Consider the following 60,948-nt stretch of genomic DNA (forward strand, 5'->3'; position numbering starts at 1 on the left):
TCCTGAATACAGTGTTATGTTTGGGGTAAATCCAATACAACACATTACTAAGTACCACTCTCCACAATTGTCAAGTACTGGGGAGTTTCGGGTAAAAAGAAAAAAAAGAAAAAGGGAGCTAAGCACAAGCACAATCCTAGGAGAACCTGGTTCAGTCTGCTATCCATCAGACACTGGGAGATGAATTCAACTTTCAGCAGGACAACCTTTCACAAGGCCAAACCTACATTGGAGTTTCTTAACAAGAAGAGAGTGAATGTTCCTGAGTGGCCGAGTTAAATTTTTGACTTAAATCTACTGACTCAGCGGTGTGAATAGTTACGTAAATTAGATTTCTGTATTTCATATTATATATCTATATATTTTATTTGCCCCCTTTTTTGTGATTACGATCTTGTCTTATCTCTCCCAACATGCTCGGGAGAGGCGAAGGTCGAGTCATGCATCCTCTGAAACATGACCCGTAAAACCATGCATCTTATCACCTGCTTGCTTAACCCGGAAGCCAGCCGCACCAATATGTCCAAGGAAACACCGTTCAACTGATGACCGAAGTCCTCCTGCTGGTGCCCGGCCCGCCACAAGGAGTCGCAAGAGCCAAGTAAAGCCCCCCCAGCCAAACCTTCCCATAACCCGCTGGGCCAATTATGTTCCGCCCTATGGGACGGTCACGGCCGGTAATGACACAGCCTGGGATCGAGCTCAAGGCTGTAGCGATGCCGCAACACTGAGATGCAGTGAATTTATTTTGAATTCAGGCTGTAACAAATTGTGGAAAAAGGGGTATGAATACTTTCTGAAGGCACTGTATACGCAAGACTGCTGTACTGATTGATAATCTATTTAACATGACATTTCATTTACTTCTCAGGACTGACCATACCTTACAACTTCTGATCTGCATACAAATAGCCTCTGATTTGTGAAGGATTTCTTCAATGTCCAGTTTCAGGCCTCAATCTTTACAGCTTAGTATGCAAATGATAATGATGGGGGGAAAAGTATGCTTTTTCAAAGCTGAACATGAAGAGGTGAATGATAGAGGAAAGGCAGGTGGTGTTGCGTACCAAGGTAGTTCCAGAAGGCCAGGTCCAGCAGCCTCAACAGAGTACTGAGCTGGATCAGTTGCGTCTTCATGCCCTGCATCTGCTCCTCAAAGTTCTGGTGCTACACACGCGCAAAACACCACAGACACACGGAGACAGACGCACAAGTTGGGTCATAAAAACAGCACACTCGGGCATATCAAAGTAAACAAGTCAAAACACACACAAAACAGCACTAGACAAAACAATGCTACATTTCTTACCATATGATCCATGAAGGAGACAAAACACCAGAAGGCATCCACCTCATTCTCCATCACATAGAGGATCGGGGAGAGGAGGTCACTCATTCCCTGGACATACCCTGGAGACGAGTACAATTCCCATAACATCAATTAAAGGTGAACATTACAAATCCCACTGATATGCAGTTTTCAGCCGTGATTGCTGAATTAGCTATGTTACTACGGGTGAACAGCAACAATTTATTAATGATCATCATCAATAAGAAACTTCAATAGAATCTATGCCAATCAGATATAAATGAGGATATCTCCTGTACGACTTGGCAATACTGCTATCACTTACCCAGATCAAAATCATACATGCAATACGTCATCAGGATGTCGTGGAGTAACACCAGGCCTGGGTTGTCTATGCCCTCATAGAACCTGTTGGTTCGGTCTGTTCTGTTCACATCCTTCTCTGAGAAGACAAGGACATTCATAGATGATAAATACACAACCATATATAGCCTAGTTCAGAAAGGATACACCATACTAACGGAGGCATTTCAGATGCTTCTTCAAAGCGGAATTCTCAAATCATACTACAGTAAATCCAATGCAGTAAGAGTTAAAACAAACATACGGCAATACATAAATCACCATTATTGTTAAAACAGGATTAACATGTAATCAGGGTTCTAAATTAACTATTTTCATTGGTAGCACATGTGCTCAGATCTTAAAGGATGACCCGAATTTTTTTTCTTCATCTTTTACTGTAAATGACTGTCCTAGCATTCTTAACTTCATTGGTATAGGGGGCAGCATTTTAACTTTTGGATGAAAAGCGTGCCCAGATTAAACTGCTTGTTACTCAGTCCCAGATGCTAATATATGCATATTATTAGTACTATTGGATAGACAACACTCCGAAGTTTCTAAAACTGTTTGAATGATGTCTGTGAGTATAACAGAACTGAGGATATCTCAGGCAAAGACCTGAGAAAAAAAATCCAACAAGGAAGTGGGAAATCTAAGGTTAGTTGTTTTTCAACTCAGCCCCTATTGAAGATAGTGGGATATTGGTCATGTTGCACTTCCTAAGGCTTCCACTAGATGTCAACCATCTACAGAAACTTGTTTGAGGCTTCTACTGTAAAGGAGGGGCTCATAAGGGCAGTTTGAGTCAGTGGTCTGGCAGAGTGCCACTAGCTCGTGACACGCTCTTCCATTGCTTTTCTACAGACAAAGGTATTCTCCGGTTGGGACATTAGAAGATTTCTGATAAAAACATCCTAAAGATTGATTCTATACTTCCTTTGATATGTTTCTACGACCAGTAATATAACTTTTTGGAATTTTTATCCGGCCTTTCCGCTGGACTTGCACGCGCGTTTAGATTTGTTTACCAAACGCCCTAACAAAAGGAGGTATATGGACATAATTTCATCATTTATGAACTATCGAACAAAGCAAACATTTATTGTGGAACTGGGATTCCTGGGAATGCATTCTGATGAAGATCAAAAAGGTAAGTGAATATTTATAATGCTATTTCTGACTATTGCTGATTACACAATATGGTGGATATCTTTTTGGCTGCTTTGGTCTCCGAGCGCTATACTCAGATTATTAAGTTTTATTGAAATCTGACACAGCGGTTGCATTAAGGAGAAGTTTATCTAAAGTTCCATGTATAATAGTTGTATCTATTATCAATGTTTACTATGTGCATTTCTGTAAATTGATGTGGCTCTCTGCATAATCACCGCATGTTTTAGAACTACTGAACATAACACGCCAATGTAAAATGCGATTTTTGGATATAAATATGCACTTTATCGAACAAAACATACATGTAATTGTGTAACATGAAGTCCTATGAGTGTCAACTGATGAAGATCATCAAAGGTTAGTGATTCATTTTCTCTCTATTTGTGCTTTTTGTGACTCTGCTCTTTGGCTGGAAAAACGGCTGTGTTTTTCTGTGAGTTGGTGGTGACCTAACAATCGTTTGTGGAGCTTTAGCTGTAAAGCCTTTTTGAAATCAGACACTGTGGCTGGATTAACGAGAATTTTATCTTTAAAATGGTGCCCAATACTTGTGTTTGAGAAATTTGATTTAAGAGATTTGTTTGAATTTGGCGCCCTGCAATTTCACTGGCTGTTGGCAAGGGGTTCAGCTATTGTCATCAGTTGTTACCTTGATGTAGAATGCATCACTAGAGAGTGGGCAAGACATTATAATGAAACAACTTAAAAAAATTGTATTCAAAGTGAAACTGCAAACATATCAAGGCATCATCCTGTGAAGATGTTAATAAGCAGCAGGGACAGGGAGAACAGTCAGGATAGAGGGAAGATGAACCAATCAAAGTACAAAGAGATCCTTTATGAAAACCTGCTCCAGAGCGCTCAAGACCTCAGACTGGGATGAAGGTTCACCTTCCAACAGGACAACAACCCTAAGCACACAGCCAAGACAAAGCAGGAGTGGCTTTGGCACAAGTCTCTGAATGTCCTCTGCCCAGCCAGAGCCCGGACTTGAACCCGATCTAACATCTCTGGAGAGACTTGAAAATAGATATGTAGCGACGCTCACCATCCAACCCGACAGAGCTTGAGAGGATCTGCAGAGAAGAATGGGAAAAACTCCCCAAAACCAGGTGTGCCAAGCTTCTCGCGTCATACCCAAAAAGACTCAAAGCTGAAATTGCTGCCAAAGGTGCTTCAACAAAGTAGAGTAAAGGGTCTGAATACTTGTGTAAATGTGATATTCCGGAATTTGCTAAAATGTATAAAAACCTGTTTTTGCTTTGTTGTTATGGGGCATTGTGTAAATTGATGAGGGGGGGGAAAAAGTTTAATCTATTTTAAAATAAGCCTGTAATGTAACAAAATGTGTGAAAAAGTCAAGGGGTATGAATGCTTTCCGACTGCACTGTAGGTGATTCGTTTTGGACAAACAAATGTAATATACAAAACAGAAAAATGTATTGTATTCAAAAATGCAACAGGTAGGTGATCAACAACCTTCATTGTATTTAAAAGTGCAACTGCAAACTAAACTGTTATCCATTACAGTATTCAGCTAACAGATAATTTTTTAAAAGCTATGTCGGTAAAATTGTTTTAACAAGGCAACATGATGACTATGAACTTATACTTGGATATTTAAATACATGTTTAGTCTCCGCTCACAATATCTAGTCAATTTCTTTGCTCTAGAATCTAGCTAATAAAATCAACTTGCTGTTAAGGTTTAGGGTAGGAACTCCGGATAGCTTCTGCAATGGTGCCAATAATGATTGCGCAGGACACTTTGCTTCCATATGTCAGGTTGATTTGTAATCCATTATTCTTCTGGGTACGAAGCATGGTCTGGATTTGGTAAAAACACGGTAGTAGACGTAGTGATGTTGCTCCTGCCATGATGCCCTTATCCCGGGCAATTGATGTGCTTTTGGCTTGGTTTTTTTTCAGCAACAACTCGTGTTTTAGGCTGGTGGACCCAGGAGCAAAAGAAGTCTTCCCTGCTGCTATTACTCCACACTTTCGACAGTACTCAGAACATTTTGCTGCTAGTTTTATCCATAAAATCACTTGAAATCGCGAAGAAACCCCTCAAACATGAACACTGAACAAAAAATAGAAATGCAACCTGAGTCAAGATCACTTGAGTCAAAATGCAAGCTGGGATCCATCGCTCAGATTTTTTTTTTTACTTAACTATACAAAATATAAGCCTACGCAACATTAACTAATTTAAAACTATTCTGTAGCAATGAGGTTTGTGCAGTAGGCTACAGACCCAATACATCATCACTGCATATTTGCGTTGCTTATATTGCCGTGCCAATGTAGCTCCTCAGATCATTTTGAAATTATATTTAACATTTAGGTTTCTGATCACACTGGTAACAGATACTTTGCTGTATTACTTGTGAGGCAAAGCTAAGTGAGCATAATATTTTTAAACTTTATTTTTTTTACTGGACCGATGTCTTGCATCTGATGGTCAGTCTGGGGGGAGGGAGGGAGCAGCAGTGAGGCTTTCCCTCATCCGACTAACCGTGATTCACCCTTCGCTGAGAAAGAAGTACAGTCTTCCAGCTTATGGAGAAACTCAAGTCGCACTGCATTATTTCTGCCTCATGCACTAATTAATGTTGTTACTCCTATGACCTGAGAAAGTGAGATATGAAAAAAAGACAAGCTGCTAATAACTCAAACTTATCGGAACACTTTGCTATATTCATTCATTGCAGCTGCAGTGCTGGTTGCTAATATGGCTTACGAAGGTGTTGAACAAAGTGTTGACAGTTGTGAATTACCACTTAAACATGAACTTGCACATAAAAACGGAAGCTTTTTTCTGTAGTCGTTGAGTCTAGTTATGGTTTTAAAAGTTTCGCAATGTCACAGTATCAACTTCGCTGTGTGTTCGATGCTTCTTCTTACAGCCTATAGCTCAAGGAAACGGTTCTCCCTTCAGAAACATGAAATTGTTCAAAATGGGAGGGGGCGCTAGTTCTGCTGAAACACCTGTACATCCCACCAACAGCGAAAACATGTATAGGAACGAGGCTTTATCGTTGTTGTTGAAAAAAAAAGTATTTGTTTTTACATAAATTTTTTTACAGTCAAAAGTTTGGACACCTACTCATTCAATGTTTTTTCTACATTGAATTGCTGCAAAGAAACCACTACTAAAGGACACCAATAATAAAGAAGAGACTTGCTTGGGCCAAGAATCACGAGAAATGGATTTAGACCAAAGGAAATCTGTCCTTTGGTTTGACAAATCCAAATTTTAGATATTTGCTTCCAACCCGTGTCTTTGTGAGACGCAGAGTGGGTGAACGAATGATCTCCGCATGGCTGGTTTCCACCGTGAAGCGAGGAGGTGGTGTGATGGTGCTTAGCTAATGACACTGATTTAACCAGCATGGCTACCACAGCAATATGCCATACCATCTGTTTCTCTGCTTAGTGGGAGTATCATTTGTATTTCAACAGGACAATGACCCAACACACCTCCAGGCTGTGTAAGGGCTATTTGACCAAGAAGAAGTACAAAATCAGATCTGGCCTCCACAATCATCCGACCCAAACCCAATTGAGATGGTTTGGACCACAGAGTGAAGGAAAAGCAGCCAACAGGTGCTCAGCAAATGTGGGAACTCCTTCAAGACGGTTGGAAAATCATTCCAGGTGAAGCTGGTTGAGAGACTGCCAAGAGTGTGCAAAGCTGTCAAGGCAAAGGTTGACTACTTTGAAGAATATATCTTGAATTGTTTAAACACTTTTTTGGTTAGTACATGATTCCATATGTGTTATTTCAGTGTTGATGTCTACAGTATTATTCTACAATATAGAAAATATTTAACAAATCAATAAAAACCCCGAATGAGTTGGTGTATCGAAACCTTTGACTGGTACTGTAAATGTTTGGTGATGGACAAGATCGACCAGTGGATTGGTTGGTGACCACTTACATAAAGTGTTGGTCCAATGTTTCATGAGCTGAAATAAATATACCTAAAAACACTCCCCAATTTTGTGCACAATTTTTTTTACATCCCTGTTAGTGAGCATTTCTCTTTTTCTAAGACAATCCATCCACCTGACAAGTATGGCATATGAAAAAGCTGATTAAACAGCATGATCATTACACAAGTTCACCTTGTGCTGGGGACAATAAAAGGCCACTAAAATGTGCAGTTGTGTTACAAAACAATGCCACAGATGTCACAAGTTGAGGGAGTGTGCAATTGACGTGCTGACTTCAGGAATGTTGTTAACGCTGTTAACAGAAAATTGAATGTTAATTTCTCTACCATAAGCCGCTTCGTGTTATTTTATAGAATTTTGCAGTAAGTCCAACCCGGCATCAACTGCAGACAATGTGCAACCCCACCAGCACAGGACCTCCACATCCGGCTTCTTCACCTGCAGGATCGTCTGAGACCAGTCACCCAGACAGATGATGAAACTGTTGGTTTGCACAACCGAAAAGTTATGCACAAACTGTCAGAAAGCATCTGTGTGCTCATCGTCCTCACGAGGGTCTTGACCAGACTGCAGTTTGGTGTCACAGCTGACTTCAATGGGCAAATGCTCATCTTCGATTGCCACATGCACACTCTTCACGGATAGCCACTTGTGCTCTTCACGGATTAATCCCGGTTTCAACAGTAGCAGGCAGATGGCAGACAGCGTGTATGGCATCGTGTGGGCGAGCGGTTTGCCGATGTCAAACAGAGTGCCCCAAGGAGGCAGTGGGGTTTTGGTATGGGCAGGCATAAGCTACAGACAATGAACACAATTGCATTTTATCGATGGCAATTTGAATGCACAGAGATACCGTGGCGAGATCCTGAGGCCCATTGTTGTACCATTAATCTGCCGACATCACCTCATGTTTCTGCATGATAATGCAGAGCCCCATGTCACAAGGATCTGTACACAATTCCTGGATGCTGAAAATGTCCCAGTTCTTCCATTGCCTGCATACTCATATATATCCAGCATTTTTGCACAGCCATTGAAGAGTGCGACAACATTCCACAGGCCACAATCAATATCCTGATCAACTCTATGCTAAGGAGATTTGTCGCACGGCATGAGGCAAATGGTGGTCACACCAGATAGTGACTGGTTTTCTGATCCATGCCCCTACTTTTTATTTAATAAGTTACGTGACCAACAGATTCATATCTGTATTCCCAGTCATGTGAATTCCATAGATTAGGGCCTAATGAATTTATTTAAATTGACTGATTTCCTTACATGAACTGTAACAACTTGAAATGGTTGCATTTAGATTTTTGTTCAGTGTAGATCTTTTTCAGAGGTCGATCGGTAGCAGCATCTCCTATAGCATCATCTTCTTCCGGTTGGTAATTTTCATCATTCGTTTTTTTGTTAGAGAAAGCTTAAATTTCCGCTGCGTTTCATTGTTGTTGCAAAGCTTGCTAGCCAATGCCATTATTTAGCTGACAAAAGGGGGCGGCACAGTTCAAGAGGGAAAGTTTGCGTAAAAAAGGATTGGTTGTGCCTGGCTTGTGATTGGTTTAATTAGCTACGTTTTAAGAATTTGTAGCATTATGATTGGTCATGATTTGTAAACAATGTATCAGCCTGTCTTGTTTGAGCAGTGAAGAGAAGAGAATTGTGGCGAAATATTGTTATGAATTGAGTTTTATTTATTAGATAATTATTTTGTGGTACGGTGCTACCAGCAAAAAATGTTTAGTCAAGTGCAACCAATTTGGTAATGTATGTACTGTTGTCTCCAGCTGGAACAGCCTGATAAGACAGCAGGGTGAATGGGATCGACATTTACCTATCAGGCTCCTGAAGTCTCTCAACCTGGAGTTCCTCCTCTCCTGCTCCTCACTCACCGACTTCCACTGGAGCTTCATCCTGAAGTACTCATCCCTTATTCACCAGGGAGAAAACAAAAAGGAAACACCTCACTCGGACACTTGACTCATTGTTAACCAGCATAGGCTATGTGAGTGAAATAAGGAACATGTCAACAAAGGCTGATCATCACTGTAAGACCACATTGGCCACTTTGATTAGTGGTGATAATACATTTGTTATAATGAAACAGCTGTTTCAAATATGTCTGTCTGTTTTTGGTAAAGCACACATACGTTTTCCTCCTCTGTAGACCTTTTCTCTCCTCGTAGGTGCTGTCCCAGGGGTAATACCCCAGCAGAAACTTCCAGGCCTCTTTCCTCACAGCATGGCACAAGCCCTGCAAGATCGAGACATAATTTAGAAGAATGACTTTTTCAATTTTTTACCCAGAATTGATAGTTACCACAAATGAATATACAGAGGGCCAGTTTCCAAGACACAGATGATATGAAGCCTAGTCCGGGACTAAAAAGCATGTCAGCTCAATAGAGATTCTCCATTGAAAGGTCATTTTAGTCCAGAACTAGGCTTAATCTCTGTCGGGGAAACCAGCCCAGAGAGTTTCACTGGAGAAGGTGCTTTTAATCTCCCCATAAATTCAACATACCCCTTTGAATATTATTTTCTTGAGGTGAGGGACATTTTTCATCCTTCCTCCCTTCTCCTGGTGCTCAGCCCAGTCCTCTGCAGACAGTGGCTGCCTCCTCGTCACCTCTGGCCTTGCTCCCAGGTCGATCTGAGACAAACAAATCCCTAAACAATAAGATCATGCACTCTTCTGCACTGTAAGGATGTTCAAAGACAAACTCCAGCTGAAGACAGACAGAACCGATACCACTGCCAAAGAATCCATTCATAGGCACTGGACCAGGGTTGGCCAAGCCTCCTCCTGAAGAGTTACTGGGTGTCCAGACTTGATTTAACTCTGCTCTAACTAGGCTGGACAATAGAACGAGTCAAAATTCACCCAAGGCTGAAAGAATAACATTGGCTGGAGTGACAAACATAGGCTAGAAAGAACACTAGCGCAATGCCATAGCAAATTAATTGAAAGGAACTGTCACTGAGCCCCTTCTGACTGGAGTGACAAACATTTTAACCTTTTTATTTTACCACTACAATCTGTTTTTAGGACAAAACTGAAAAATAACAACTCATGTAGGAAGTAAACATCCGCTCATCGATAGTGTCAAGTGTGCTTATGTCTTTTCCCACATTTTGTTACGCTACCGCCTTATTCTAAAATTGATGAGGGAACAAAACTATCTACACACAATAACCCATAATGACAAAGAAAAAAACAGGTTTAGACATTTTTGGTAATTTAATTAAAACTTAATTTAATTTAGCTAAAAATAAAAACATGTAATCACATTTACATAAGTATTCAGACCCTCTACTCAGTACTTTGATGAAGCACCTTTGGCAGCGATTACAGCATCGAGTCTCTTTGGGAATAACGCTACAACCTTGGCACATCTGGTTTTGGGGAGTTTATCCCATTCTTATCTGCAGATCCTCTCAATCTCTGTCAGGTTGGATGGGGAGCATTGCTGCACAGTTATTTTCAGGTCTCTCCAGAGATGTTCGATCGAGTTCAAGTCCGGGCCACTCAAGGACATTCAGAGACTTGTGCCAAAGCCACTCCTGCTTTGTCTTGGCTGTGTGTTTAGGGTTGTTGTCCTGTTAGAAGGTAAACCTTCACCGCAGTCTGAGGTCCTGAGCAGGTTTTCATTAAGGATCTCTGTACTTTGCTCCGTTCAGCTTTCCCTCGATCCTGACAAGTCTCCCAGTCCCTGTCGCTGAAAAATATCCTCACAGCATGATGCTGGCACCACCATGCTTCACCGTAGGCGAGTTGGTGACACTGTGCTAAATAGAACTAATAGGAGCTGGCAGGGTGAAAAATGCCCTAAAATAAAGGACAGTTTATTCACGACAACTTAAAAACTACAGCAAGCAGCTGGGACATATGGTAATATTATGAAACTGGGCTCCATGGCAGATGCAATGAACTAGTTATCAGAAAAAGGGCATTTTGTCCCAGCCTACTCTAACACACCTCACACTACTTTGTAGTACTACATCTGGAACAAAAGCCTGCACACTCAGTAGCTGTCCATGTTGGACGGTTGGCCTGTTTCTTCCCTTTCAGAACCCCACAGCATCTTGGGGTGCCAGGGCTCATGGCCAGAGGTGCCGTTATGTCACACTCTCCATCCACTCACCCTGGTGATGACCTCGAAGCCCGGTTCTTCCTGCTGGTTGATCTCCAGGCCAGGGATGACCTCTCCCAGTCCCAGGATGTCCAGGTCAGCCATCTCCTCCAGGGGACGCTGCTGCTGCTCCAGCTCTGGGCCACGGAACGCATCGAAGATGTAGTTGGTGACCTTGGAGAAGCCCCCCAGGGTCGTCACGTACGGATCATTCTTGAGCTTCTGTAAGGGAAAACATGTCGTATGACGGCAAAAATATGTTTTTTTCCTCCCTTGTAGATGTACGTGCTAGTTTCACTTCATGGTAAGCACTGCAGTCATTCTGGTTAACCAGGCTAGGTAAGTGCCGTATGTTTGACTACGACAACTATTTGCATGACAATAGTAGCCTCTTACAGTAACAAGGCCGTAGTTGTTGTCATCCAGAAGGTTCTCGAAGGACTGAGACAGAGCTCTGTTGGGAGTGCTGACCAGCAGGCAGGTTTCATCATCCGGGGCCCTGAAAACATACAAGGAAACAATGTATATCCATTCTCGACATCAACCTAAAGTTAGAGATCCGGAACCTACGAGTGAGCATGCATTTTAGACAAAGGTGTTCATATCAAGGCTGTATGAGGGGAAGAGACGCAACAAGACAATGCATAATCCTCAGAAACATTCAAGTGTGCTCTATCCTTCATGCAAAGCAGGTAAAGCACCCTGATAGCCTCAATATCCAAACTCATTCATATTTTTTAAAGGGTTAACAGTTAGTCACAAAAATACAATATTTATTGCAAGACATGGTACAGGGCGAGATATCATTCATTGCCAATTCTGTTCTAACCAGATGCCTGGCTGAAAATTGCCGGCCGGCACTTAAAGGTGGGTGTGTACTATGCAGAAATCACTCCGCCATTTCCTGGTTGCAAAAATTGGAATAATTCGCCTGATTTCAGTTTGTGACAAAACAATGTATAGTGTAGATAATCATTTTACCATCTAAATCTATGTTCAATATTTTTGCTTATGGAAAATATATTATATTTTCAGCTGGTGTACAAAATTGAAAGTAAAAGACGCAAAAACAGAACTTAAGAATGGGAAGCATAGAAATGGCACATACAGAGCAGATATACCAACTTGCTTTCAGTCAGGACAGATATATAACTATCATTTCTGTGTGAATTTTATTGGGTTGCCTAAAAAGTTACATATTGCAGCTTTAATTGAAAATAGTCATTTTGAAAGGCCTTGATAAGAATTTCAACAGCTATATGCGCTGACAGAAAGAGGAGCACAGTGCCTCTATAGGGGGAATTATATGATGTGATATTTGGCTCAAACAGAAAGCCCGGCTCTATCATGGAGGAGAAACTGCCCACTAACCAGTCAAACAGAAGAGGGGACAGGGAGAGGAAAACCAAGCGTTTGCAATAAATCAAATCAAATTTTATGTCACATACGATAGGTGTAGAACTTAGTGAAACGCTTACTTAAAAGCCCTTAACCAACAAAGCAGTTAAGAATATACCTATATATAAAAAATACAATCAAAATAAAAGTAACAAATAATTAAAAAGCAGCAGTAAAATAACAATAGCGAGGCTATATAGAGGGGGTACCGGTACAGAGTCAATGTGTGGGAGCACCAGTTAGTAGACTATGCAAATCACTAGCATATTAGATAAGAAACCCCATGAAAAAGCCAAGTGTTTCAGGTGGTGAAAACCCCCTCTATTGAGCCAAAACATAGAATTCCTTAACTACCCATCTTCTATCTACCAATTAATTCCAGAGTGGTATACAACAAAGCATACTAGATCTACTCAGGCTTTTATAAATCTAGTCAGCTTCAGTTAGCTTCACATTCCAGGTCAGACGTTATCCGTACTAGAACAGTGGATATTGCTCAGACAGTATCCGCCTGCTGCTAACTCTAGCAGGCTTGTAACGGTGGGTGTATGTCACACATGGCTAGTCGAACACAATTCTTCTGTGAGACAATGCTGAAACATCAAAACAAATTTTATTTGTCACATGCGGTGAATACAACAGGTGTAGAACTTACTGTGAAATGCTTACTTACAAGCCCTTAACCAACAATGCAGTTCAAGAAATAGAGTTAAGAAAAAATACTTACTAAATAAAATAACAAGGCTATATACAGGGGGTAAGAGTACCAAGTCAATCAGCAGGGGTAAAGGTTAGCAGAGGTCATTTGTCGATGTAGGTAGGGGCTAAAGATAAACAGCGAGTATCAGCAGTGTAAAAACAAAGTCAATGTAAATAGTCCGGGTGGCCATTTGATTAATTGTTCAGCAGTCTTATGGCTTGGGGTAGAAGCTGTTAAGGAGCCTTTTGGACTTGGCACTCCGGTACTGCTTGCTGTGCGGTAGCAGAGAGAAGAGTCTATGACTGGAGTATTTGACAATTTTTTGGGCCTTCCTCTGACACCGCCTGGTATAGAGTTCCAGTATGGAAGGAAGCTTAGCTCCAGTGATGTACTGGGCCGTACAAACTAACCTCTGTAGCGCCTTCCGGTCAGATGCCGAGCAGTTGCCATACCAGGCGGTGATGCAACCGGTCAGGATGCTCTCAATGATGCAGCTGTAGAACTTGAGGATCTGGGGACCCATGCCAAATCTTTTCAGTCTCCTGAGGGGGGAAATATGTTGTTGTGCCCTCTTCACAGTTGGGGATGTGGACACCAAGGAACTTGAAACTCTCGACCCGCTCCACTACAGCTCCGTCAATATTAAGGGGGGCCTGTTTGACCCTCCTTTTCCTGTAGTCCACGATCAGCTCCTTTGTCTTGCTCACATTGAGGGAGGTTGTTGTCCTGGCACCACAATGCCAGGTCCTGACCTCCTCCCTATAAGCTGTCTCATCGTTGTCAGTAATCAGGTCTACCACTTGTGTCATCAGCAAACTTAATGATGGTGTTGGAGTCGTGCTTGTCCACACAGTCGTGAGTGAAAAGCTAATAAAGGAGGGGACTAAGCACACACCCCTGAGGGGCCCCAGTGTTGAGGATCAGCGTAACAGATTTTTTGTTGCATACCCTTACCACCTGGGGACAGCCTGTCAGGAAGTCTAGGATCCAGTTGCAGAGGGAGGTGTTCAGTCCCAGGGTCCTTATCTTAGTGATGAGCTTTGTGGGCACTATGGTGTTGAACACTGCGCTGTTGTCAATGAACAGGAATCTCACATAGGTGTTCCTTTTGTCCAGGTGGGAAAGGGCAGTGTGGAGTGGGTAAGTCAGTGCCACATTTCCATTTGTGACAAAATCTAAATGAGAGAAACTTATCTTGCAAAATTCAGAAGGCTATGGTGGGCTATGGCAAGAAATAGGCTTTTAGAAGTGCCGTCTTTATAACTTATCTTTAATGCCATCTTTGGAGTACCTATCAATGCACAATCACCTTTCCCCCCCACTCCTATCGCCCCTTCTATCTGTGAAACAGCTTGTTGCATTGTGGCCATAGACATAATCCATAGAAGGTTTTTGGAACCTCTAAATCTGTCAATTTGATTGTTAAACTCATGGATACACTAGCCATGGCTGCCAGTCTTGACTTGAATGGGAACTGCCATCTATGGATTATATAATGATGGTTGGTTGCGGCTGTCGCAAATTATAAAATTACACACAAACATTCACTAATAAATTATTTAAATCAGTCGTCTTTCTCAAATGAAGGGGATGATAACACCCTCCCTCTCACAAAGATTGTATCTGAATTCAGTGGTCCTCATCTCCTGGCTCAGAGACTTCATTCAGGACAAATGGAGTTAGCCTGCCCCGGAGCAGGTTAGTTCAGAAGAATTTGTTGCCATAGAAATGTACCTACCTAAAAAAGGTGAGCCACTTGAACTCAGAGTTGACTCGCTCTCTCCTCAAACACAGTACGTAGTATACCCCTCTGGTCTAATGGTGGGTATAGCTACAACAGGTCATTTTGGCATTTATCCTACACAAATAGGATTGTCTAGCTACTGGGTAACTGCATGTCTGTAAACAAACATACACCAGGGCTTGACATTAGATCAAATGGTCACAAGACCAGAGAGTGAAGGACAGTGCATTTTGCAACCACACATCAACTACCTTGAATCTGAGAGTTGGTGGTCAGTATCTTGAAACTATATAACCAAACTTAATAGTTTAAGACATGGACATTTTATGAAGCATGTCTTACCTTGTTTTAAAGAAGCTTAACCTAGCCAAAATACCACCATAGAAATGTTGAGGGAATTTTAAACACTTCATATTCCATTGAAACCAGCATGTTCTATTCGTTTTCAAATCAACATTATTTTATTGTTCAGCTGCCAAAGGCACAATCGTGGTCATATCAGTAAGCCATGCTAGTTTATGCATCTTTATATCTCCCCTAACTAATATTTTAATCTCGGGCACCAATCGCGCATGCGGTGTGCTTTTGAGAATGGTGTTATCCCGTTAAATGCATTATGGAACATTGCGTGTAGCCTAAAGCCATGTGCGCATTGCTAAACTAAAAATATGATGAAATAAAATATTTATCAACATCTTAAGCTAAAATTCCAATGTGTTGCATCAGCCTCATTGCTTTTTAAAAATGTTTGATGTGCAGTGATTTAATGAATTTTGGATCTGTCGTCCCAGACCTGTCTTAGGCATCTTTTTTATTTTTTATTATTGTCCCAGTGACGCCTTTAATTTTGAGCCCTGGAGGGAAATATTTTATACAGACAAAACCGTTTTTGGTTGTAATTGTAACGTTTCAATAGATTTTACAGGTTACTAAGGGTGGCCCACCTTCCGCCACGAAAGCCTTAAAGGAGCTGTGTCTTATTTTGAGAATGGCTTCTTTGCCTATTCAAGCCAAAGGGCAGAGTGCAGCCTACATTTGTGTCTGATTCTCTATGATAAAAAAAGATAGTAATGCATTTTCTTTTGTCAGGTGGTTTCTTGCATCATACAGTGATGTAAAAATGGTGTTAGACCTTTTTTTTTTTGGGACAAGTGGTTTGAGCTTTCTAAGCATTTTTTTTGTTTTTTTGTTACTGTACTACTTGTCCGAAAGACAAGAGCCCCAAAAAAGTTAATGTCAAGCTGTATACACACTCAGTGTTTTAAATTTTGAGTCATTGTCCACTGTTGCACCATTCACTGGCCTTTGGAAGAACATAGAGTAGTAATCATCAAAATAATCATCCAGTGATTCAAATGGGCTCAGAGGATCCCTCTGCTGGTGATTCACCACACTGTGCTCACTACAGTCACATTACCAGGCCTAAATAACATCGTCAGAGGTCGTTTGGCGTCCACGATTGCACTTAGAAACTAAATGTAATCATGCAATAACCATGGTATCGATTGGAATCAGAATATATTAATGTCTGATCCTGGTTCCTAGCCACTTTTTCCTGAAAACTTCTGCTGGCTCTTTGGTTTCTACTGTAAAGCACTTGACCAATGCAGATGTAAAAAGGGCTTCATAAATCAATTGGATTGATTGATCAATCGTTAAATAACTACTTTTTTCCCCAGAACCAGTTGGACAAGTTTAGCAGACCAGAATGCTGAAGCACTCACTCAGTGATCAACGCATATCTCCTCAAGCAGTCCAGGAAGTCTTCACTACCCCCTTGGTGGAAGTGGAGAACTGGCAGGGAGGTGGGGGGCTCCTTCAGTCTGAACATCAGGCGGGACGAGCCCTCCTTCTTCACTGTGATAGACCTCAGGTCCCACACACTGAAGGTGAAGGCCCACTTGCTTTTCTCATGCGTGTGGTTCAATGCACCTGGAAGAAAGCAAAGAAATGAATCCAATTTCATTCTGACCTCAACATACAATTCAAACTATGTTCAGTCCTTAATAAACCATAGTGGAGATTTATAAAAGGAAAGCCCTTGGCAAGAGTTTCTCATTTAAAACCCACTTCACACAATTTAGTAAACTTCTGCTGTAAGTGAACTTGTGTGTTAAGGGAACCCATCTGAACAAAGCTCATGATACATGTAGAATTATTTTGGTATCACCCGGCATCGGGTGAGTTACAACAAATGCACCCAATTGTCCACCCACCCTCTCCGTTGGAGCAGGGTTTCCTCTTAGGAAAGGAGACTGCGTTGATCATGTCCCACTCAGTCTCGTAGCTCTGCTGCTGCTCTACCACCGCCTGCTGAGGAGTCGACCTCTCCTCCCCGGGACACTGGGCCCACTCCATCACCGAGCTGGAATCCTGGGGGAATGGAATGGATTCACCTCGTAAATAACCTGATGAAATCAGGTCTTTACCCATCATAATCATCATCATCATCATTCAAATTCTAAAAGCTTAAAACAGATGTGTGAATGGTGTTGCTAAATATTGGGATTCTTGAATTAGCTGAATCATATAGAATGTTTATGGAATGTTGGTTCATGGAAGTTATTGGAAGGCGGCTGTTTGAAGAGACTATCCCGATCTGCCAAGGTTAACAATTTTGACAAATACACACAAATCTTCAGTAAAGTTCTGTCTGATAATATCCTTAGTTAAATGCATTACCGGTTTTCTTTGCAATTTACATAGCAATATAATGCACAAAGTTACTGAACAATTGGTTGGCATTTTGGTGAATTAAACATTACAAAAGAAATGTCAAACCTTGCCAGCACACAACATGTTGGATGGATCAACAGTGTCCTCCAAAGGTTTGTATTCCACGATAGTTTCACCATCCTGGTAATCATTAAAAACACAATAAGCATACAGACAAGGTCCTGGAATTCAATAACTGAAATGCAGTCAACAACAACTCATGAACAGATATCAACCTTATCAATGAGCCGTAGGAACCCAGAAACAAGGAGATCTGGCTCGTCGCCGTCTTCGTTCGAGTGTATGAAAACACCTTCATGTTCAAATAAAACCTGAAGAAAAACACAATACAGCAGGAAAATCATCTATGGTACCAATGGGTGAATTTATTTTACATTCTCCCTAATAATCTCTCTCAATACATTCGCCATCAGTATTTAGCTGTATAGTAACGTTAAATCCATGAGTCCTGGCCACAAAAAAAAGAGAGACCACCAGACAGCTAGCTAGAGAATTTAACTAACTGGTCAGCTAGCGGGTGAGCAAGTGAGGTAGCAACTAGACCTGCAACGAGCTAACGTTAGATGCTAAATGAGCAGTCACTTGGCCGATGTATGGTTGTTTTTTCAAACTGCCAGAGGAAACTGATAGTATCAGGTAGTTATTTACAATACACACACAGGTTCATGAAATTCAACTACCGAGATGTACTTATATGCGTTCGTGGCATTGTTGTGAGCTGGAAGATAGTTAGCTGGCTCCCTAGCTAGTTTAGCAAGGAAAAACAGCTGATGGACACCACTACAAAGTGGATCAGCTCAAGCGTTTGTATCAAAAGAATCTTCTTCCCCACGGTTATATTCGCATTTAGTGATATATGCATCTAATTACGAAAAAAAAACGGAGAATAAAGGCGCAAAGACGATATTCCAAAAGTTGTGCATTTTCAGTACCTTGGGAGGAGTATCAGCCGCCATATCGCCTGCTTGCACTCAAGACGACGTTGCACAGTGCAGCTCACGTGCCTGACAGCTTCAACAACAGTGACAAGTCATCTTCCGCATTTCCGGGCAGCGCAGGCGCAGTTAGCTCAGGCGTTACCACGCAGACGTGTAGTTGCTGATGGTTAATTGCAGCAACTGTGGTCCTGTGAAATTGGCGTTTTTTCACAAGCAGTCTTTTAATGTGCTGGGCTTTGTGGTACAAACACAAATTTTTCACCTCAAAAATGTTTTATATGGAATAATGGGGCGATACCAAAACATTATCCTAGTCAGCCAAGTAGTTAGTATTAGTGGGAATATGTTAACACAGAGAGCATTAATTGAAAGAAACAGCTATACCTAGTGGGCTAAAATCTTTACTACGGAATAAAGCATGTTCTGGAAAATCTCCTATTGTAAGCGATATCCCGGTGAATGGCATAGGTTTACTAGATAAGAAATTCAATAATCGGTTATTAAGGGATATTTTCTACGGGAATTCTATTCCTTCTGCTATATTTTGTTGGCCTTCATCGTTTGATGGTAACATGCTTTGCTCACTCAATATAAATTTATGGTGACCATAAATTTAAGATTATCCATAGAGTCTACCTGTATAATAGCTTGATTTCTAAATACTGTATATACTCGATATTGCCAGTGAATGCAGTTTTTGTGAACTACAAATTGAATCTGAACACTTATTTTGCAATTGTTTACATAACGAGGTGTTCTGGACTGATGTGAAACGATATTTTGGTAGCAAAATGCATACAATTTTGACTAATTTCACTACACTGATTCCACAATTGAACATCATTATGTCATAAATCTCTTTATTTAGTAGGAAAACTGTTCATTCACGAATAAAAATGTATGAAGAAAAGGCCCTTAAAAAAAATCCACTGATTTGGACAATTATTTAGAATCATTAAAACGTATGCAAAACAAAATGTCTCAAAAATGGTATTCGCTACATTTCTGTATTTAATTTGATATAATGTGGATTTGTTTTTATTCATTTTTCCTCTTCGTTATTTCTTTGTGGAATCTCTTCGGTTGTTCTGTCTTTTTTTGTTTTGCATGTTATGTGGCGGGAGGAGGACCCGGAAGTAGGACAGACGGAGGTTGAGGTGGCGGAAGCATAAGTGTTGTTTGAAGCTGAAAGCGCGTAAAGTACTGTCAGTGAGAAATATGAGTGGACAACAGTGAAGTCCAAGAAAGGAACAAAAAGGGCTCAAATTGTTGTGGGAAATTAGCCTGATGAATCACTGCTTGTTGGAGTATGTTTTCTGGATCAGATATTTATTTAGGAAACCCTTTTGATATCACAAGAGTGGTGAAGAAGGCTCTGGGAAAAGCAGATGCAGTCTAAGTAACCAGGAGTGGTATGATGTTGATATCGTGTGTGGCTAAAGAGCAAAAGGAACGTGCATTGTGGCGAACAAAATTAATGATGCATGAAGTGGACAACTTTGATTTTCTGAGCAGGGCACCGGTAAAAGGTGCTGGCATCCCATTGGACATTGATAATCAATATCGTAGGAAAAAAATTCCAAGAGTAGTTAATACATGTCGCTTGACCGATATGGAGAATGGGATAAAGGAGCAATGATTTTATTGATGTATTATATTAAATGAAAATAAGTGTTCATTCAATATTGTTGTAATTGTCATTATTACAAATAAATAAATAAAACCAGCCGATTAATCGGTATCGGCTTTTTTTGGCCCTCCAATAATCGGTATCGGTGTTGAAAAATCATAATCGACCTCTAGTTTCTTTGCAGCAATTCGACCATGAAGGCCTGATTCACACCGTCTCCTCTGAACAGTTGACATTGAGATGTGTCTGTTCCTTGAGCTCTATGAAGCATTTATTACAGCTGCAATTTCTGAGGCTGGTAACTCTAATGAACTTATCCCCTGCAGCAGAGGTAACTGTAACGGTTCTCTTTAGTTGAAGGAGAGGCGGACCAAAATGCGGCGTGATGATGATTCATGTTTGTTTAATAAAGGAAAACTAGACATGAATAAACTGTGAAAACAGCCCTATCTGGTGCAAAACACAGAGACAGGAACAATCACCCACAAACACACAGTGAAACCCAGGCTACCTAAATATGGTTCCCAATCAGAGACAATGACTAACACCTGCCTCTGATTGAGAACCATATCAGGCCAGACATAGAAATAGACAAACAAGACATCCAACATAGAATGCCCACTCAGATCACACCCTGACCAACTAAAACATAGAAACATACAAGGGGCGGCAGGGTAGCCTAGTGGTTAGAGCGTTGAACTAGTAACCGAAAGGTTGCAAGTTCGAATCCCTGAGCTGACAAGGTACAAATCCGTCGTTCTGCCCCTGAACAGGCAGTTAACCCACTGTTCCTAGGCCGTCATTGAAAATAAGAATTTGTTCTTAACTGACTTAGCTAGTAAAATAAAGGTAAAATAAATAAAAATAAATAAACAAAGCAAACTATGGTCAGGGTGTGACAGTAACGCAGGGTCCTCCTTTCCTTTGGTGGTCTTAATGAGAGCCAGTTTCATCATAGCGCTTGATGGTTTTTCGACTGCACTTGAAGAAACTTTAAAAGTTCTTGAAATATTCCGCATTGACTGACCTTCATGTCTTAAAGTAATAATGGACTGTTGTTTCTCTTTGCTTATATGAGCTGTTCTTGCCATAATAGGGCTATCTTCTGTATACCACCCCTACCTTGTTACAAGACAACTGATTGGCTAAAATGCATAAGAATGAAAGAAATTCCACAAATGAACTTTGAACAAGGCATACCTGTTAATTGAAATGCATTCCAGGTGACTACCTCATGAAGCTGGTTGAGAGAAAGCCAAGCGTGTGTAAAGAATCTCAAATATAAAATATATTTTGATTTGTTTAAAACTTTTTTGGGGCAATATACATGATTCCATGTGTTATTTAATAGTTTTGATGTCTTCCCTATTATTCTACAATATTATTCTACAGTGGGTGAGTCCAAACTTTTGACTGGTACTGTATATATATTTTTACACGTCAAATAACTATTATAGAATGTTCTGTGTGCTGAATTTGCACGTGCAAGCCATGCGCCACTACTATCAGTAGCACTGTCAAAGCTGTACAAAAAAAGTTGGCAAACAAGCACGCACCGGCCACGAACGATGGGTTTACAATACCGCGTTGGTGAAAATAGACCAAAATTATTAGCGTGAGGCACATGGGCTACTAACAGTTTATTACACAACATACTTTCTTAGCTACAGTATACATATCTCCCTTGCATATTACATGATTTATGCAGCAGCATACAATACATTTTTGGACTCACCTTGTGAAGTCTTCGTGGGCAAATGTTGTCATTAAAGTATGGCATTCTCTGGATTTATGGTGGGAACTCAGAAAAAAAAAACACAGCCACTCCATTGAAAAGCAGGCTAACCTTAGTGGTGGCTTTGCAATGTTTGCAGTTAGCCACTGATTCCTTACAAACCACTCATTGTTGAATTTGCGATAATCTTTATGTCCAATGGCCGATGAGCATCGATACGCTTTATCTATAATTTCTCTTCATTATTTCTCTTCATATGACAAGGATTCAAAATGATTTGCCAGTAGTTTGTCGACTTGATCAGTCCAATCAAAGCTACTGTACATATAATTTGATTTGACGTCATTTTATCTGTGACCAATGACCTTGGGACTTCTTGGAAGGGCACCTCTAATATAACTCTATGGCAGGACCCAAAGGGCTGAAATTTTGTGTCTACCCTTTTTTTTCTTTTTTTCTTCAAAATACAGATCAACAATTTACATTCTAACATCATACAAAACAGAACGCAGGTATTAACGAGAAAATACTGGAACAAACCAAAAATATTTAAAAAAAAATAACAATTCTAGTGCAAATATAATCACTCTGAAAAAATCTTATTGTAATGATTTAGGAAAATGTTATTATTGTTATTGTTCACTAGGGTTAATGTTTTAATAAAATAGTTCAATTCAATCCAAAAAAATCTCTTCAACTTTTGGGATTTGTTGAACATTTTATCAAAGTAATGTGCGTGTTTTACAAAGATATAAATAGTTCTGTGTTACTAAACCTTAATACTTCCAAAAGATTCAGTATCAACAGAAGTGTATGACAGGGATGCCCAATTTCGCCATTTTTATTCATTTTGGTTGTGGAACTTCTATCTCTAGATATTCTGAATAATGCACATTTGTATGGCTTAACCATTTTAAACAAAGAAACCCAAATTTCCCAACTGGCTGATGATACTACTCTTTTCTTAAGAGACAAAGACCAGGTCGCCCATGCCCTTAATGCTATAACTGTCATGCCTTGGTCATAGTATTTTGTGTTTTCGTTATATATTTGGTCAGGCCAGGGTGTGACATGGGTTTATGTGTTGTGTTTCGTATTGGGGTTTTATAGGATTTGGGATTGCTATGATTAGGGGTGTGTCTAGTTAGGCTTGGCTGCCTGAGGCGGTTCTCAATCTGGAGTCAGGTGATTCTCGTTGCCTCTGATTGGGAACCGTATTTAGGTAGCCTGAGTCTCGCTTTGTATTTCGTGGGTGATTGTTCCTGTCTCTGTGTAGTGTTCACCAGATAGGCTGTATTAGGTTTCACGTTCCGTTTGTTGTTTTTGTATTTATTAAGTTATTTCATGTATCGTCACCTTTTTTCATTAAAGACATGAGTAACCACCACGCTGCATTTCGGTCCGACTCTCTTTCAACAAACGAAGAACGCCGTTACAGAATCACCCACCACATACGGACCGAGCGGCATGGTAACAGGCAGGAAAAGCGAAAGGAGGAATGGACATGGGAAGACGTATTGGATGGCAAAGGTTGTTACACTTGGGAGGAGATACTGGCTGGAAGAGATCGCCTCCCATGGGAACAGGTGGAGGCACTGAGGAGAGCAGAGGCAGCCGGAGATAAGAGCCGACGATACGAGGGAACACGGTTGGCAAGGAAACCCGAAAAGCAGCCCCAAAAATTTATTGAGGGGGGGCTCAGAGGGAGAGTGGATGAGTCAGGTGTCAGACCTGAGCCAACTCTCCCTGCTAATCGTGAAGAGCAGTTGCAGTGGGAGAGGCTGCATCACTTGGAGAATTGGACATGGGAGGAGGAACTGGACGGAAAAGGACCCTGGGCTCAGCCTGGAGAATATCGCCGTCCCAAGGAAGAACTAGAGGCGCTGGTATGAAGAGGCAGCACGGCGACGCGGATGGAAGCCTGAGAGTCGGCCCCAAAAATGTATTGGGGGGGGGCTTACAGGGAGTATGGCTATGCCAGGTAGGAGACCTGCGCAAACTCCCTGTGCTTACCGAGGGGCTAAAGAGACCGGGCAGGCACCGTGTTATGCTAGTGAGCGCACGGTGTCTCCAGTGCGGGTGCATAGCCCGGTACGGTTCATACCAGCCCTTCGTATTTGCCGGGCTAGAGTGGGCATCGAGCCAGGTAAGCTTGGGCAGGCTCGGTGCTCAAGAGCTCCAGTGCGCCTGCACGGTCCGGTCTATCCAGAGCCACCTCCACACACCAGTCCTCCGGTAGCAGCTCCCCGCACCAGGCTTCCTGTGCGTGTCCTCGCTCCAGTATCACCAGTGCCCGCACCACGCATCAGGCCTACAGTGCGCCTCGCCTCTCCTGCGCTGTCGGAGTCTCCCGCCTGTTTAGCACAGCCAGAGCCTTCCTGCCCTCCTGCGCTGTCGGAGTCTCCCGCCTCTCCAGCGCTGTCGGAGCCTTTCTCCTCTACAGCGCTGCCGGAGCCTCCTGCCTGTTCGGAGCAGCCTGTGCTGCCAGTCTGCAGGGTGCTGTCAGTCTGCAAGGAGCTGCCAGTCTGCAGGGAGCTGCCAGTCTGCAGGGAGCTGTCAGTCTGCAAGGAGCTGTCAGTCTGCAAGGAGCTGCCAGTCTGCAGGGTGCTGTCAGCCTGCATCGAGCAGTCAGAGTTGTCAGTCTGCATGAAGCAGCCAGAGCTGTCAGTCTGCAAAGAGCTGCCAGTCTGCAAGGAGCTGTCAGTCTGCAAGGAGCTGTCAGTCTGCAAGGAGCTTTCAGTCTGCAAGGAGCTGTCAGCCTGCATGGAGCAGTCAGAGCTGTCAGTCTGCAAGGAGCTGCCAGTCTGCAGGGAGCTGCCAGTCTGCAAGGAGCTGCCAGTCTGCAAGGAGCTGTCAGTCTGCAAGGAGCTGTCAGCCTGCATGGAGCAGTCAGAGCTGTCAGTCTGCAAGGAGCTGCCAGTCTGCAAGGAGCTGTCAGTCTACAAGGAGCTGTCAGTCTGCAAGGAGCTGCCAGTCTGCAGGGTGCTGTCAGCCTGCATGAAGCAGTCAGAGCTGTCAGTCTGCATGAAGCAGCCAGAGCTGCCAGTCTGCATGAAGCAGCCAGAGCTGCCAGTCTGCAAGGAGCTGTCAGCCTGCATGGAGCAGTCAGAGCTGTCAGTCTGCATAGAGCAGCTAGATACGCCAGTCAGCCATGATCTTCTAGATCTGCCAGTCAACCAGATTCTTCCAGATCAGCCTGTCAACCAGAATCTTCCAGATCTGCTAGTCAACCTGAATCTTCCAGATCCGCCAGCCAGCCAGGATCTACCGGAGCCTACTACCTACCTGAGCTTCATCTCAGTACTGGGCTTCCTCTCAGTACTGGGCTTCCTCTCAGTACTGGGCTTCCTCTCAGTACTGGGCTTCCTCTCAGTACTGGGCTTCCTCTCAGTACTGGGCTTCCTCTCAGTACTGGGCTTCATCTCAGTACTGGGCTTCCTCTCAGTACTGGGCTTCCTCTCAGTACTGGGCTTCCTCTCAGTACTGGGCTTCCCCTCTGTTCCGGGCTGCCCCTCAGTTCCGGGCTGCCCCTCAGTTCCGGGCTGCCCCTCAGTTCCGAGCTGCCCCTCAGTCCCGAGCTGCCCCTCAGTCCCGAGCTGCCCCTCAGTCCCGAGCTGCCCCTCAGTCCCGAGCTGCCCCTCAGTCACGAGCTGCTCCTCAGTTCTGTGGGGTTCTGGGTGAGGACTATTAGGCCATGGTCGGCGGCGAGGGTGGATTATCCCAGGACGCGAAGGGGAGGAACTATGACATTTATGGAGTGGGGTCCACGTCCCGAGCCGGAGCCGCCACCATGGACAGACGCCCACCCGGACCCTCCCTATGGTTTTGAGGTGCGTCCGGGAGTCCGCACCTTGGGGGGGGGGGGGGGGGGGTCTGTCACGCCTTGGTCATAGTATTTTGTGTTTTCGTTATATATTTGGTCAGGCCAGGGTGTGACATGGGTTTATGTGTTGTGTTTCGTATTGGGGTTTTATAGGATTTGGGATTGCTATGATTAGGGGTGTGTCTAGTTAGGCTTGGCTGCCTGAGGCGGTTCTCAATCTGGAGTCAGGTGATTCTCGTTGCCTCTGATTGGGAACCGTATTTAGGTAGCCTGAGTCTCGCTTTGTATTTCGTGGGTGATTGTTCCTGTCTCTGTGTAGTGTTCACCAGATAGGCTGTATTAGGTTTCACGTTCCGTTTGTTGTTTTTGTATTTATTAAGTTATTTCATGTATCGTCACTTTTTTCATTAAAGACATGAGTAACCACCACGCTGCATTTCGGTCCGACTCTCTTTCAACAAACGAAGAACGCCGTTACAATAACTGCATTTTCGATTGCATTAGGATTAAAACTGAATGTTTCTAAATGTGAAATCTTATGTTTATATGACTCTGATGATAATGAAATAGAAAATATTCCTGTAAAGGACTGTGTTAAATATTTAGGAATACATCTGTCAAAAAAACACAAACACCATTTGAATTTCTCTCCTAAAATTAAGAAAACCCTAAATATATTCAATAATTGGCTAGAAAGAGACCTTTCTGTACTTGGGAGAGTACTTCTGTCCAAGGCAGAGGGACTGTCTCCTTTTGTGTACCCCTCCTTATCGTTATGTGTAAATCCTGCTACTTGTAAAGAGATCAATAAGACCTTTCTTGACTTCATCTGGAAAAATAAGTCTCACAAACTAAAAAAGTAATTCCTTTCTAACAAAAGAGTTGTCTGTCTACCCTTACTAAGGACTTAAACTTGGCGATGACGTAGTATCCCCATGAGTGACAGAACACTGAGCCAATCACGGTGCAATACTCCTATTTTCTGCTGGCTCACCCTACCATCACAGAAAGCACTGAGCTAGGCTGAAACACCTGCATTTTGGAGCTGTCTTACTCAAGAAAGCAAAAATGAGACCATGTTTGTGTGAGGCTTTAACTCAATGACATATATATATTTCTTTACATTGTTTGCACACTGATATGTGACACGCATTAATGCAAAAATAACATGCAAAACAGACAAGCCCAAATATTTTCATTTACACATATATATATATATATATATAATTTTTTAGTTTTTGTTTATTTTTAGCTAAAAATGTGGGGCTTTAAACAGGTGGGGCTCTGCCCCACTTTCCCTGAATGATGGGTTGCCACTGAGTCTACTATTAAATGGGGATGGCATGACCGTCAAGAATACTGGGACACAGGGCTCTTCGCCCCCGGCTTGACAAGCACTACTGTCCCCGGCAACAGCGTGGAAAGTAGCTACCTAGCCAATATCAAGGTGACCATCACAGTAAGCACACGCATACAATGCACGAAGCAGCAATACACCCATCATCAATACAAAAAAAATTAAATAAAGAATAGGCAGTATTATAACTAAAAATGTACAACTATTTGATCGAATCCCCGAGCTGACAAAAAAAAAAATCTGTCGTTCTGCCCCTGGACACTGTTCCTAGGCTGTCATTGAAAATAAGAATTTGTTCTTAACTGACTTTCCTAGAAAAATACAAATATTGGGACACTTCTCAATTCCCCAAAGAGGGACCATCTGCAAAGTGCATATTTATTTTTCTTGATTTAGGAAGAGAGGCAGGTGCATTCATTGCCAAAAGCCACAGACTATCCATTATATTCACCAGATACTGCTCCTAACAATGAAAATAAATGTATTCAAAGATGGAAGGCAGTCGGGAGGAGGCAAGAGAGGACAAATCAAATATGGGCGTGAACAAAAGGAACAACAGTTATCACTAGTTACCACAGCCACAAAGTCCAAATGGACGAAATCATAAAAATTTACAAAAACAAAAATTAACTTGAGGGTTTTAATTTAGGTTAACGCATAAGATTAGCACTGTGGTTACGGTTAGATTTAAAATAAAACAAATTTAAGAAGAGAAATTGTAGAAATAGAAGTGGTTTATGACTTTGTGGCAACTAGTTATGGCTAGGGACAACTCCGATATAAAGTGTTTTTTCTCAAAGTTGTCCACTTACAAAAGTTGGGGGTCATTTAGAAATGTCCTTATTTTCCATGAAAACATACATGAAATCAGTTGCAAAATGAATCGGAAATATAGTCAAGACGTTGACAAGATTATAAAAAAAGATTTTTAATGAAATAATAATTGTGTTCGTCAAACTTTGCTTTCTTCAAAGAATCCTCAATTTGCAGCAATTACATCCTTGCAGACCTTTGGCATTCTAGTTGTCAATTTGTTGAGGTAATCTGAAGAGTTTTCACCCCATGCTTCCCGAAGCACTCCCACAAGTTGGATTGGCTTGATGGGCACTTCTTACATACCATACGGTCAAGCTGCTCCCACAACAGTTTAGGGTTGAGATCCGGTGACTGTGCTGGCCACTCCATTATCGATAGAATACCAGCTGACTACTTCTTCCCTAAATAGTTCTTGCATAGTTTGGAGCTGTGCTTTGGGTCATTGTCCTGTTGTAGGAGGAAATTGGCTCCAATTAAGCGCAGTCCACAGGGTATGGCGTGGCATTGCAAAATGGAGGGATAGCCTTCCTTCTTCAAGATCCCTTTTACCCTGTACAAATCTCCCACTTTACCACCACCAAAGCACCCCCAGACCATCACATTGCCTCCACCATGCTTGACAAATGGCATCAAGCACTCCAGCATCTTTTCATTTTTTCTGCATCTCATGAATGTTCTTCTTTGTGATCTAAACACCTCAAACTTAGATTTGTCTGTCCATAACACTTTTTTTCCAATCTTCATCTGTCCAGTGTCTGTGTTCTTTTGCCCATCTTAATCTTTTATTTTTATTGGCCAGTCTGAGATATGGCTTTTTCTTTGAACTCTGCCTAGAATACCAACATCCCAGAGTCGCCTCTTCACGTTTGATGTTGAGACTGCTGTTTTGCGGGTACTACACTGCTCAAAAAAATAAAGGGAACACTAAAATAACACATCCTAGATCTGAATGAATGAAATATTCTTATTAAATACTTTTTTCTTTACATAGTTGAATGTGCTGACAACAAAATCACACAAAAATTATCAATGGAAATCAAATTTATCAACCCATGGAGGTCTGGATTTGGAGTCACACTCAAAATTAAAGTGGAAAACCACACTACAGGCTGATCCAACTTTGATGTAATGTCCTTAAAACAAGTCCAAATGAGGCTCAGTAGTGTGTGTGGCCTCCACGTGCCTGTATGACCTCCCTACAACGCCTGGGCATGCTCCTGATGAGGTGGCGGATGGTCTCCTGAGAGATCTCCTCCCAGACCTGGACTAAAGCATCCGCCAACTCCTGGACAGTCTGTGGTGCAACGTGGCGTTGGTGGATGGAGCGAGACATGATGTCCCAGATGTGCTCAAATGGATTCAGGTCTGGGGAACGGGCGGGCCAGTCCATAGCATCAATGCCTTCCTCTTGCAGGAACTGCTGACACACTCCAGCCACATGAGGTCTAGCATTGTCTTGAATTAGGAGGAACCCAGGGCCAACCTCACCAGCATATGGTCTCATAAGGGGTCTGAGGATCTCACCTCGGTACCTAATGGCAGTCAGGCTACCTCTGGCGAGCACATGGAGGAAATGCCACCCCACACCATGACTGACCCACCGCCAAACTGGTCATGCTGGAGGATGTTGCAGGCAGCAGAACGTTCTCCACGGCGTCTCCAGACTCTGTCACGTCTGTCACATGTGCTCAGTGTGAACCTGCTTTCATCTGTGAAGAGCACAGGGCGCCAGTGGCAAATTTGCCAATCTTGGTGTTCTCTGGCAAATGCCAAACGTCCTGCACGGTGTTGGGCTGTAAGCACAACCCTCACCTGTGGATGTCGGCCCCTCATACCACCCTCATGGAGTCTGTTTCTGACCGTTTGAGCAGACACATGCACATTTGTGGCCTGCTGGAGGTCATTTTGCAGGGTTCCGGCAGTGCTCCTCCTGCTCCTCCTTGCACAAAGGCGGAGGTAGCGGTCCTGCTGCTGGGCTGTTGCCCTCCTACGGCCTCCTCCACGTCTCCTGATGTACTGGCCTGTCTCCTGGTAGCGCCTCCATGCTCTGGACACTACGCTGACAGACACAGCAAACCTTCTTGCCACAGCTCGCAATGATGTTCCATCCTGGATGAGCTGCACTACCTGAGCCACTGTGTCAGGCCTCCTTTTCCTGTAGTCCACGATCAGCCCCTTGGTCTTGCTCACACTGAGAGAGTGGTTGTTGTCCTGGCACCACACTGCCAGGTCTCTGAACTCCTCCCTATAGGCCGCCTCATCGTTTTCGGTGATCAGGTGTTGATGATGGTGTTAATGATGGTGTTGGAGTCGTGCTTGGCCACGCAGTCGTGGGGGAGCAGGGAGTACAGGAGGGGACTAAGCACACATCCCTGAGGGGCCCCAGTGTTGAAGATCAGCGTGGCAGATGTGCTAATGTGTTGTTGTCCACCCTTACCACCTGGGGGCGGCCCATCAGGAAGTACAGGATCCAGTTGCAAAGGGAGGTTTTCAGTCTCAGGGTCCTTAGCTTAGTGATGAGTTTTGTGGGCACTTCGGTGTTGAACGCTGAGCTGTCGTCAATGAACAGGAATCTCACATAGGTGTTCCTTTTGTCCAGGTGGGAAAGGGCAGTGTGGAGTGTGATTGAGATTGCGTAATCTGTGGATCTGTTGGGGCGGTATGCAAATTGGAGTGGGGCTAAGGTTTCTGGCATGATGGTGTTGATGTGAGCCATGACCAGCCTTTCAAAGCACTCCATGGCTACCAACATGAGTGCTACGGGAGGTAATCATTTAGTCAAGTTACCTTTGCTTTCTTGGGCACAGGGACTATGGTGGTCTGTTTAAAACATGCAGGTATTACAAACTTGTCAAGGGACAGTTTGAAAATGTCAGGGAAGTCACTTGGCAGTTGGTCCACTCATGCTTTGAATACACGTCCTGGTAATCTGTTTGGCCCTGCGGCTTTGTGAATATGACCTGTTTAAAGGTCTTGCTCACAGAGACTACGGAGAGCGTGATCACACAGTCGTCCGGAACAGCTGGTGCTCTCATGCATGCTTCAGTGCTTCAGTGTTGCTTGCCTTAATGCAAGCATATGTCTGGTAGGCTTGCATCACTGGGCAGCTCGCGGCTGTGTTTCCTTATGTAGTCTGTAATAGTTTTCAAGCCCTGCCACATCCGACGAGTGTCAGAGCCGCTGTGGTAGGATTCAATCTTAGTGCTGTATTGATACTTTGCCTATTTGATGGTTTGTCTGAGAGCATAGCAGGATTTCTTATTAGTGTTCGGATTAGTGTCCCACTCTTGAAAGCGGCAGCTCTAGCCTTTAGCTCGGTGCAGATGTTGCCTGTAATCCATGGCTTCTGGTTGGGAAATGTACAGTGGGGAGAACAAGTATTTGATACACTGACGATTTTTTAGGTTTTTCTACTTACAAAGCATGTAGAGGTCTGTAATTTTTATCATAGGTACACTTCAACTGTGAGAGACGGAATCTAAAACAAAAATCCAGAAAATCACATTGTATGATTTTTAAGTAATTAATTTGAATTTTATTGCACAACATAAGTATTTGATACATCAGAAAAGCAGAACTTAATATTTGGTACAGAAACGTTTGTTTGCAAGTACAAAGATCATACGTTTCCTGTAGTTCTTGAACAGGTTTGCACACACTGCAGCAGGGATTTTGGCCCACTCCTCCATACAGACCTTCTCCAGATCCTTCAGGTTTCGGGGCTGTCGCTGGGCAATATGGACTTTCAGCTTGGAGTCTGTTTGATTGAGTGTGTAGACAGGTGTCTTTTATACAGCTAACGAGTTCAAACAGGTGCAGTTAATACAGGTAATGAGTGGAGAACAGGGGGGATTCTTAAAGAAAAACTAAGAGGTCTGTGAGAGCCGGAATTCTTACTGGTTGGTAGGTGATCAAATACTTAGGTCATGCAAAAAAATGCAAATTAATTACTTAAAAATCATACAATGTGATTTTCTGGATTTTTGTTTTAGATTACAGACCTCTACATGCTTGGTAAGTAGGAAAACCTGCAAAATCGGCAGTGTATCAAAAACTTGTTCTCCCCACTGTACATCAGGTCACTGTGGGGACGACCTCGTTGATGCACTTATTGTCGGTGACTGTGGTGGTATAACGACTTGGTGCGTCGTTGATGCACCAAGTCGGTGACTGTGGTGATATACTCCTCAATGCCATCGGATGAATCCCTGAACATTTTCCAGTCTGTGCTAGCAAAACAGTCCTGTAGCGTAGCATTTGCATCATCTGACCAGTTCTGTATTGAGCGAGTCACTGGTACTTCCTGCTTTAGTTTTTGCTTGTAAGCAGGAATCAGGAGGATAGAATTATGGTCAGATTTGCCAAATGGAGGGCGAGGTAGAGCTTTGTATGCATCTCTGTCTGTGGAGTAAAGGTGGTCTAGAGTTGTTTTTCTATGGTTGCACATTTGACATGCTGGTAGAAATTAGGTCAAATGGATTTAAGCATGTCTGCAGTAAATTCCCCGGCCACATGGAGCACCACTTCTGGATGAGCAGTTTTATCTGCTATTAACTTATCACCTTATCGCATCTAAAATGTAAATAAAACACTGTAAAGAGTTTATATAATGTGTCATTACATATCTATGGAGAGAGATTGTAAAACAGAAATAGTTGCTTTATGCATGCTGTACGTTACGACATAACACATCAAGATGTAACGGAGGGTCAGTTTTTTCAACTTTTCTCCAATACTATAGAGCCATTACCATGTTGATCAACGCTTGAATAGAAACCTTGTTCACACCCCCGACTTTGACGTCAACCATTAGTTTTCGTGGTAGCCTCGTTTGAATGTTGCGGTTGCGCACATTTGTACGGAATGGGGTGAGTTTACGTTAGACATCTTATGACTTCGGGTGTGTTCGTAAAGTCAAACTGTTCAGAGAGCACACTGTCTGCTCTGGCCGAGGAGCAGGGTTGATCCGAGTGTTCTGACCTCACAACGGCAGTCAAGCACCCAAGCTAACTGACTAAAGTTGGCTAGCTTGTTAGCTACTTCAAGACATAAATGAGTGAACAAGTCACTTGGTTAGGCTTTTTTCATGTTATCCAGAGGGGTGGTGACTAACTGCGCTGCAGGCAACAATTTTATACATTTTTTATTTATTATAATTCAACGGGTGTTGAGCGTTCATAAATTCAACTATTATTCTGAGCTCTGGCCCATACGGTTTGTTATGCTGAGTACATCTACTAATTTTGATTTGATCATTTTTGGTTCTCTTGATAGAACACTAACATTGTATTTATTTTTCTACCCACAGGGTAGTTCCTCCTATGCAAATATACGTGTAGGGTTTACATTTATAGCTTGTTTCCCAATCGTAATCAACTGTTTTACCAGTCCACTAATAAAAAAAAATAAAAGTAAATTTTTTTCTAACCTGCAGGAATATTTTCTTACTTCTCTCAGGATTGCGCCCTGGGATCACATATCTCATAACCATGTCATGTAATCCTATGGCCACTTCTCTGCTTCAACAGAGAACCACAACCACAGCCCCTGTCTCTGACCAGGATACTTCTGCTTCAACAAAAAGATCCCAATCAGAGATGTCCCTGCTTCAACAGGGTCACCCTGCTCCAACAGATAATTTGCCCTAGAATTTCCCCTTTTATTAAAGATATACAGTTAACCTTGGTCTCCCCGGGAACAATCAGTAAGCGGAGTTAGCCATCCCATCCTCATCACCAAATTGTGGTATAAATTCTATAGGAAGAGAGACTGCAGATTCTTTCAAACAACAACTTTATTATAAGATTTGCAAAAATGATGCAGACAACAGTCACTCAAATAGTTCAATGTTGAAAGGCCAACGAACAGAGCTGTCTCTCCTTTTATAGGAAGTACATCCTCTAATCTATATGACAGTTATCAGATGTGCAGAACAGCCACCATTCTCTGTTCCTCCCTGCAATTCCCACATAGCTAAATTCCTGCCGATCGTAAACACAGGAGGTCACATACTGCAGTCGCACCCAAGCGGCTCATAAATCTTTTAGCTCAGATTTATGACTAAGTCACACAGGACAAGTTTGTATCAGTAAAAAAATACTAGGATATAACAATGGACAAATATTTAAGTAAAAAACAGTAAAGTATGTCTAATTAAACAGTATAGTATGTAATAAATATTAATTTATTCCACATAGTTCATAAATACTTTGCTTCAATGACACAGTTAGTTATCTACCCACCTCATTTCTTTCTTTTAGTAAGTACACCATCATGCTTTCGGGATACATGTCAGATTCCACATTGATTATTTTAGTTGTGGACAGACACTACATCACCACACTCCCTCTCTTGGTCCTCATCTTTGTAAGTCACCTTGATTTAGCACCTGTGTGTTTTATCAGTTTCTTTATGAAAATATTTAGCGAACTCCATGACAGTAGCTAAAGCAAGGTGAAATAAAAGCACACTAGTTGTCACGCATGCTGCCGCTCTCCCTCTCTGGTGCTCCAGGGCGACAGACTGCCTTCATTACGCACACCTGTCACCATGTTACGCGCACCTGCGCTTCATCACCGGTCACCATCACGCGCAGCAGCACATCATTGGACTCACCTGGACTGCTCTAATTTGTTTATTGCCTTCCCTATTTCTGTCTGCTTCCCCGTGTGTTCCCTGTATCAGCATTGTTGTCGTTTTCCCTGTCCGTATTATGGTTCATGTCTGTTATTCATTAAATATTCACTCCCTGTACTTGCTTCTCATCCCCGGCATCGATCTTTACAGAATGCTGATACCATTAAAGAAGCATCAGGGAGATTGTTTTTGTTTTGGTTGGTGCCTTTGGGTCAGTATACACCTCCTGAAACTAGGCTGAATTAATCTAAGATACCTCAATAAATAGTTTATTAATTTCACATCTAACTACAGTAAGATGTTTGGTTCAGTATTTCTCAATGAAAAAAATGTGCATGAAAATCAGTCGTCTCTGTTGAATGACAACAAATACTTTATTGAAGAATCCATACTGTTGACCAATCACCGAAGAAGGGGTGTATTTCGGCTTGCCTCCAGAAAAGATATAGCGTGCTTGAACAGCCAAAGAAACCCTAACGGAAGTCCAAAACGAACAAAAACATCACAAAATGTTGTCATAATATATGCACAAACTCGTCCAAACTGTTTCTTCAGGGAAGCATACATATTGCCTGCTGCAGGGCTCTCTCAACACACACACACCCTCCCAAGGCCAACCACTCCCTCAGCAACAGCCTGCCTCACTGCCTGATAGTAAGCAGCAGCAGTTCACAGTGAAATATATATAAGAGAAATGCCATGTGGCCATGGCATGAGTGGTGGTGTCCCATCCTGAAGTAGGACTAAATAGATTTAAATACTGGAGTATTGTATATATATTATTACTAATATTGTTATTTAAAGAAAAAAATAGTGAGTGTTTTGCTAGATGGTAGGGTATTTGTTTTATTTATTTACTCTTTCAAGCATAGTATAAGGGAGTTATACTCCAGTCTAGTAGGTGGCGGTAATGCAACATTTATTGGATGCCAACCGCGGTTAAACCTCATCGAAGAAGAAGAAGTCCGCATACGTGCCTTTGGAGCTCCACCCAAGCGAGGCATTTGACGTGTTGCATAGCGTCACAAATTTACATCGGCCCCCCCTCAACTTCTGCGGTGGAACTTCCCCAGGCTTCAAGCAGAAGAAGGGAGAGAAATAACGTAGTTAGCGTTATATTCTTTAACGTTGGCGTAACAACACAATAATACATCCAAGTTTGTAATTACAAACATATGTTGTACGTTTAAGTACTAGTCTAACTAAGGTAATACCTCATTACTCTACAAAATGGATTCAAAGTCAAGCAATCGGACGGACGAAGGGGAGCTGGAAGACGGGGAGATCTGCGATGATGACACCGACGAAAAGGTGCTTATACAGCAGGATACAATGAGGCCTAGTAGTACGAACAACAACTCATCACGAAATTCACGGAAATCGAAACCATCGGCGCGAAGTTTACCACCTCTTATGGGTAGCCAGCCTACAGATTTTCGACTCTTAATGCCATACAACCGCGGACCTCATTCGCACAGTCCCTTCCCCCCGAACCACAGACCGCAAAGCGGACCCGATCGGCCGCCGCCACTGGGGCCTCATTGTGACCAGAGCCCACGTTCCAGCTTCTGGGAACGAAGTCACACAGCCCTGGGTCGATTTAGGCACCGGTGGAAACCAGAAGATGACGGTCGTGGGGATTGGGGACGTGGAGGCTGGGGAGACGGATGTGGTGGAGGGAGAGAGACTGGTTGGGTTCCCCCCGGCCGTTATGGGCCCGGAGAGAATCACAGTAACAAGAAAGAATCTCCCTCGAGAAACAAACGTATCCTTTGGCATTCATCTCATGGCATCTGTATGATTGTAAAGTGTGTGATGCCATGTTGCTGAAGGGAAAAGCCTAACAAATGTAACCACATATTGTAACATATTTCTCTGTTTATGCTGTTGTACTAGCCTTGATTGTAGTTACCATATCGCCTCTAGCTAACAATATATCTGCCATTTTGTAACAGTTGATTTTACACAATATTCTCCTCCCTGCCATCAAAGCTCAATTGATTGGCAGCATTTTGAGTTAGAAACAAAACACTGTGTTGTTAACCTGGAAATGGATTTTGGATCTAAATACATGTTGCTATTAGTGTCAGTCTTTGTGTGTCGTAATCAAACTCATGAGTTGTGCATTTCCTTCACTTCATGAATTCAGAGAAGGTATTAATGGGGAGGAATCAGGTAAGAAACAAGCAGATGATGCACCACAATGCTGCCAAAACCGAGAATGGTGTCAACGAGAGCTTTGAGGATCTGCTCACCAAGTACAAACAGATTCAGCTGGAGCTGGAATGTATTAGAAAAGAAGAGAACATGGTTCTGAAGGCCGAAGAAGACCTGTCGGCTCTGAACGAGCCTGAGCTTTCTGCCAGTAATCCCCAGACCGAGCCGTTACCCGACACTAACAGTATTCCCAATGACAGCGCTGCGGAGGAGAAGAAGGTATTTCAGGCGTTCAACCTCAAACCTCTACGACAGAAACTTCTCACTCCAGCAGAAATTGATGCGCTCAAAACGAAAACGGAAAAGAAAGATCCGGAGAAAGAGGACGGTGACACGGAGAGCGAAAGAGGTCCAGTTGAACCAGTTGCTACCCCGATTGCTATTCCCAAAGGTGTGTACCAAAGCCACGCTGCAACACAAGTCTGCAGCGATGGCGACAGTGGTGGTAACAAACTAAGGAAACATTGTGAAGCAGACTTGACCATAATCAATGATGTATTGTTTTTCTCAGCCACAATGTTAAGACCCTGTTTGTGTTGTCTACTGACTATTTAGGAGAAGAGGAGAAAGATGGGTTGAAGAAAGAGGCGAACAAGGCAGGGGAGAAGGACACGACAGCCTGTGTGTGCTGCCGCAGCAAATCTGAGGGCCCGGAGGAAGAGGGGGAGACGAAGTATTCGAAAGTCGGTTGTGTGTGCTGCAGCGAATCATCAGAGGACTCCACTCCATCCCCTGTCAAGGTTGGCATCTGTTAAAATTAGGGCCGTCAAAGTTAAACGTGTCACGCGTTATTTACATGCTACCGGCGCACATTTCTACACCTCACATAACCTTTTTAAGCGTGCGTGTTTCCGCACGGGCCTTTTTTTCTTTTTAGGCCCAAACACCACACGAAACACAGCTACAGGCGATGCTTGGGCCTTTACGCCGCTGAAGACCATGTGCCTCTAGCCCAAATCACGTAAAGTTATGCCCAGTATTACCAGAGCTATGTTGTTGTTTTTTACTGCCTCTGTTTGTTTGCGAATGTCGCAGGCCGTTTTTTAAACTACCTGTGAACATTGTTTAGCTAGTTAGTCATGTTACCTAGCTAGCGACCTGATAACTTTGACCACTGGTTAGTCTATGCACACATTTGGATGGCACAGGAAAAATTGAAAAGGAATAGGCTACTCAAAGAGATTCTTCAAGAGTGGGGTGTGTGGGAGTATGTGAGAGAGTGTGTGGGAGGGTGGGAGAGTGTAGGCCTATGTGTGTAAAGTTATCTGAACACTACAGATGGTTACAGTGTTTTCATAACATTGTTGGACAAGATTTAAAGCTCTTTGTTCTTTGTATCTGTAGAGCCAGTTTTTTCCCACTCATTTAGTATGCCTGAAGCTTTTGTACGTGGTATTTTGTTAGAATCCCTATTTGCTGTTGAAAAGCAGCAGCTGCTCTTCCTGGGGTCCACACACAATATTAAACATGACATAATACAGAATATTAATAGACAAGAACACCTCAAGGAGAGAGCTACATATCTAGGTCGAACAGGGGAGAGGGGTTGGGCAGTGAGGTGTTGCTTTATGTTTAAAAAAACAACAACAAAAAAAACAGGTTTGCTCTTTATTTGAGCAATATGAGATGGAACAGTGTGCAATGCAATAATGTCTCTATGTAATACGGTACGCTTTCTTGAATTTGTTCTGGATTTGGGGATTGTGTGTGTTGCGCGCAAGTGTTATACGTAAACATGGATAGGAGGGAGTAGGCCTACTTAAACGGTGTGAGCATTAACAGCTAGCTGCATATTACGGTGAGTTTTGTGTTTATGGTGAAAGTGCTATTCAAACATTCTGATGTAGATTATTTTGTGTTTCCATCCCTTACAATCAAAACATAGTATGTCTAACTCAACATACTGATTCTTAAATGGAAAGATCTTTCTTTAGGGCAAACTTTGATCAAATTCTAAAGTTGTGATTTTTTTTTTGTCATTCCAATTTAAAATCCCATTATAATTACCTCCCCCCTGCAGCCTAAAGTGAAGGGGAGCAATGAAGACGAGGAGCTGTCTGAGCTGCAGCTGCGTCTCTTGGCCTTGCAGTCAGCCAGCAGGAAGTGGCACCAGAAAGAACAGCAGGTAATGAATGCGAGCAAGGAGAAGATCACCAACGCAAAGCCTTCCCAGGAGAAGATCACCAATGCCAAGCCTTCCCAGGAGAAGATCACCAACTCCAAGCCTTCCCAGGAGAAGATCACCAACGCCAAGCCTTCCCAGGAGAAGATCACCAACTCCAAGCCTTCCCAGGAGAAGACATCCAGCTCTACATCCAGTGCATCCAACCCAGCTGAAAGAGGCAGAGTCACCACCAGGTCTGCCTCGTCTGCTGCCTCGGAGAAGGCCAAAGCTCTGGCCAACAAGCCCCAGGAGAAGGCCAAGGCTGGGGCTAAGCCTCCAGTGGAGAAGAGCAAAGCGCCGGTCAAGGGCTATCCAGGGAGGAAGATGGTCAGCCCAGGTGAGGAGGGCCTTTCTGCTTAGTCAGATACAAACTGTCCTCAATGTTGGCACCAAACGTTCCATGAAACTGACATTCTAGTCTTGGAACATTTGGTACCAACATGGAGTTCATTAGATTTCTAAAGCTCAAACTTGAGTTTACAAAACTGCTTATGTATTGCTTAGGCTTTTCCCCAAAAAATGTCCCCCCTTTTGATTCCTGTACCCCAGGCTCGGTGGCCAAGCAGGCGTTCCGGAAGCAGCAGTTGAGGACCTGGAAGCTCCAACAGCAGAGAGACCAGGACGAGCTGCGGAGACAGGAAGAGGAGGAACGCCGCAGGAGAGAGGAAGAGATCCGCAAGATCCGGGATCTGTCCAATCAGGACGAGCAGTACAACCGCTTCATGAAGCTGGTCGGGGGCTCCAAGCCGCCACTGGCGCGCAATCCGAGCAAGGTAAGAGGGAGAGAGCGAGAGTTCCTGTCCAGAAACCCATCCTAGAACCTAGCCCAGGGGCGTCGAACTCACTTTGACCCACGGGCTGCATTCGGTCTTCAACGAGGTCCGGAGGGCCGCACTTAAAGTATATTATATTTCCTTGCTGTCAAAATATAAATCCTCTCTCCATCGCTTTGAATTGTTTTATGTTTCCTGGCTATCTAGCTTTCGTTTTGATGACTGTTAGCAATCAGGACAGAGTAAAGAGACTATAAATGTTGGTTCATTATAATTTTTACCGTTTCGATTTGGTTTTTAGTCATTTTCATGTTTAAAAACATTTATTTAATTTTTTACTCAAACACTTGCAGTCCAGAATGCCCTCGCCCCTACTCCCTAGGCACATGAAGTAGCTTCAAAAGGATTGGATATGAGTATGTAATATGGAGGTGGCTCTACCTTGCCATCTGATATACTTGGTACATTTTTCACCATATTGCTTATAGCTATCCAATCGTTACAGATCTACACAAGTGGTTATGAGGCAGGGGCCAGAGATGGGGATCTGTGTCAGAAATGTTCACTTTCCCAGATAAGAGACTGAGAAAATGTTGAAGTTAAAATGTCTATTTGTCCCTCTCAGTCCAGAGACAGCGACCACACTAGGAAGTCTTCTGGAAAACAGGGATTGGACACCTCAGGGAACCTTTACCAGTATGACAACTACGACGAGGTTGCCATGGATACTGACAGTGAGACCAATTCTCCGGGTGAGCAATCAGCTCACCTGCGAATGCACTCACAGCACATTTCAACCTTTCTGAAGGTGTTATATAGAACCCATCCTACATCGTGGATAGATTGTATGGTGGGACATGGTCATCAATCCTTGCCACTTTTGTGATGTTTGACAGTCTTATTTCTGTCAGAATCTGATTGGCTAAAATTCTGTTCTTGTCTCTTTCCAGCATCTTCTCCAGTACATGATCCATTCGAGGTCCAAGGATGTTTCACTCACATGCACATGCCTTTCCCCATGGACTCCCCTCAATACAGAATTGTACGTTCCACTCTATAAACTCTAAACCATGCTGCTCTTACAAGTGAAACTAAACAGCTTCCTCTTTCTTTCCAGGATTTGGGTCAGCCGCGTTACCTGTCCGTCATTCCGTCCGCGCCCCCTCCACCCTTACCCCCAATGCCCCCACCCCCGGATGAGCTAGAGCCGCCCCCCAAGCCGCCGTTCGCTGACGAGGAAGAGGAGGAGGAGATGCTGCTCAGAGAGACCTGCCTCATGTCCATGGCCAACAAGAAGGTGGTACTTCCTGCGGTACAACAGTAGATGGCGCCACAGGAGCGTAAAGTGACATGCCCGTGTTATCTGTGTTGTTTTAGGAGTAGGTCATACTCTACAAAGTGAATTCAGCTCAACAGAAGGATGCATATTTTTCACTCTGTTAATTTACAGGTGTTGAACAATGCTAATTTATCTCGTTACCCTGCTATGTGAGATGGGCAACTCAATCATGATATTTTCCAATACTACAGCAAATAATTGTCTTTGAACAGTGGGCTTGGTGAGTCTGGCTTTAACAATGTCTTCCTCCCCCTTAGGAGATTACCCTTGACAGCGGCCCCCCCTCTCCCTCCCCCCTGGTCAGTCTGGTTCAGCCGGTGCCCATGAGCAACCGGAGTGTGGTCAGCCTCAACACAGCACCCCAACCACGAAACAAGAAGTTCAGCCGTGGGCATCACCACCCCAGGCTCCCACTGGTGGTAAGGATAATAACACAATGGAGATAATATACTACAGGCTAAAACATGGTGGTTACTGAATTAACCAGTTAACATGTTCATCTCAACTTTATAGTCATTTTTAGTTCCTGTTGGCTCTCCAACCAAACCTAAACATTTGAAGGAAATCCAGCGTTGGGTCAGTAACCGAAAGGTCGCCGGTTCGACTCCCCGAGGTGACTAGGGGGAAATTCTGTTGATGTGCCTTTGAGCAAGGCACTTAACCCTAATCGCTCCTATATGTCTCTCTGAATAATAGCTTCTGCTGAATGACTCAAATGTAAATTTCTTAAAACCCACAATGCCCTGAATAGCGTCCTTTCTTTGACACTTTCAACCACAATATTCCGGATGGCATTCATCCTGTTCACCTACATTTATAAACACAGCCATGGAAGTATGTTGAAGCAACAAGTCAGTAGATTCGCAAATGAGTTTCTTCTCTGATCATCATGCACGTGCTGAAAATATTCATATTTTTGTTAATGTGCCATATTTTTGTTCAAGAACTACATATTCCGCTTTTTTTTTTGCAGCTAAGTTGTGTAAAACAGGACTTTGGAAGCCACAGGTATCTTTGTCCTCAGTAACGCCATGTGATGTTTTCTAAGACTAATGGCTTAGAACTCCCGCTGTTGACTGCTATAGGAAACACACGTGGGTCCCTTCAGCAGGACATGTGTTCCCAATGACGGCCGGCCTCACTTTTGTTCCCAGAGCCCGTGAACAATAAGCTCATCTTCGACTGCATCCCATGGCTCGTATTCACTGAGCGTCAAGAGTAGGACGGCTGACATAGGATCAGTTTTGCATTTCAGATCGTAATGAATAAGACGAGGGGGATCTGATCGTAAATTGACACTCCCGCTTGGCGATGAATCGATTTGGAGCCGTGAAGTCCGCGCCCGTTCCTCACCATGACCCATTTTTTTAAATTCATACTTGTTATTGTTCCCCCCCAGCTCCCGCGGCACAAGGCGGTGGTAGTCCAGCTCAACGGTTCAGACGACAGTGACTCGGACATTGAGACCTGCGGCAGCTCTACACGGACACAGTTTGTCTTTGGAGGCCTGGAGTTCATGATTAAGGAGGCCCGCAGGTCTGCAGAGGTACGTGTGTGTGGCCCAACAGTTTAGCCCCCAGGACCTCCGCCCAATGTAGATGTGAATGGCAGAATTCTAATTTGAGATGCTTGATAAGTGTGCTAATTGTATATGATCTGAGGGGGACGGGAAGTTGATGCTTTTTTTTCTCTCGCTCTCTCTCTGAACGTCTAGGCAGCAAAAGCCAAACCGACGTCAGGATCTGAGGAGAACGAACCAGTCAGAACTCCGGAGGCTCTATCCGATGCCAAGAAGGCTGAGTATCGTCTGCTGAAAGGAGAAATAGCCAGGTATGGTTTTCCCAGAAGATGGCCTGACATAGTGACATTGCGCCTGGGTTGAAAAACTATCGATTGATCCAACCATTCATTAACACGCCTAGCTATATTAAAGGCACCGAGGTGAGGAAGGATATTCCTTTAGAATGTGAATGGTGGCACGCTATGGACTACAAATGGTCCTTTCATTCATTATACCCGTGGTCGTGGTCTTGGAATTCCTTCCGAGCCAACCTAAAACACGACCTGGTGTCTCTGGAGGAGTTCAAAGGACAAATAGATGAACAGGTTGTTGCGACGTGTCGTTGCCACTAGTTTGCGTTGCCTTACGTAAGGAAGCATGTTTTACGTCACACACATTCCTGCGCACACACACACACCCGCTGTCTGTTTGCTGTTGTATTTGTGCTGTTGCCAGCGTCTTCTGTCTGTGTTGTCTGTTTTTTTAAATCTTAGTATGTATTTATTTATTTATTCTGGTCTTCACAGGAGGCCTTTTGCCAGGCCATCATTGTGAATAAGAATTTGTTCTTAATTGACTAGCCTGGTTCAAATCAAGGTTAAAATGAAAAATACTGACAAAAATTGTCTCACTGTTTTATTTGTTTTCTGACTGCAGTAGGGAGAAACAGAAGGTTCTGATGGACCACAGTCCCCGAGCTGTGTCCTCTCCTGCAGGCTCTGATCCCGATGTGGACTTTGCTGCCAAGGCAGCGGCCAAGCTACAGCTGACCGAGGCAGAGACCAACCTGACCAAACACAGGTGAGGCCCCCCAAAACACATTGGTATTTTCAGTAGTTGTCTCACATTAGGAAATTACTCTGACTTATGGCTTCTCCCTCCTCCCAGAAACCTGCTCCTGAAGGACGACGGCATCCTGAGGCAGCTCTTGCAGCAGGAGCAGAAGAAGAAGGAGGCGTTGAAGGCAGCTGAGGCCAAGGTGGCCAAGCTCAAAGAACAGCTCCTGGCCTCGGAGAAGATCGTCAGCGCCAACAAGACCCTCCTCAACAGGCTCCAGGAGCAGGTGTGTCAGTTAGGGTGGAACCCAGGGGAAGTGAAACTGAAAGGGAATGAAGTTTGAAGTAAACTCCTAGCTGAGAGCAATGAGTCGGATGGCTGAAGGTTTTAGTCAGTGGAAGGTGAACAGTGGAGTAGGAATTTGTTTCTACTGGGAATGTTGGGAAGATGCCAAGCTACAAAGGAATGTCTCTGAAGGATACGGCGCATTTCATTCAATTCTCCTTTGCGTGTATATAGCAGGTGTGGTCATGCCTTCTCGTTGGCGGGCTACTGGGTGTGCTGTCTTTCACTCTCAACACACCTGATTAAGGTTCTGATGCGTTATCATACTGGTTGTGTTATGTTTTAGCTCTCATCTGTCATTTACACGGAGTTGACCAAACATTAGGGACACCTTCCTAATATTGAGTTGCACCCCCGTGGACTCCACAAGGTGCCGGAAGCGTTCCACAGGGATGCTGGCCCATGTTGACTCCAATGCTTCCTACAGTTGTGTCAAGTTGGCTGGATGTCCTTTGGGGAGGTGGACCATTCTTGATACACAACAGGAAACTGTTGAGTGTGAAAAACCCAGCAGCGTTGCAGTTCTTGACACACTCGAACCGGTGCGTGTCAAGAACCGGTGTGTCTCACCTACCGTACCCCGTTCAAAGGCACTTAAATATCTTGTCCATTCACCCTCTGAATGGCACAACACACACAATCCGTGTCTCAATTGTGGCAAGGCATTCAAAATCCTTCTCATCTACACTGAGTTGAAGTGGATTTTAACAAGCGACATCAATAAGGGATCATAGCTTTCACCTGGATTCACCTGGCCAGTCTGTCACGGAAAGAGCAGGCGCTCTTAATGTTTTGTTTCCACCCTTTAACGTCTGTCGCGTATGTTCCCGCCCTATAGGTTCATCGTGTTCAGCTCCGCGTGTCAGTGAAGAAGAACCACAGCTTGAAGCTGCAGAAAGAGATGGTCCAAGCCCAGGCCGCCGCAGGCAGAGAGCCAGGGGTTCAGAAACGACGCACGGACATCAGCCACCCCTCGGTGAGCATCACAACGTACCCACCCACACCGGAGCCCTTACTTGTTGTTTAATAAATCATAGAAATGTGTTCAAGGCCTTGTCCAGTGGGGCACAACATCGTGAATTGCTTTGAAGTGGAAAATGTGTGTTGTTGGACTTGTAACACCATCTCTGTTTCGAAAGTCTTCTCCCTTTTTCCTTTCAACTGCACACGACCCATCCATAAGTTTAAGCCCGTGTTCTCTAAACGGTCTCTCTGCCCTGCCTCCATTCTACAGCCTGCGAAGCGTCTGCGGGTGGAAGTCTCTGTCGCCACCCGCGGAACTGAGCGCCACTTCGCCGACCTCCTGGCCCAGAAGCAGCGTCTGCAGCTGCTCGAGTCGGAGTACGCCCTAAAGATCCAGAAGCTGAAGGAGGCCCAGGCCCTCCACAACCGAGGAGCCGTCCCCGAACCCCCGCCACCCCAGGCCACCTCCACCCCAATCCCCAGGGCTCGCCAGCCCAGTGCCCCTCCCACCAGCCCCTTCCCTTTGCCCCAGCCATCCCTACATGACCTCACCCAGGATAAACTCGCCCTGGTCAGCAGTGAGGATATCACTGAGACTGAAGACGGCGACATGGAACCCGCCACTGCAGCAGTGCCCTCCGCCTCCACCCAGAGTGTTCGCAGGCGCTCTTTCAGAGAGACGGGCGCCTTCACCAAGCCTAAACTGGAGCCCGGTGGGACTGGACTGGTCAAGGATTGTCCAGCCAAGTCAGCCAAGGTGAAGGCCCCTGGGCCTGGGGAGCTGTTTTTAGGGCTGGAGGTGGAGGCCCTGCAGACGATGGACAAGCAGCAGGCCAACCTAGGAGAGCTGCTGCTCGGGGAACTACGGGCGCTAGGTGGCACTGTGGAGAAACCTCCAGCTGGGAAGGTAAAGCATAATATAACTGGAACCTACTCGCACTGAATTCAAATGACCTTTTTGTTGTGATTTTAAATGCTACTTAGTTTTTTACTGTACAGTTTCTGGACTTGCATACAACACACATGTCCTGTCCAGAACTGTGTTCCATTCATTCTCCGTGGTAAGACTGACATGTTTTAATGTTCAGGTGATAGAGGTGGATGTAGACATAATGGCTGCCCAGTCAAGCCGTGCTGAGCTGAAGCCTGTCCCGTTCGGACAATATCGCAGCCCTCTCCTGGTCTTCAAGTCTTACAGGTAGGTGGCTAGTTCACTGCTAGGCCGTCTCCCAATTACACATTACTAGTGGTAAGAATGACCGCATCCTGCTTTCAATAAGAACCTCTCGCCTTTTCTTCTTCTTGTTTTTTTTTGCCTTTCTTCAGGTTCAGTCCGTACTTTCGGACCAAGGAGAAGTTATCACTCAGCTCTGTGTCTTACAGCAACGTTGTGGTGCCCAAAAAGTGTTTCTGCCGCTTCGACCTCACAGGCACATGCAATGACGATGACTGCAAGTGGTAAGTCGGTCTTCTTAGTGTGTGTGTAAACATGCATGTGAGTCTGTATTCATTTCTGTTTCATTGTAATCACCCCGCCTCATTTGGGTGATCTGATGTTGGGGTTTTTTCTTGGTCTGTTTTCTAGGCAGCATATGAGAAATTGCACTTTCGGTGGAAACCAGCTTTTCCATGATATCCTGTCGTACAACCTGGCGTTGATTGGCTGCTCGGAGAGCAGTACTACTGATGACATCAGTGTTGCCACAGGTAACCGAACCACACTGCATCTGGCAATATTAAAATGCCATTGTGTTTAGAATTTATGGATTTGGCGATTTTTAAATAATGAAAGTTATAAAAAATAAAAAAAATACTTGAACCTCTTACTCCGTGATAAATACATGTTTGAGGCTTTCACTGACAATGTTAGTTGTGCCAATGTTGCTTGTGTCCCTATTTTCAGAAAAGTATTTAAAAAAGCTCTTTGGGACAAACAAGGATCGCATGGGAATGGACCAGAAGGCTGTCCTACTGTTGAGCAAAGTGAATGAAAGCAAAAGACATGGTGAGTTATCTTTCCTTTTGTTTCATCTCCTCTTCACTCAACAATATCTTGTGAGTTTAAGGAACCTTCTCCACCATAGAAGCATTCTGACTCTAGTCTAACTCGTGTTGTGTCTAGTCCCTCCCTTCACCACGTGTAAGGATCTCCGGAGGTGGAGGCCTCAGCCCGCTCGCCAGGCCAGCCCAAGCGCTGGGGACGACAGCGGGGACGAGTGTGCAGACGCCAACCCTGGTCCGGTCAAATACGGTGAGTCTCGGTCAGTAGGTTCATCTCCCAACAACAAACCACAACAGACGAGCAGAATTACAACTGATCTGAAGCGCAGTGTAAATGGTGGAGGCGGCACGAACACAGCAATTGCTCCGCTTCAATTGCGTAGAACACAACCGTTTGAGTTTTTCTCCCGGAGGGTTTTACCTTTATCCTTTTGCTGTTTGTCGTTTTATTTTTTTAAAACATTTTATCCTTGTCATAGACGGTTTTTCCAAGAGGAGTTTGTCTGCTGCCATGGATGTGTGTGTGACCCCAGACGACAAGCGTTACTTCATTAGTGAGACTGACGACATATCTAACCTGGAGACCAGTGTCCTGGAGAGCCCCCGCGACGCACAGCTGTGGATCAAACTGGCCTTCAAATACCTCAGCCAGAAAGAGACGTAAGTGAACCCTCTCATGTGTCTGTGTATGTATGTACCCTCGACTCAAGTCATACTCAAATCTGGATCTGGTGTGTTAAATAGTTGTTGTTTTCTTGGGTGATGAATGTGTATCAGATTGGATATGTATTATACAGTACCAGTCCAAATGTTTGGACACACCTACTCATTCAAGTGTATTTCTTTATTTTTTTTTACTGTGTTCTACATTGTAGAATAATAGTGAAGATGTAAAAAAAAAAGTAGTAGTAACCAAAAAGTGTTAAACTAATCAAAATATATTTTATATTTAAGATTCTTCAAATTAGCCACCCTTTGCCTTGATGACAGCTTTGCACACGCTTGGCATTCTCTCAACCAGCTTCATGAGGTAGTCACCTGCAATGAATTTCAATTAACAGATCTGCCTTGTTAAAAGTTCATTTGTGGAATTTCTTTACTTAATGCATTTGAGCCAATAAATTGTGTTGTGACAAGGGAAGGTTGGTATACAGAAAATAACCCTATTTGGTAAAAGACCAAGTCCATATTATGACAAGAACAGCTCAAATAAGCAAAGAGAAATGGCAGTCCACCATTACTTCAAGACATGAAGGTCAGTCAATCCGGAACATTTCAAGTATTTTGAAAGTTTCTTCAAGTGTAGTTGCAAAAACCATCAAGCGCTATGATGAAACTGGCTCATGAGGACCGCCACAGGAAAGGAAGACCCGGAGTCACTTCTGCTGCAGAGGATAAGTTCATTAGTTATCAGCCTCAGAAATTGCAGCCCAAATAAACAGACACATCTCAACATCAACTGTTCAGAGGATACTGCATGAACCAGGCCTTCATGGTTAAATTGCTGCAAAGAAACCACTACTAAAGGACACTAATAAGAAGAGACTTGCTTGGGCCAAGAAACCGAAGCAATGGACATTAGACTGATGGAAGTCCAAACTTGAGAATTTTGGTTCCAACCGCTGTCTTTTTGTGAGATGCAGAGTAATAGATTTTTTTTTGTTGATTTGATTTGAAGTGAACGGACGTTTTCAACATGTGTGGTTCCCACCGTGAAGCATGGAGGAGGTGGTGTGGAGGTGCTTTGCTGGTGACACTGTCAGTTATTTGGAAAGTTTATTTGGAAATCAAGGCACACTTAACCAGCATGGCTACCACAACATTCTTCAGCGATACTCCATCCCATCTGGTTTGCGCTTAGTGGGACTATAATTTGTTTTTCAACAGGACAATGACCCAACACAACTTCCAGGCTGTGTAAGGGCTATTTGACCAAGGAGGAGAGTGATGGAGTGCTGCATCAGATGACCTGGCCTCCACAATCACCTGACCTCAACCCAATTGAGATAGTTTGGGATGATTTGGATCCCCCGGTTAAGGAAAAGCAGCCAACAAGTGCTCAGCATATGTGGGAACTCCTTCAAGACTGTTGGAAAAGCATTCCAGGTGAAGCTGGTTGAGAGAATGCCAAGCGTGTGAAAAGCTGTAATCGAGGCAAAGGGTGGCTACTTTTGAAGTATCTCAAATATAAAATATATTTAATTTATTTTAACACTTTTTTTTGGTTACTACATGATTCCATATGTGTTATTTCATAGTTTTCATGTCTTCACTATTATTCTACAATTGTAAAAGTAAAGAAACCCTTGAATGAGTAGGTGTGTCCGAACTTTTGGCTGGTACTGTATGTTTTGTAATGTTACGTGATATGATATAAGTATTGTATTATGTTGCTTCCCTGTAGCTCCGTGGCGGAGTGCCTGGATGCTGCGTTGAACACGCTGTCTCGTGCCCTGGAGGACAACCGGGACAACCCCGAGATTTGGTGCCACTACCTGTCTCTGTTCTCCCGCCGTGGGAAGAGGGACGAGGTGCAGGAGATGTGTGAGATGGCTGTTGAGCACGCCCCCGACTACCAAGTCTGGTGGAGTGTAAGTCCTCAGTCGATCTTCAAGGCATTCCTAGTCGATCACCAAGCATTTCTGTAGAAAAGCCGACGATAAAAGCATGAAGGCGGTAGGTGCACTTGATTCAGAAGCTCTGCGCACCGGGTAGGCAAAGTGTTGGCATTTTGAACCATCTAATTTGTCTGAAAAGTCCAACTCTGACTACCCGGCAGACCTGGAGGTCTGTGGCTCAATCGAGTGCGCCTACTGCGCTGGCCAATCAGATGGTTCAAATCGATGCACCTACCTACAGCTTCCACAACCCCGGCAACAGCAAAAAAGATGTACGCTTTCTTTATTTAACTAGGCAAGTCAGTTACCAAGTTCTTATTTTACAATGACGACCTAACCCAGACAATGCTGGGCCAATTCTGAGCCGCCGTATGGGACTCCCGATCACGGCCCGGTTGTGATACAGCCTGGGATCAAACCAGGTTCTGTAATGACCCCTCTAGCACTGAGATGCAGCGCTTTAGACCGCTGCACCACTCGGGAGCAATGAGCGAGTTCATGTGTATGTTTTTTCAGTACTATCAACACCGTTTTTAGTCAACAATATTACCGAACATAACGTGCTTCTAACGACCTCCACTGCAGCCGCAATGAATGAGCAGCCAAGTGTATCGATAGTCCAGCCTTTAAATACAATTTTAAAAATCATTCTTAGCAGCTCTTCGTCTATTTTAATATTGAGGAGTAGGCCTATTTCACTTTCTCTGGTCATAGGAACAACATGAATTTGTGCACGAGACAGATGCAGTGCGACTCGAGTTTCGCCATCAGGTGGAAGACGGGTCCCCTCTTTGGTCGGTTTCACCGGAGGAAAGGAAGGAGAGGGCCGGGACCGTGAGAGAGCGGGACCCTCTGCTGTTGTCCCTCCCTCCGCTGAGACTAATGCCGTGTTCAAAACAACTGGAGAACTCTGAAAATAATGAGATTTCAGACTGGGGAAAAATCGTCTTGAATGGTCATCCAACTCGGGCATGTTTCTAGAGCTCTGACTTTCCAACCTGAAGATCACTGATGTCAGGATTTGACCTTGTTTTTTTTCAGAGTTCCCAGTTGTCTTGAAAGCACCATGACCATCATATCCAGTAAAATAAAATAAAAGCTAGTTATTTCAATTGTGCCTCGCAAGTGCTACACCAACTGATCTATTTAGTTATCAAAGCTTGAGTTGTGAAATATAAACTGGTCTGAGAATAATAATATTGGCAGGCCAGGCATGTAGCCAATATGCTTGTTATAGTGTATTAGGCCTAAACTAACAGCCCCCCCCCCACCACAGTACCTAACCATGGAGAGCTCGTTTGAGGGGAAGGACTATGTGTGTGGTCGTCTGCTGCAGTACCTACTAGACTGTTCTTGGACTAGTGGTTTCTCCGAGAGGCTCTCCTTCCAGTTGCTGGAGTCTCTACTCTACAGGGTCCAACTCAGCGTGTTCACCGGCCGGCTACAGAATGCCCTGGCCATCCTACAGGTAAGCAGCTGCGAAGAAATAACCCGAGAGCCCCAACAATCTAGCTGCACACATCAATTCCCAGGGCAATTCCAAGTCATATCGCATCTTTTTTTTCTCCACTATCAGGCCAAACCTATTTAATACCTCTTGGATTAGCTACTGCTGCACAAAATGCACAAGATGCTCAAGGGCAAACAATCACCTCTCTGGCGTCCCTGTTCATTCCAGAATGCCTTGAAGTCGGTCACTGAGCAGTGCATTGCTGACCACCTGACCGCGAGTGACCGCTGCCTAGTCTGGCTGTCCTTCATCCACCTGACAGAGTTTGACCGCCTGCCGGCCAGCTTGTATGACCCGGCCAACTCCAACCCTTCCCGGGTGGTAAGCACAGAGTCCTTCGCCCTCCCCTGGAGAAAGCCGCTCGACGTCCGCACCGAGCCTGACACACTTATCGCTGTGTTCGAAGGTGAGCCTTCACCATCGCCACGGTTCAACGACTCGCATGGAAACTGTCCATGCTTTTTACTACAGGTCTCCTACTTAGCTTTTTCACCCAGTCTATAAATGTTCACTTTGTCCACAGTTACTCATGGTAAATGTAGTTTGCTCGCAAGCATAAAAATGTTACGCTTCCAGTTCGACTATTTCCCACTCAGTTACTTTTTAAATTTTTCTACAATTACTGCCACATTGATGTAAATGTCGTTTACAGCTGAGAAGGGCATTGATTTAATTCTTGTTTTTTCAACGCTAGATGCAGTACGTCAGTGCACAGACCAGACTCTGCCTCCCAGTGAGAGAACTCTGGTCTGTCTGCCACTATACACAAATCTCATCGCCTGCTACAGCCTGCTGGGAAAGTAAGCTCAATGCTAACATTCTGGTAGCTATAAGTATAAACCCAAACTGGTCTGTGCATCAATACCTGTATTTTGTAAAATATTTTACAAAATACAGGTATTGATGCACAGACCAGTTTGGGTTTATACTTTACCTTCTATAATGGTATTTCAGTGTTTGGTTTGATAAATGTGATACGCAACTCTGACACGTGTAATGGTTTTGTTTTTGCATACTGAGAAAAAATATAAACGCAACAATTTCAACGAGTTACAGTTCATATAAGGATGTCAGTTATATCAGTCAATTTAAATAAAGGAACTAGCCCCTAATCTATGGATTTCACATGACTGGGCAGGGACGCAGCGATGGGTGTGTCTGGGAGGGCACAGGCCCACCCACTGGGGAGCCAGGCCCAACCAATCAGAATGAGTTAATTACAAACAGAAATACTCCTCAGTTTCATCAGCTATCTGGTTGGCTAGGTCCTGGGCTGCCTTTAAGGTAGCGAAATTAACATTAAATTGTCTGACAACAGTTCTGGTAGACATTCCTGCCGTCAGCATGCCAATTGCACGCTCTCTCGAAACTTCAGACATCTGTGGCATTGTGACAAATCTGCACATTTTAGAGTGGCCTTTTGTCCCCCGCACAAGGTGCACCTGTGTAATGATTGTGCCGTTTAATCGGCTTCTTGATATGCCACACCTATCAGGTGGATTATCTTGGCAAAGGGGAAATGCTTACTAAAAGGGATTTATATACATTTGTGCACAACAGGAGAGGAATCAGCTATTTGTGCTTATGGAACATTTCTGCGACCTTTTTATTCCAGCTCATGAAACATGGGACCAACACTTCATGTTGCGTTATATTTTTGTTCAGTGTAGTTTATGCGTTTGCTACTTGGGTCGTCTCTCTCCTTCTGCATGCCACTTCCTCGTGTCAGTCAAGAAGAGTAGAATTGCGCGAGGACTTGGTTTAAGTTGAAAAGTATAAAACGATCAGAATGGAGAGAGCCCCATTTTGAAATCACTTATAATGTACACTAGATGACAAAGTATGTGGACACCTGCTCACCGAACATCTTATTCCAAAATCATGGGAATTAATATGGAGTTGGTCCCCACTTTTCAGCTATAACAACCTCTATTCTTCTGGGAAGTCTTTCCACTAGATGTTGGAACATTGCTGTGGGGACTTAATTCCATTCCGTCACGAGAATTTGTGAGGTCAGGCACACTGATGTTAGTCGATTTAAGCCTGACTTTCAGTTGGGTTTTTCTTTTAATTTGACTATTTTCTACATTGTAGAATAATTGTGAAGACACACTGAAATAACACATGGAATCATGCAGTAACCAAAAAAGTGTTTTCTATTAGAAATTCTTCCATGCTTGACAGCTTTGGACACTCTTGGCATTCTCTCAACCAGCTTCACCTGGAATGCTTTTCCAACAGTCTTGAAGGAGTTCTCACATATGCTGAGCACTTGTTGGCGGCTTTTCCTTCACTCTGCGGTTTAACTTATCCCAAACTATTTCAATTGGGTTGAGGTCGGGTGATTGTGGAGGCTAGGTCATCTGATGCAGGTCATCACTCTCCTTGGTCAAATAGCCCTCACACCACCTGGAGATATGTTGGATCAAAACCAGATGGGGTGGCGTATCGCTGCAGAATGCTGTGGTAGCCATACTGGTTACGTGTGCCTTGAATTCTAAATACATAGGGAACAGTGTCACCAGCAAAGTACCCCCACACCATCACACCACCTCCATGCTTCATGGTGGGAACCACACATGCAGAAATAATCTGTTCACCTATTCTGCGTCTCACAAAGACACGGCGGTTGGATCCAAAAATCCCAAATTTGGACTCAACAGACCAAAAGGACAGATTGCCACCGATCTAATGTCCATTGCTTGTGTTTCTTGGCCCAAGCAAGTCTCTTCTTCTTATTGGTGTCCTTTAGTAGTGGTTTCTTTGCAGCAATTCGACCATGAAGGCCTGATTTTCATGCAGTATACTATGAACAGTTGATGTTGATGTGTCTAACTCTGAAGCATTTATTTGGGCTGCAATTTCTGAGCCTGGTAACTCTAATGAACTTAACCTCTGCAGCATAGGTAATTCTAGGTCTTCCTTTCCTGTGGTGGTCCTCATGAGAGCCAGTTTCATAGCGCTTGATGGTTTTTCCGACTGCACTTGAAGAAACTTTCAAAGTTCTTAATTTCCCTGATTGACTGACCTTCATGTCTTAATGTAATGATGGACTGTTGTTTTTCTGAGCTGTTCTTGCCATAATATGAACTTAGTCCTGTTTGGTAAAAGACCATCTTCTGTATACCACCCATACCTTGTCACAACAACTGATTGGCTCAAACGCATAAGAGTAAAAAATTCCACAGATTAACTTTTACCAAGGCACACCTGTTTATTTGAAATGCATTCCAGGTGACTACCTCATAAAGCTGGTTGAGAGAATGCCAAAAGTGTGCAAAGCTGTCAAGGCAATGGGTGGCTACTTTGAAGAATCTCGAATATATAAAATATATTTTTATTTGTTGAGCACTTTTTTTTGTTTGTTGGTTGCTACATGTTTCCATATGTGTTATTTCATAGTTTTAATGTCTTCACTATTATTCTACAATGTAGAAAATAGTCAAACTAAAGAAAAACACTTGAATGACTAGGTCTCCAAACTTTCGACTGGTACTGTAGATAGTGTTTGCCACCCTAGGTTCATGAACTACTCATAAATATTTAACTTTTATTTAAAAAAAAAAAACATAAAATATTGTCAAATAAGTTATTAAAATATCATGACATTTTGGTCTTATCGCCCAGCCTTACTTTTGTGTTTGGACAAGAAAGGTCTTTGTGTGTGTGTGTGTCATTAAACGTTCTACTAATATCTACTTGCTAGTCTTAACTTAAAACTGACTTACCCCGTAGGTACGATGCGGGCCTGGAGCTGTGTGAGTCCCTGTTGGCGCTGTGCCCACAGTCATGTGTCCTGTTAGATGCACTGTCAGGGCTCTACGTGGGGAAGGGGGACTGTGAGCAGGGTGTCTGCGTGTGGCTACGGGCTCTGTCCCAGTGTCCACACAATGCAGAGGTCTTCTACCACACCTGCAAGTTCTTTATGGCACAGGTCAGTCTGTCTGTTTTGTGGGTTGGGTGGCACTCCTGGTCATTTCAAATGTTATATATCCCTTTAGAGTCAGTTAAGAAGGGCATTATCAATTTACATGTAGTGACATCATTTCTGTGGTTTTTTTGCACTAAGATTCTTCATGACCTAGCTAACCTACAGTGCCTTCAGAAAGTATTCATACGCCTTGACTTATTCCATATTTTGTTACAGCCTGAATTCAAAATGGATTAAATATAACACATTCTAAACCCATCTATACACAGTAGCCCATATTGACAAAGTGAAAACATGTTTTTAGGAAATCTTGCAAATGTATTTAAATTTCAATACAGAAGTATCTCATTTACATACATTTTCACACCCCCGAGTCAATACATGTTAGAATCAACTTTGGCAGCAATTACAGAGTCTTTCTGGGTAAGTCTCTAAAAGCTTTTCACACCTGGATTGTACAATATTTGCACATTTAGTTATTTTTAAAATTCTTCAAGCTCTGTCAAGTTGGTTGAACATTGCTAGACAGCCAATTTCAAGTCTTGCCATAGATTTTCCAGACAGTTTAAGTCAAAATTAACAAGGCCATTCAGGAACATTCAATTGCGTCTTGGTAAGCAACTCAAGTATATTTTCGGCCTTAGATTATTATTCTGCTGAAAGATGAATTCTTCTCCCTTTGTCTGTTGAAAAGCAGACTGAACCAGGTTTTCCACTAGTCCTCGCTGATGACAAGCATACCCATAACATGATGCTGCCACAACCTTGCTTGAAAAGTGGTATTCAGTGATGTTGAATTTGCCCCAAACATAATGCTTTTTATTCAGGACATAATTCAATTCTGTTACGTTTTTTTTGCGGTTTTACTTTAGTGCCTTACTGCAAACAGGATGCATGTTTTGACATATTTTTATTTATTTTCACTTTGTCATTTTAGTGGAGTAACTACAATGTTGTTGGTCCATCCACATCCATTATATTCTGTAACTGTTTTAAAGTCACCATTGACCTCATGGTGAAATCCCTGATTGGTTTCCTTCCTCTCTGACAACTTAGTTAAAGGATGCCTGTATCTTTGTAGTGACTGGGTGTATTGATACACCATCCAAAGTGTAATTAATAACTTCACCATGCACCAAGGGATATTAGATGTCTTTAAAAAAAAATCAATAGGTGCCCTTTGCAAGGCATTGGAAAACCTCCTTTTGTGTTTGAAATTCACTGCTCTACTGAGGGACCTTAAAGATAATTGTATGTGTGGGGTTCAGAGATGAGGTAGTCCTTCAAAAATCATGTTCAACACTATTGCACACAGTGAGTCCATGCAACTTATTATGTGGCTGGTTAAGCGTTTTTTTCTTCTCCTGAATTTGTTTAGCCTTGTCAATGAAGGGGTTGAATACTTGAATCAAGACATTTCAGCTTTTCATTTTGAATTCATTTGTAAACATGTCTAAACATAATTCCACTTTGACATTATGGGTATTGTGTGTAGGCTGGTGGCAAAATCACAATTGAATCCATTTTAAATCCAGGCTGTTACACAATAAAATGTGGAAAAAGTCAAGGGTGTGAATACTTTCTGAAGGCACTGTATGTGTCTCTGAACAGGAGAAGTCAAGTTGCATCACTCCTCTGTTCCGGGAGTTTGTCCTGTCTTTCTGTGATGGGGAGAGAAGTGAACAGAAACCTGTGGATGTGCTACGGTAGGACATTTCCTCCCAGAACTTAAGCAGGAATGAGTGTCCTAACTCTCTTAACCTAATTTTTTTTTCAATTTTTTAAAACGGACTTTTTGTAAACCAAGTTGCTTCCTTTTTTGTATAGGGGGTATATGGTTAAATGTTCAATGAATTAATGCAATCTCCATTTCTTTTCAAGGTCCATCCTTGGTATTCCAACAGAGGACATCCTAAGAGGCCCAGTTATCAAAAAGCAACTTCAAGAGCAGCTTAGTCACCAAAAGCCTTACCTGAACCTCGTCCACTGGTAACTAATTGTGCTGTGATAAGCCGGGCTGACCCTGCCCTACACATAAGCCCAGTTCTTAGTCATATATGGCAGTTCAATGCACCGTTGTTAACTTTTACCGGTAACAGTTTATAATAAGGTTACCTTTTCGTAAAGGTTTTTAGAATTGGGTTATTCATTCATTCATCAATACAATAAAACATGACAGTTGGGCTTCCTGATAAGTCATTTCATACAGTCCGAGACGGTGTTTTCTGGTGTCTTGTCTTGCAGTCTGTGGCAGTGGGTGCACGGTAGTGTTGGGGAGGCGATGGATGCTTTCGAGAGAGCCCTGGGAGCCGTAATGCAGCTAAATGTCCTTCAAAAGCTATGGATGGAGTGAGTCAAGTCTTACAATGTCTTACAGCAACTCCTCCCATGGGATGAAGGGGCCACATCTGATGAGAGTCGAGCCAGATCTAATGCTCCTTTATAGCGATGATAAACAGACACATACAATAAAAGGGTTCTCAATTAGGAGCACAGGCTTTCATCAGGATGACTTTGCATCCAATCAGAAGGCCTTACCAACTAACCAACCACAGCATGGTTTGCGGCTATCCTCCACTCAGCTTCTGACAGGGGCTGCCTTAACATTGGCAAACGTCCAGGTGGGGGTGGGCCCAGAGACCTAACCTAACTAACCTTTTTACTGTTCTCTCCAGTTATCTCCTTTTTACCAGCAGTAAGCTAGCTGGGAGCCCCTCCAACGGCAGAGAGCTCCGGATGTTATCAGACCTGGTCCAGCGTTGCCTAGTAACTGTCCCTTCCAGGCTGGAGGTTCCGTTCAGCTCGGCCCAGTACTGGAGCTGCTTCAGATTTCACAACAAGGTAATGGAACCGCGACTGGACTTGTCTTCACTCTGACGAGTGATCAGATGAGCCCCAGTGACAACAAAGAAATCCAGTGTTGATCAGAAATGGTCTATGAAGTTGAATCCTTTTGTTAGCATTTGTGGTATTTGAAATGTGCAATTGCAATCTTCTCCACACTTAGGTTATGTTCCACTACCTGTGCTGTCTGCCCCAGTCCCAGCACCCCCATATCCTGGAGAGACTAAAGTACACCATGCCCACCAACGCTGAACTGGCCCTGAGGTACCCAAAGCACCTGTCATTACCTCACGACACTACCAGCCTAAACCTGTTGTAAAACTAGTCCCGCTTGCTTTGACACGGACAGAGGGTGATAGAAGTTGGAATATATTCAAGTTGGAACTGTTTCAGAGCCTTGTTATTGTTGTTTAATCTCTGTTAGTTACTGGTTGTGGAATCTATTATTATCTAGGTTAGTGTTATAACTGCGGCTCCGGTCTTATTTTGTTGTCTGTACTCTCCAGGCGATTAGGTTAGATTTTTGTTGTTGTTGTATAGGTTGCTGTATCAAGAGTGGCAGGACGGAAATATAGAACATCTGAAATTCCAGGCCAGAATGTTGAGCAGTAGCATTCCAAACTATCTGGCCAACTGGAAAATGTAAGTCGAAACTTTCTCCTGCGCTGTGAATTATTTATTATAAGGTGATTCTCTTTCTAGATGGTTTCTCACTGTTCTGATGCACTTTTCAAATGGCCTTTTTCACATACAAAATGCCGCTTCTGTCCTGCTTCAATCGCAGCTTTGAAAAGCCGCTGCACTTGAATTGCGGGAATAGCTGACAGGCTATTGTGCTGTGTTTCTCGGCAGAGCGATCGCTGTGGAGAGGGAACTCAAGGAGCGCTCCGAGGTGAGTTAGAGGGGGGGTAGGGTTGGGTGGGCAGGGTGCAATGAGCGAAGTGGGTAGGGGCAGTGAAACAAGGAAAAGACTAGTTGGGCAAAAATAGAAGCGCGAAAGATTGGTCAAGGCTCTATGCTGACCTTTTTTTTAAAGGAGCACTACTACTAAATTTAGGAGCACACAAATGTAGGACCACAATGAAAAACATTTGACATAACAAGCTGTTTTCTTTGTAGTAATGGTGCAAGCATGATGGTCATGAATCTGCACTCGGTGTATTCTCCATGGGCTGCGGTACAGTGAAATAATCATTGCAACAACTGGTGCTCGTTGCACAGCAAAATATTTTGGTGCCTACACGAGTAAAATGGATTCACTGTAGAGCCCTGCTGGTAAAGGAGTGGATGGGTGAAGGTTAAAGTTTAGGGAGAGGGATATGACACGGAGGGAGATGAGAGGGCTTAGCAGGGGGTGGTTTGGATGTACAGTATATCATGTATGTTGCTCTGTTAACATGTTAATGACTGCTGCTGTCCCAACCTCTTGTCAGTGTTTCGCTTTGCATATTTACCTTGACCCAGCTGTCCCATAATCTTCCCTTCATTTTGTTGTAATCTATTTCTTCCCTACAGGCTATTGTCAGTGTTCGCCACAATGTAATGTATGACAGTTCAAAGGCTTACAACTGACGTTGGGGACAAAATGGAATGTTTGGATTTTGTTGCTCGGTAACAGTTTGGTCTATTAGAGACAAACTAAACTAGTTGCTAAAACCACTGACCTCATTCCGCGCCCCTTCTCCTGTTTTGTCCTTGTCCTCCGCTAAACTGACATGTGGATCCTGCGTTTGGTATTTTTGTTTGTTTTTTTGTAGGTCCGGCTTCTTTATCAGCAAGCCCTGCAAAAGCTTCCACTGTGTGCCACCCTATGGAAAGATGTAATTTCCCTCTCAGTTACTATCTCTCTGAAACACACACACACTTCTCAACAAAAAAAAGTTAGTTTTTTGTTCCACCTGGGAGATAATGCACGCATGTTCACCTACCCCCTCCCCCCCCCCCCCCACCCTACCCCCTCCTCTCTCCCTTTCCAGCGCCTGCTGTTTGAAGCTGCGGAGGGAGGTAAAACTGATAAACTGAGGAAACTTGTTGACAAATGTCAAGAGGTGGGAGTGAGTCTAAGTGAGCCCCTAAATTTAGTCTGGAGCAAAATGGAGAGAGAGGATCACTGAGGATAACCACCCCCACCCCCTCAAAAAAAAATAAAAAAATAAAAAACATTACATCTAAGTCCAATCAGACCAGACCACTGCCTAGGTTAGCCAGAGAGAGGGGGGCAGACTCTAGAGGCAGACGCTCCCGCAGTAGGACTGTCTCCAGCCGGGAGACGTCTGTGGGCAGGACGGTTGCTCGCTCATCACCGAAGCCAATGAATGAACTCCCTCCCTGTCCAAACTCTGGGCCACGCACTCAGGGTTATATCACCTTACATCATGTACGTAAGTATAGACCTGCTAATTAAGTGACACGTCTTTTGTTTTTCCCTTTTTAATTTACATGTTCCTTTTTTTCTCATGTCACTTAATTTTATTTTTGACCTTTTACCTTTACGTACTGGGTTGAAGACTTTTGACTGACTATGGCATCCTAACTGGGATGTTGATGTGCGTCTGTCTTGAGTGTTTTTAAAGGAGGTTTTCCCCAAATAGTGACGCTCGCTGCTGCCTTCTACAGTATGTAACTTTTTGTTCCAGTGTCTCCCAAGGGAAGAGATCAAATTACCTGTTTATTTCGCTATTTGTTTTAAGAAGTGATTAAAAAAAACACATTAACAATCGCATGAAAATTAAAGGGCTGGCCATGGTGACGTCAAAATGGCTGCCTGCAAAAGTATTTATTTGGCCCCTCATCATTGTCCCATGTATTTTTGAGACTGCTGAATGCTGTGATATCCTCTCTGCCAGACAGTCGATCAGCGGGGAAGACCCTTTAAACACATCACCAGGCGAGGATAGTCAAACATCTAGTTTAAATGTTCTCATGTGCAATTTTGTTTTTGTCAAAAATATATTACAATGATTAGACTATTTGAGAGGAGCCAAGGATGAGTGTTTCAACAGTTTTTGTATGTTGAATTTGAATGTTTATATTAAATTATTATCTAATGAAATTATGTCCTGTCTTTTATTTACTATGTCAACTTTTATTGGGTTTGGTCAGAGGTAGCTTGTCAAGTGGGGTGAAAACAGTTGAAGTTTACATACACTTAGGTTGGAGTCATTAAAACTCGTTTTTCAACCACCCCACAAATTTCTTGTTAAGAAACTATAGTTTTGGCAAGTCGGTTAGGACATCTACTTTGTGCATGACA

The 60,948-nt window shown here is 43.4% G+C and overlaps 2 protein-coding genes across 3 annotated transcripts in view; one reads left to right on the top strand and one right to left on the bottom strand.

Annotated features, from left to right (window-relative positions):
- The window catches only part of LOC109889616 (TBC1 domain family member 15), a 21,638-nt gene extending 3,015 nt beyond the window's left edge, over positions 1-18,623 (bottom strand). The window contains exons 1-13 of the mRNA XM_020481181.2: positions 18,431-18,623; positions 17,714-17,809; positions 17,544-17,618; positions 16,979-17,135; positions 16,487-16,694; positions 11,317-11,419; positions 10,933-11,142; positions 9,312-9,440; positions 8,938-9,041; positions 8,622-8,716; positions 1,635-1,751; positions 1,310-1,410; positions 1,068-1,167 (exon numbers count right to left, since the gene is read on the bottom strand). Of these exons, the coding sequence (XP_020336770.1) occupies positions 1,068-1,167; positions 1,310-1,410; positions 1,635-1,751; positions 8,622-8,716; positions 8,938-9,041; positions 9,312-9,440; positions 10,933-11,142; positions 11,317-11,419; positions 16,487-16,694; positions 16,979-17,135; positions 17,544-17,618; positions 17,714-17,809; positions 18,431-18,454 (1,519 nt within the window). The 5' untranslated portion in view covers positions 18,455-18,623. The remainder of the gene's footprint in view (positions 1-1,067; positions 1,168-1,309; positions 1,411-1,634; positions 1,752-8,621; positions 8,717-8,937; positions 9,042-9,311; positions 9,441-10,932; positions 11,143-11,316; positions 11,420-16,486; positions 16,695-16,978; positions 17,136-17,543; positions 17,619-17,713; positions 17,810-18,430) is intronic.
- A 16,823-nt stretch (positions 18,624-35,446) lies between these two features.
- On the top strand, positions 35,447-60,747 carry LOC109889617 (zinc finger C3H1 domain-containing protein). 2 transcript variants are annotated; one of them, XM_020481182.2, is made up of 35 exons: positions 35,447-36,198; positions 36,583-37,041; positions 37,206-37,390; positions 38,671-39,151; positions 39,364-39,587; positions 40,213-40,339; positions 40,538-40,629; positions 40,705-40,884; positions 41,184-41,345; positions 42,326-42,472; positions 42,641-42,756; positions 43,364-43,507; positions 43,595-43,769; positions 44,667-44,804; positions 45,063-45,698; positions 45,880-45,989; positions 46,118-46,249; positions 46,377-46,498; positions 46,695-46,796; positions 46,914-47,042; positions 47,272-47,452; positions 49,197-49,383; positions 50,687-50,878; positions 51,089-51,326; positions 51,615-51,720; positions 54,656-54,854; positions 56,463-56,557; positions 56,733-56,840; positions 57,096-57,200; positions 57,527-57,692; positions 57,859-57,959; positions 58,236-58,337; positions 58,548-58,587; positions 59,453-59,515; positions 59,672-60,747. In XM_020481182.2, exons 1-35 carry the CDS (start codon positions 35,664-35,666, stop codon positions 59,807-59,809), a joined length of 6,417 nt encoding a protein of 2,138 aa, XP_020336771.1. In that variant the 5' UTR covers positions 35,447-35,663; the 3' UTR covers positions 59,810-60,747. The 2 variants fall into 2 exon arrangements, with proteins under 2 accessions (XP_020336771.1, XP_020336772.1); XM_020481183.2 differs by having other exon boundaries at positions 40,213-40,321.
- Positions 60,748-60,948: the final 201 nt, after the last annotated feature.

The sequence above is a fragment of the Oncorhynchus kisutch genome, linkage group LG4 (assembly GCF_002021735.2).
Source record: "Oncorhynchus kisutch isolate 150728-3 linkage group LG4, Okis_V2, whole genome shotgun sequence".
Classification (NCBI taxonomy): domain Eukaryota; kingdom Metazoa; phylum Chordata; class Actinopteri; order Salmoniformes; family Salmonidae; genus Oncorhynchus; species Oncorhynchus kisutch.

Coding starts and splice junctions, on each gene's coding strand:
- LOC109889617 (XM_020481182.2), top strand. CDS start 35,664: ATGGATTCAAAGTCAAGCAATCGGACGGACGAAGGGGAGCTGGAAGAC. Junction 57,201..57,526: donor CTTCAAAAGCTATGGATGGA/GTGAGTCAAGTC, acceptor TGTTCTCTCCAG/TTATCTCCTTTTTACCAGCA. Junction 57,693..57,858: donor GCTTCAGATTTCACAACAAG/GTAATGGAACCG, acceptor CTCCACACTTAG/GTTATGTTCCACTACCTGTG.